Source organism: Ambystoma mexicanum, chromosome 5q (genome assembly GCF_040938575.1).
Source record: "Ambystoma mexicanum isolate Mex_15411 chromosome 5q, UKY_AmexF1_1, whole genome shotgun sequence".
NCBI lineage: Eukaryota > Metazoa > Chordata > Amphibia > Caudata > Ambystomatidae > Ambystoma > Ambystoma mexicanum.
Genome location: NC_090933.1, coordinates 158,932,372 through 158,990,824, shown reverse-complemented (window position 1 = coordinate 158,990,824; position 58,453 = coordinate 158,932,372). Strand labels below are relative to the sequence as shown.

Genomic DNA, 58,453 nt, shown 5'->3' with positions numbered 1-58,453 from the left:
GGCGAGAAAAGATAAGGGAGGAGATTAGGAGTTCGGTAACATGAAAGGTTAGAGAGGGGTGAACTTTGCGAATATTGTAGAGGTGGTAGCGACAAGCACGAGAGGTGCTTGGGAAAAAGTGAGAGAAGAGTCAAAGTGAAAGCCGAGGTTACGAGCGTGGGGGGAGAAAGTGAGATTAGATGGAGGAAAATGAATGAAAGGGGGAGGGGAGGGAGGAGGGAGGGAGTTTGAAGGGAAGAAAACTACTTCGGATTTGTCAGAGTTATGGGAAAGAAAGCGGGAAGACATCCAGTTTTTAATAGCAGTGAGACAGGAAGAAAGTTTAATGTGGAGGTCAGGAGAGAAGAAAGAGAAGGAAAGACAGAGCTGTGTGTCATCAGCATAGAAATGGTGAGAGATGCCAAAAGAGGAGATCACAGGGGCAAGAAGGGAGGTGTAGAGTGAGAATAGGAAGGGACCAAGCACAGAGCCTTGGGGAACTCCGTAATCAAGGGGGTAGGAAGGAGAGGAGCGGCCGCCCCAGGTTGAAATGGTCTAATCTTTTATTATGTTGCGGGTAGAAGGGTTTGTTCTTACTCTTTCAACCGCACCATAATATTGATGATGAATAGTATCTTTTTAGCAAGAGAGCAAAAGTGGAAAGGCTGTCTATTTAGCAGTTCCACTTTACTGCAGGGAACCCACCTTCACTTTGCATGGCAAAAATACAAAAAAGCTCAGGATTGAGCACCCTTGCACTTGGCGTCCTGACAGCTCGCCCATGGTAAAAGATACCATGATCAAAGGGGCCCTGGCAACGCCAGATCGCTCCCAGCGCACGCGCTTCACATCGCCGACCTCATTGTAGCAGAGGATCTCGACATCCTAGCCATCACCGAGACATGGCTACATGCAGCATCTGGACCATCATTGGCTTTAGCAATACCTGATGACTATGCCATCATTAGATGTGACAGGGACACTAACCAGTCAAAAGGCAGGGGCGTCGCCTTCATCTTTAAAAACTCCCTAGAACTTACTTAGACACATCCCCAATGACCAAATTCCTTTTGCTGAAATAGTATTGGTTAAACTACGTCTATCTCCTAATCAAACCACCACAGTGCATCTAATTTATCGCCCACCAGGACCCATCTCCTCCTTTGCGGAAGACTTATCCACCCTCCTTACGGTTAACACCAAACCTAATTCCAAAATTATACTTCTTGGTGACCTCAATCTTGGTTTCCAAGACCCAAATGACCCGAAAGCACTGGACATTGCCAGCTCACTGGGTGATTTAGGATTTAATCACCACATCCATGAGCATACACACATCAAAGGGAGAACCCTTGACTGGATTACTGATCTTAACTGCAGCATAAACCTGACGTCTGGCATCCTTGCATATGGTCAGATCACCATAAAATAACCTTCACAGTCAAAGCGTCACCTCCAAATCCTAAACCGATTGCACCATACATCCAAACCTGCAATAAGAAGGATATTACAAAGGAGAAACTACTACCGCTAATCCTTCCCCTTCTCAACAATGCAACTGCATCCTGTACTGACCCGACAGCAGTAATTGATATCTACAATCAAACGATCCAAAAAACATTAAACTCTAAAACTGCGTAAGTCAAAACCACGTGCCCACCTTATCTCGTGGTTTACACCACAGTTGAGAGATCTACGCATAGAAAAAAGAAATGCAGAATCACACCGGAAAAGTCATCAAACAGACGCCAATAAAAGAACGCTAATTACTGCCTATGCCAACTACAAAGAAGCAATACTCACAGCAAAAAAAGATGTTTACAATAAACGCATCCTGCAGGCAGAATCTAATACTAGAGAGCTCTTCAAGATTCTCAAAGAACTTGAATCTCCAATAACCCCCATTGACAAGTGCACCACAGACACTATATGGTGTACTAATATCCAAAAGGCGCTTCTCGATAAAATAAATACACTGAAGACTAAAATTAATAACAAAAAATATAGCCTACTTGCAGACCCGCCCTCTATCACACCCAAACTTAACCACCCTACACCCATCCATCCTGGCAAACCGTTCTGTTTCTCCCCTTTGTCCATTTGGGAAGTGGAAAACATCATTAAAAAGCTCAAACCTACCAAATGTCAAGGCGATTCTTGCCCTGCGACTGTCATCAAGGAAGCTGCTCATGACCTAGCCCCATTTATTACCACCGTCATTAGTGCTTCATTCAAATCAGGTACTGTCCCAGACAATCTCAAAGATGCATAGGCCATCCCTCTCATCAAAAAACCTACCCTTGATCCAAACAACCCCTCAAACTAAAGGCCCATTACCACAGTGCCTTTTCTCCTGAAAATCCTATACCGAGCAGCTTATTTACAAATCCAGGACTACCTCGAATCTAACAAACTCCTCGGTCTCAGGCAATCAGGCTTCCTGCCCAGACATGGAAGAGAGATTGCCCCCATTGACCTAGAAACACAAATTGAGGACCTTAAAGACAAGGGCAAGCTAGCCTTACTATTCTTACTGAACCTCTCTGCAGCCTTCGACCTGGTTAACCATCAAATTCTCTGCCATCACCTAAAAACTGCTGCCCACTTCTCAGACGAAGCCACCTTGTGGATCAGTTTCTTGACAAACAGAACCATGCAGGTATTGTCCCCTTCTGCATCCACTGATCCGTCACCAGTCACATGTGGGGTCCCGCAAGGATCATGTGTTTCACTGTCAAGACTTGATTGTCGTGAAGATTAGAGAAACCTCCGTCCACAAGTACCACACAGAGAGAATGTAATACCACTCTCTGTGCGATCTTTGAGGCCACAGGTGAGAGATGCTTGAAGACCAGAACCGCGGAACACTGGAACCCCAATGCTGCTGTAAAGCAAAATGCCAATTAGCATCAAACGATCACAGTCAGAAATCAGTGTACTTAAAGGACTATGAGTGGCTTACCTAGCAATGGCAGTGATGTTGTTGCTAACCGCACAGGGCTTAGGGATGGTTCAGTGGAGGGGGCACGTAAGCAGCACCCCAGATGGAAGTAGGGTGAGTTGAAATGACTCACGGCGGTGTGTAATTAACACTGACTGGCCCACCTGTAGCTGGGGCTGGAGAAAACAAGGAGGTCAGTGAATACAATCCTGAAGTTTGCCAGAGGAAAACCAAGCGCGGGTGCAGGATGCCAAGACAAAAGGGTAATCCAAAAGAAGTCCGAATTGCAGTTCTGAGGTCTAGTAGTCCGTGAAATCAAATCAAAGCACAAAGTCACAACAGAAGGGTATATCCAAACGAAGTCTGTGTAAGAGTTCCAAAGTCGTAAGGTTCATGAAGCAAGAACAAACAATGATCGCCGTACAGAGTTCCAAGGAAACAGCTGTGAAGCAAAGAGTAGCAGGCAAATCACTGCTTTAGTACTGATTGCTTCCGCGTCAGGTGACACACAGCGTATCACATGACCGGGAACCAACTGCCACGTGACACGGACGTGATCGTCCATGGATGCCTTCCCCAATGCGCCATGGTAACTGCCATTGAAAGAAGGGGTACCTCGATCGGGGTTGATCACAGCGCCTGCCGCGCCCCGAATCGGTGGCACGGCCCAGAGGGAAATGGGGTATCTGCTGCTCATGTGACCCCAGCCCTATGTGAGTAACAGATGAGGGAGGTGCAGGGTCCGGGAGCGGTACAGGGCACCTAGATATTGTAGGGAAATGTGTGGGAGTGTGGTGTGTGACAGACGGGAGCGTGACATTCACCCACATTGTATAATGTGTTCACAAAACCACTATTTGATATTCACGACTATCTGGGTGTCACCTACACTAACTTCGCGGATGACACCCATATACTCATTATCATCACTGGAGACCACGAAACTGATTCTAAAGCTCTTAATAACGTTTACTCAGTCATTCAGGCCTGGATGGCACATCACGGACTATGCTTAAACGATGACAAGACTGAGCTACTTATCTTAGGTTCCCACCTTAAAGTTAACAAACTGGACCCCGCCTTTAAAGCTTTTAGCATTGACGGCATCCCATTGAGGTTTCTAATGATACCAAAACCCTTGGCTTCTATCTGGACTCGACCCTCTCGCTGACGAGACAAGTCAATGCGGTGGTCTCAGCATCTGCATACACATGCAAATGCCTAACAGCTTGCAGACCATTCCTTACTACCTCGAACTGCATTATCCTTGCAAGAACGCTCATCATGGCTAAAGTTGACTAGTGCAATGCCCTCTACTTGGGGACCAGTCTTAAAAACATCAATAAACTACAAGTAACTCAAAATAATGCTATTAGAGCAGCCCTTAATATTCCTAGAAAATCTCATATCTCTGATACAAGACAGAGTCTTCACTGGCTCCCGGTTGCACACAGAATCACACTCAAAACTCTTGCACTTACTCCTAAGTGTTTATCCAAACAGGCACCTGATTATTTAGCCAACCGCCCCACAGCACACACGTCCACCCGACTACTCAGATCTGCACAAGTCCAATCACTTGCCATACCCAGATTTAAACTACAGAAAGCTGGGGTTTCCTGTTTCCCAGTCTTTGCCTCCAAACTATGGAACACACTTCCTAACACACTCAGAACTGAAATCCCTATCTTGCTTTTAAGAACAAAGCCAAACTATGGCTCACTGAGCAGGACTCAGCCTCCTCCACCGCTTAATGTAAAGATTCCTCAAATCTCTGTAAATACTTCTGCAAAATTAGGACGCAATGTTTACTCTCTGCTCTATTCGGCAACTTATTATCTGTAACTACCGTACATGCTGATATTTTGTTCTTTATACACTACATGCATATGGATCTGTATAATATATGTAATGTGATATATGTACCACTATGTGCTTACAAGACCTGTATTGTTTTGCTACCTGTGATGTTATCTGTAACTCTGTAAGAAATGCACCCAGATGCCCCCGGACCAGGCGCGTAATATAAATAAACTAACTAAATACAAATACAAATGCATGCCGTTTTTTAGTCTGCGTTAAGAAGAGGCGCAGGAGCCACAGGCAAAGTCTTTGCTGCGCGCCCTGTGAACACACTTGAGATTATCGGATCCTAAACTCTTTGGACGCATAGAGCGGAGGAGTGATCCGCAGTCAAGCTCCCATTCAATTGGAACCCTAAACCAGAATCCTCGTCAAGACCTATTCACTGCCTGGAAAAAGGAAAAACATCCCTTGCCAGTTCCGGGATTATTTTTGGCCTGATTCCCCTGTTCAGCGGCAGTCACAGTCCTGCGCTGCCGAGAGAAGAAACTGCAGAGGCAAACTCATTTCAAACAAGTCTTGAGGCCATTCCCCTTGCACCAGGAAGCAGTCTGCCCTGGAAAGCCTTTCTTATATTTAGCCAGCAATCTAATGAGGGTGCTAATTAAGCTTTATAGACCTGGCCTTAGGGGCGCGGCCTTAAGCAAGGTGTATGGCCCCTTAACACCAGGTAGGGACCAGGGGCAAGGTCAATAAAGCTATAAGTCCCCCTTCAGTCTTAAGAAAAACATAGTATAGGAATAATACTTAGTAACATTGTACAAGAATTACAATCCTAGTAAAGGCCTACAGAGGCAAAAAAGCAGAAAAAACATGTTTTTTTTAAGGCCTAAATACATTACAGGGGGTGATGGCAATGGACAGGTATTTACTTGAGTTTGAAATGTACATTGCAGTGAACATTGATGGGACATTTTATGAAATGTGCCCGTGGAATTGATCTGCTGTCGTCAACTTCAGTTTGGGGTTAATGTTGATGGAGGTGGTTGTGGGAGGACCTAATCATTTTCTGGGAGAGTTTTGTTCCTTTTAAGAGTTTTTTGTACAGCAAGGGTAACAGGTATATAATCCCTTTCCTCATCACTGGAATTTTCTATGTTTTGTAATCACTCCTGCACAATGGTATCTCCTAGAAGATCAAAGGAGATCATTGTCAAGGCGTGTGAGGAAGAGGAACACAGCCTAGAAAGGAGTGGCGGAGGTGGTGCTTATACTAAATGGACCAGTTTTACAGGAGCTGTTGTAACACGGATTGGTGAATGGGAGCACTGACCCACTGCTCTGCGCAGTTCTAATTTCGTGGTCTCAGGAGGGGCAGTAAGTATGAGCACTGATATAGTGCTTTGTGCCTGTTTTCTTATGGGCGCTGCTATGTGAGCTGCAGTGGGTTATATTTGTCTGAGGTATAATGAACTTGCACTAGGGGATAGTATACCTCAACTATTACTAAAAGGAAATGTAAACCTTTTGCAATTCCTCCCTTTCTCTATGACCTACTGGTCTCCCCTCCTTCCCACGTGATGCCTCTTCCACCAAAACTTCCTTCAACAGCTTCCAATCACTACTATATGACTAATTCTCCTCTCACTTCTCATGGTTTACTTTCACCCTTTCTGCAAATCTTTCACCTCCCTATGTAAGCCCTCAATTTTCTCAAACTGAAAATGTCCTTTCCAATTGTGTACAATTGCAGGAGCTGGCCTATGGAAAGGTTTGGACAGTCGGACCGTGCACCCTCCTGACATCCCCTATATCAACAGGCCTACCATCGCTAGCTCGTACCATCGTTTCATGATGGACTTATTTCCTTTATCTATAATTAATGCTTTGTGGGCTATAACCCCTAATAACATCACAACTCCATCTTGCTGTGTCATTCCTACTTTCCCATCAACAGTAACGCCTGCATCATTCATGTCCATTACAATCATCAGTGTCTCAAACCGATTAGAGATAGGGATTTTACACAACACAGTGGGGATCATTCCAAGGTTGGAGGTAAGGGAAAAACGATGCCGGTAAAGGATTACTGGCATCGCTTACCGCAACAGGCTATTCTGACCAACCAGACTAATATTTATGGCACCGTAAAGTACGATGCCGTAAATAGCAGTGTAGGGTCGCGCGCGCGACACACCATGCCGATATTAGCGGCATGCCGTAAACCGGGAGATGATCCCAAGTAATGCGGACATGCAAATAACGGCCTCCTGAAGCCCGAAAAGTACCCTACCAGCATGGAGTAAATACCGGCATCTCCGAGAAGGTGTTAAGAACCCTGTGCAGTGTTTCCAAGAGCCACAGGTGCACACAGTCAACACAGGTGGAGGCAATGGAGTCTGGCACAGCACAAAAGGAGCACACCCACACACCACACCCCTCCCACACCAATATGATACCAATAGTAGTAACATTACTGGAACAACAACAACAACCACAGCCCCCACCACCGAGGATACACAGGAGGAGAAGGAGGGTGAGACAGGCCCAGCATGCCCCACCAGTGCAGCCACCGTTACCATGCCGGCAGCCCCCAATCCCGCGCATCAGAGCCACCCCTTTCAACCTAACACCAGAGCAGATCCACACCCTGTACCGGCTTGACCGTGACACTATCACCACGATAGTGGACCTGATACATGACGACATAGTGAGCCTCATAGAAATACGCACCACCATCCCCCCTCTACTGAAGGTAGTGTCTGTGCTCCACTTCCTTGCCACAGGCACCTACCAGCACACAGTGGGGCACATACATGGCATATCACAACCCTTATTTTCACGGATACTGAACCAAGTGCTGGATGGCCTCCTCAAGCACACAAGGCACTACATATCCCTAGCACGGACTCCGCAGGAGATATTTGACACAAAAGTTGCCTTCCATGCACTGGCAGGCATGCCAAATTGTATCGGTGCCCTCAACTGCACCCACGTGGAGTTGGTGTTCCGCCATGCCATGGAGGTGGCATATCGCAACCACAAGCAATACCACTCCATCAACGTGCAGATGGTATGCAACGCCAGCAAGATCTTCACACATTGCTGTGCCCGATATCCAGGATCAACTCATGACTCTTTAGTCATGCGGAACTCCACGCTGCCACACTATATGGAGCGACATGATGGACGACGTGCCTGGCTGCTTGGTGAGTTGCCTGACTGGCCCATGGCAGTGCATCAGGGTTATGAGGTGGGTGCCTGCATACTCCACCTGGGTGGGAATGGGGGGGAGATGCATACTCCACCTGGGTGGAAATGATGACGCCAGTGCACAATGAGCACCTCAACGAACACTGTGCCCCAGAGCCAGTGAAACGGCACATGACTACCAAATCCCACAGTGATGAAGTAAGGCCGACGTCTAACACTACATGACTAACAGGTGACCAGGCCACATCCCACAACACATGCACCACTCATCGGCGGCCCTCACAAACCGTAAGGGCATCTAGCACTATGCACTGCATATGCACTATGTCGCTGCCTCCAGCATATCACCACACCGGAGAGTCATCCCTGGGAGTTCATTGAACTGAGCCCAACAGGGATACCACAGCGTGGTACGAATATGCTACTGACAACAGCCAACACTCCCTACTACCAAATCTCACAGAACACAACACAGCAATGATTTCACTCCAACACTGCTGCATGCATATACGATGCAGGTGCAACAAGATGTGAGTGCACACCATAACCCATCCTGAGGATGCTACCCACTCCATCATCCCATTGCACAGGACACATGGCGGGGTCAGAAATGGGGCCAATGCATCCAGGGACATGTGGGTATGGGCAGAAATTACCTGCTGCCATCTAAGACTAGTACAGTTGTCCGCCATGAATGTACAAACTCTTACCTTCATTTCCCTCTCATGCAGGTGATGATGGCTATCCCTTGAAGCCGTGGCTCATGACCCCTGTCCGGAACCCACAGAACAGGCATGAGGAGGACTACAATCGTTCCCATACCCGTACATGTGTGGAGATTGAGCAGACCTTTGGCCTGTTGAAGGCACGATTTCGTTGCCTCAGCTGGTCGGTTGGGGCACTTATCTACAGCCATGAGAAGGTAGCTAAGATCACCATGGCATGTGTAATGCTGCAAAATATGTGCATCCGTCGAAATGTACCCCTGCCCCCTGACATGGAGCTGCTGCCACCTGATGATGATGAAGGGGAGGAGGAGGAAGAAGTGGCAGGACAGCATCACGGTGCCGATGCACCGGAGGGACGTGCAGTGCGGCAATCATTGATTGTACAATATTTCTGACACACAAGTCAGCAGAGGGTGTGAGGATGTCAGGACATCCGGCACTGGGTGTGGGGATACTATGCACTGTGAAACATTAAATGACACATACGCAATGATGAATGTCCACTCTGTTGTTTTTTTTATGAACAACCGGTGTATTGAATTAGAAGGTTCAAACGTGAAAAACAAACCCTCCACCACCCTCCCCCTCCGCCTCCCCCCCACAACTCCCAAACACACCCTTACCCCCCTCTCCCCACCCCACAACTCCCAAACACACCCTCACCCCCCACCCCCTCCCCACACAACTCCCAAACACACCCTCACCCCCAACCCCTTCCCCCACAACAATCCCACACTAGTCCCATAAGGACAACATAGGCCAAACGTGTATGCCAGCATTGTCAATGTGCACTCCCAGAGCCAGGGGGATCCATGTCATGGCGGCGCAATGTGTGCTGTGAGCGACGGAGCGGGCTGGTCTGGGTGGAGGGGCTTTGAGAATGTGTGCCCTCCTGCTGGGGCTGTCATGCAGGAGGTGCAGCCTCCAGGGCGTCTTCAATCCAGCCAAGGACCTCGCAGAGCCGGTTCATGCTGCTTGTGATGACCTCACCCAGTGCCCTGAGTTCATTACGGCACTCCTCCCTACACTCCCGATTGTCTCGGATGAAGTCATTAATGAGGCCTGTGAGCTGCTCAGAGCGCTCTGCATCCATGGCTAATGTGGCAGATGTGGTTGGCTCGCTGGGAATTGGGCTTGCATGTATTTCCGTTGCTTCAGTGAGGGAAGTGGATACAGGACTGGCATGTTCCAGTGTGGCTGCTTGCTCTGTATGCCCTGGTGTACCACTCCCACCAGAGTCGCTGTATGACACCTGGGGGTTGGTTTGGGCGTCAGGGGTGTGGACAATCACATCAGTGTCCTCCTCAGTTTCTCTGCATACAGATGAGGGGCTGTCAGGAATATCAAGGGGGCCCGTGGCTGCATTCTCCCCAGCCACACTGGTCTCCTCAGAGTGAGGTGTGGGGCATGTGTCCTGCGCCAGTGCACAGTGGAGTAGGGGTGGGGATGGGGGTTGTGCACCCTCCATGGGCCCTGTGGGAGCCGGTGGTGTGGCTTGCGGTGTCTTCCTGCTTGCAGGTAGATGGCGGGCCCTGACTTGGCCCCTGGAGGTACTGGGCTGGTTGCCTGCCTGGTCCTCGCTGTCATGCTCGCTGCCTGTGGGGGTGGAAGAGAGAGACGGCATGAGCGATGAATTTAGATTCAGCATTTGGACATACGTACAATATCACAATGGAATTCTAGTGGGTTGTCGCCATTTGGGTGGTGAGCGGCACATTGATCTATGCTTGGATGGTGAATGCATGCATATGTCTGAGTCACTCATGTTGGCCGGGTACTGTGCTGGCTCACATGCACAATGTTTACACCAACTGCCCTGTGTGCCTCACAGAATAGGCCTCTTCATGTGGTATGTGCCATATGGGTTACAGTCTTGCACCTGGCATTTGCCTAGGTCTCACTTGTTTCGGCATTATTTGAAGGGGGGGTTTGGCCAACCATGATGTGACACCTTGCCCAGCCCTTGGCAGTGACTTTCATTACAAATGCGTTGTCAGTATTGACTTTGGACACTCACCTCCATCGAAGGATGACGTTGCCCTGCACTCCATGTCGCCAACCCCTTCAATGGCTTCTGGGCCTATCATGGCCGCACACGTCTCCTCCCACGGCATCATTTTGATGGGGGAAGCTGGCCCTGCTCCTGTCTCCAGGGCCTGGCTTCTGTTGGCCGAGAGGATGCTCCGCACCCTCAGCTGTAGGTCGTCCCACCATTTTCGGTAGTCCTTGGTGGTGCGGGGAGTGTTGCCCACGGCGCTCACCTTCTGTGCTACCATGGCCCAGATCTCCTTCTTTTTAACAATCGTCACCCTCCGCATGACACCGCTAAAAACGGTGTCTGAATGCTTGTGGCGAGTGTCCACCATCATCTGGAGCTCATCCGGGCTAAAGCGCTCCTTCGTGAGGCGGGCAGCTCCCTTTTATGGTACTTTCGGCATGATGCTGGTATTGATGGTCGATGTCTGTATTCACTGGATGGCTCCGGGTCCTGTGCGGTGAGGGTGGCAATGGATTGTGTTTTTAAAAATGGCCGCCGTGCTCCTTCCAGTTCCTGTGCGATGATGTTGTTTTCCGGTTCCGCTATTTAACGGTGACCGTAAATAGCGGTGACCGCTGATTACGGTCACCGCTACTTACGTTCACCGCTATTGCCGCTTTACTCTATGGCGGTAGTGTTATGTACGGTGCGCTTGATGCCGGTAAGGGCTTTCTGGGGCCCTTTTGTGGCATGGCGCTAGGTATATTACCGGCATGGCGCAAAGCTCATGCCCGCAAAGTCGTAATAGGCCGCTTTTAGCGGTCTACTGCCAGCTCGGACACACTATTTGCACCCTGCTGGTAATAACCGGTACTTACCTCCTAACTCGGAATGAGGGCCAGTTACTTCTTTGGGGAAACATCAGACTCATGTCTCTTTTTGTGATTCACAGTGGCTTTTCCATTTGCTCCCTTGTTATGCCTATGTTTATGTTTAGTGCTTCTAACGCGCCGTAGTCCGCAGGCATCAGGGTGAACATGCAAAAAAAAAGACTGACCACTAGCAACACTAAAAACATATATAGACGAGGGCTGTGGAGAAGTAAGGGAAATAGGCAAAGGTTTGTCATTGTAAATGAAATGGGCTACTATTGAAATAGAAGCGTCTTGAGCCTTTTTCAAAAGATTTGGAGGCTCTTGTCTGAGCGCATTTCCACAGGGAGGTTGTTCCAAGCTAGAGTAGCTAAAACCGGAAAAGAGCAACCTCTGCCCAGGCTTTTTTTGATCCTAGGGCAGATAAGACGATGGGTGTTATTAGATCTGGTTGATCTCCCCTGTGATTGGGGAGTCATGCAATTGTTCAGATTGCTTGGAGCATGTCCATTTAGACATTTATGTGTCAAAGTCAGGATTTTAAAAGTAATCCTGGAAGTAACGTGAAGCCAATGGAGTTCCCTCCTGGCCATGGTTATGATTCGAAATGCATCGTTTTGAAAAGCTTTGAAATTTTATATGCAGGTCTTACTTGGTCCCTCAAGAAGAGCATTACAGAAGTCAATTTGAGGTATTAGTATAGCTCTGACAAGGGTTTCGCAGTTTTTTCTAGAAACATATGACTTGACCAATCTGAGAAGCCTTAGATGATATTGAGATTTTCTTTTGACACTTGCTACATGTGTGTCTGCACTCATTGACTGGTCCATTATTACTCCAAGAGTTTTAACATGGTCTCAGATTTTAATGGGGTGGTCATCAATTTTAAATTCGATGTATACCGACCCCAGTTTTGACCTTGCTTGGGGAGATCCAAAGATCAGTAGCTCAGTCTTTTCGCTGTTAAAGCAGAGCCCATGTTGAGTCATCCAGTCTTTAATTATTAGGTAGATATTCTGAACAGTTTTTACATCCTCAGTGTAGTCTCTACGCAGTTATACCATTAACTGAGTGTCATCGGCAGTGTTCCCTCTAAGCTGTGCGCATGTGCACTTGCCCAGCTTCCCTCTGGGTGCCGCTCAGAAGAGATTAAGCAGCGCACAAAGACAAATCACATCTTCTCAAGAACTAAAAAGGCATGAGAAACAGTGGCTTTATTTTGGCTGTAATATGAATAACGTTCACGCACTAGAATTTCCATAGCCAATGGTGCCTTAAAAAAGAGTCAACCGCACTATGTCACCTAACTTTCAGCTTGGTTACTGATTGTAAGTAAGCAGGCTACTTGGATGTATAACCTCATAATATAATTCCTATTCTTTGTACATATGTCACAAAGGCGCTTTGAAGCGGTGCCTCCAATGTTAATTTGCCCTCTAATGATTTTGAGCAGGCAAATATCATGCTCAGCCTCTTCTTCTTTAACAGTGCTAATCTTACTCTATAATTGGAGAACAACATTGCAATAGAATCTACTTAGTCTACAAGGGATTATGGGTATGGAATATGCCTGGCACTAGTCATACATAGCATTAGGGCAATGAAAACGTAAACAGCAGCATTGCTTTTCAAACAATCTGCATGCTTTCTAGATTTTTGGAGTTCCATTGGGCATAAACTTTAACAAATGCTATGGTCATGCTCTGCTGATTTCACTGAGCACTTGTGCAATCCTACACAAGAATATGAGGGGAGGTTGCAAACCATCTGGTTTACACGGCAAAATAATTGTGTGTATGCATATTCATGACATGTTCTTAAACCAGCCATAATATCACAATGAGGCTTAAAATAGTTTTTGTTTGCAAAGTATTGTGAGTATGCAAATACTTCAGTGTGTGGTTTACTGCTACATTTCCCTTACTTTTTACAGTGCACAGTCAACTATTATTGGAGGCCAGCACAGGATCCTAGAGTGAGGGTGGATTGGGCACAGGCGAACACTCCTGCTGTGGAAAATCAAAGAGAGCAACCAAGACAGATGTTTGGGCAGTACAGTACTGTGAAGGAAATGCATTTTTTTATTTGCATTTAAGGATAGTAAACTGTATTAACAGTGTAGGCAACTGCACCTTCTTTCCATGCCGAGCTGTTGAGGGTTTTCGAAATAATCGTGTTGCGTGTTTAGTGCCTCTAGCCTCCTTATGCACCTTGTTTAACTGATAAGTATATTGCAGAAAAGGGGCCCCTAGTTGCAGGAGGAGGCCCTCCATCTGTTGTACCTCTGAGCATTGCTGCTAACAACTTTAAACGGGCTCTATGAAAACCTCAGTGACGCTCATACTGAATTTCATCAAGGCTGGGGGGAGGAAGGGTGAGAAAAAAGCTATAGGCTGTATTATGTGCCAAGTTATTTCACGTCCTATTTAAGGGTTACAAGCCGGGATCTGATCAGATTTTACCTCCTACCTGGAATCAAATTATCTTTTAGGAAGTGCAACTGGGTTTTTTTGCTGGCCTTATTTACAACCTATTTTTTGTTAGGCAAATTTCCCTGTTTTTAAGGAGTAAAACTGGGTGGTATGTATGACTTATCTGAAGAGCTGGTTTTGAATAAGTGTTGTCACTGCTCTGTTCATAGGACAATATTGGGCCTCATTGCAGGTGTGGCAGTCCGGAAATAAGAGTGCCGGTCGCACTGTAATGGCACCCTTTCCGGACTGCCACACTACAACTCTGGGTCCACCTGCCCACAGAGTTTTCACGGAAGCACCTGCACCATTAACAACAGTGCTGGTGCTTCCATCTCCACTGGACTCCATGGGTATGGGGACAAACATTTTCTGGCGCCTGACCTCCCGATCCACTGGGAATTGTAAGGTCCCGGTGGCAGCGGGATGTCAGGCGCTGGTAAAATGTTGCGAGTCTGGCAGCAACCATGTTACAGCCAGACTCGTAATGAGGCCCAATGCGATGTTGATGGTAACCAGTGGCACAGGCATTCCGATGATCATGATATGTGGTGTAGTTATCCTGCTGCTCTTATCATCCTGACACACATTATGAGAGGAATGTTTTCCTGGACAGTGAATTATGTAATTACATTGAAAATCTTATTGGCATGTTTTTTGGCACACTAGTTTTAGCTATCATTGTTTAATGAGTGGATTTTTTGGCAGCCACATCAGTTGTGATAAGACCTTTTTAAAAAAAATAATACACAAGGGTTTCTTTTCCATGGGCATAAAACACACTCTGCATGGTCTCTGAGCAGTAACAACAAATAGCCTCAACTAAAATGATTGCTTATACTGATCACACAATTCTAGGTGCTGTGGCAGATATTGAAATCGGGGACTTTTAATCACATCTAAAATGTTTTTTTAGCCTATATCTTTGGAAAAAAGGGCAGCAAGATGTACCATTTACACTGATTTGTAAATAATTGCAGAGGATGGGGAGGGGACCATTCCCCTCCAAATGCTCTTCAGAGATGATAACTCACTATTTGTATTTGTATTTTATTTTATTTATACAGCGCTTAACACCTAGTGCCATCTGCTGACGCTCACAAAAAGGCTTACCCTCATTATTCAGTTGCGCACATGGAAAATAATGTGCGCACGAAAGCCAACCACTTCCGCACATAGAGAAAAATAATTAAAGCGAACATTGGTCATTGACATCAACATAGTCTACACATTCTGCCTGACAGAAAGGAGTTGCACCATTTCACGGCAAGAGGGGAGAAGTGGCCTACAGTGGACAATGTAGCTAGAAGTTTGACATGGTGCAGGAGATCAAAGGCCGCCGATAAATTAAGAAGCATCAATAGGCCTGCCTTGCTCCTGTCCATACAATCCATCATCTGGCTTTGAAGATCGAGTAAATCACTCTCTGTGCCATGATGTCCCCTAAAACCAGACTGTCAGAGGTGGAGGATCTTAGTTTCTTCTAAATGTTTTTCACGCTGTATGGCAGCTACTCATTCTACAATTTTCAATAGGAAGGGTACATTGGTAATAGGTCTGTCATCTGCAAAGTTTTTGGGTTTAGACCTACCTTCTTCAACAAGGGTGAAACATCAACCTTCCTGACCTCTTTAGGAGTGGTACCATGACGAAAGGTAGCATTGGTAAAACGAGTCAGAAAAGGCAAAAATATGTTGGTGTTATTGAGAATAATTTTGCTCGCCAGAGTCTCACCAATACAAGAAGTGGGGCGCATCTTATTAAGGCCTTCCTCCATGGTCTGGACCGAAATGGCAGAGAAATTAAGCAGCATGGCATCCTCGCACTTAGGGGTCTCAGGCATATCGGGTTTGAAAGCTGAAACCGAGTCGGACATGATTTTTGCATGAGCTGTCGTAATTTTGTCTAAAAAAGCTTGTTCAACTTTGGAGCAGTCTTCTGGGGTAGGAGAGACCAAATCTGATTTCATATGGGATTTTTCTAGGGTTTTCAGAATTTCAAAGAGTTTCCTCGTGCTAATAGCATCACCATTATATGTTTGTGAAGGGATATTGTGGTCCCCCCTTTTGTGCATGGCTTCGCAGTACCTCACGTATAGCTAAAATATCTTGAGGTAAACCATCACATGAATTATACTAAGGGTTTGTTATGTTGGGTACAACCTAGGCTGGCGTACCTTTCTTCCTATACTTATTGTTGGTGCCAGTGTTCTTTATAATTTTTTTCCCCTCCTTTACAAATCAGTTGTTCATTTTGGCAGCTGATTTGTCTTGAACTTGGTGCAGTTCCTTTTTACCATTATCGTTTAAGGAATATAATAAGATTTTCAATTTACTTGATTAACAGATTGGCATCCTCAATATTTCTTGCTACTATATGAGACTGCTCGGGTGTACTTTGAGGCTAGATACTTGTTGAGACTTTCGTTTTTGCCATAGTTAAAACCGAAAATTGTGCAAAACTCAGCATCACCATAACATAATAAATACACAGGGAATTTAACTAATGCTGAAAAAGTCCATAAACGTTCATAAAAAGCTTAAATTCACAAGAGTTCATAAAAAGTCAAATAATCATATATTTCACAGGTTTATGGGTGATGAATGTGAGGAAGCTTAAGGGTTGCCATAGTCCGTCTCATCCTCACCCAAAATACCTATATGTCTGAATCCAGCCAGATAGGTAAATATAAGGTGGAGGGTAGCAATGAATGGTAGCCTGCTTAAAAAGTGGAGCACTCCTATCTTCTTATACGATTGTGTCCCCGAAGTCACCCCGAACAGCCCCAAATCACAGCGCCCTTAGCTAGCAGCAGGCATAGCCGGCAGCGAGCTTCACCATCAAGGGCTTGGGCAGCTGTTTAAGGTTCTGGCTACGGTGAGGGGGGTGTGGCATCCAGGAAAATGCTCCATTACCAAGCTCAGAGCAGCAGAGTGGCGGCCAAACAGTAACACCCATAGCCAGAAGCTGGCTTTCATTAACTGAAATGTTGTTAACCGTTTCTTGGGAAAACAAACTTTCCAACATGTTTCATGACCCCATAGACACCTTTTGAAGGCCTTCAAATACAACTGAATCAACTAAATCCAGTATCTAGTGTAATAATTCTGAACACCATTTCATATTTTAATCACAACCGGGGAAGGACGCTCAGCCAATCCGGTGGCTGGAACAGCAGCCGAGCGCACACTGTATACCGACTGCTTTTTCCAGCCACTCTGTATACCGACTGCTGTTTCCAGCCACTCAAGGCCCTTTCTGAGTGGCACCATCGGGATCGTGCGGAGGCAACAGGAAGGCCCTCCCTGTTGCCTCCCCACATACCCACCACACCCAAAAACATATTACACCCTTTCCCCACCCTTCAATCCCTCCCCACTTACCGACTGGACTGGAGCTTTGTGCTCCTTCAATCCTGGCACTCCTCCCCACTCCGCAGCCACCAACATGGAAATGGAAAAGGGGCTTGATTTGTATTGTGTTTTAAGGGAGATTGGGCTTGTGCATTATGTGCAGAGCCCATCCCCTGTAAAAAAAAATAACAATTAAACTATTCACACCCTGAATGAGGCCTATGGTGCAAATGCCAATCACCCCCATGTCGGGGGGGGGGCAGACATGGCCAGTAACGGTTCAGAGCCCTCGCTGAGGCCCTTGCTCTGCTCGAGCTTGCCTTGGGCTGGTGGACTACCAGCCATGTCCGTCCCCTGATGCAGGGGTGATTGCCATATTAGGTCTTTAGTACTTGAGGAAGTGATCAGAGCCTGCTGGGTAATGCCAATGCCTGCCTGATAACAGGAAATCGTGTGTGTTCACCTTTCATGTACTTGTAAGTGATTTCAATCAGGCACACACCCAAGTCTCGCCTAGCATGTGGTGCTCAACTGAAACCCTTATTTATTTTTATCTATAAGTTCAATATTCTGAATGATATACCACTCATATCACACCCTTCTCAAGATAACCCCAGGTTACACTGAACCAGGAATCAGGATAGTTTGCAAAGGTAAATATTTATTTATTTAGAATTTAAAATCACAATATATTTTGAATAGGTAACAACATTCTCCAATGGGTGACAAGAACAATTAATGATATCTTTAATGCACTGTGAATCAGGTAAGGAACACAAAAAGAATGCAGCACAGAAAATAATACTTTTGGGTTGGTTTGGAACAGATAGCACTGTGGTTAGAAGTTCCCCCTGCAACACCCCTCAACCCACCAATAGGCAATTTAAATAGATGTGAGGAGAGAGAGCGGGTACTCTGGAATAATATAGAACAAACAGAATATCACTCCATCCTTTCCCCATTAAACACAAGAGAAAAGCGTATTTGACTTTTCAACTGTCAGATGACTTTGAAACTGGCTGAGCAAAAACACTAAATATGTTCCAAAATGCTTCAATTATTATACATTTCTACGGAAGCCGCTTTGAACAGATGCAAGCAAGCAACAGCAATGATTTAATCAAACGAAAACACTTGGACTCTCAAAAGCCAAGTAGGAAATAATTGAAAGGCAATTCATTTTTGATATAACGGGTCAATCGCACTGTTTCGCTCTGCGATTGTGGATGTAGCTAAGGATGTTAGGTATCATTGGAAATTTTCTATCTTTAAAACTGAGGGAGTTATGGAGGTTTTAGTGAGAGCTGTTTTTTCGAAAATAAAGACACGAATTTGGACAAAGACTTCAGTTTAAAATCAGAAAATATGGGTCAATCGCACTGTTTCGCTCTGCGATTGTGGATGTAGCTAAGGATGTTAGGTATCATTGGAAATTTTCTATCTTTAAAACTGAGGGAGTTATGGAGGTTTTAGTGAGAGCTGTTTTTTCGAAAATAAAGACACGAATTTGGACAAAGACTTCAGTTTAAAATCAGAAAATATGCTTTATGCTTTTACTCAAGAGTAGAGCGTTCAGACTAGACAACCAAGTTGGGCCGCAGTAAGCTCTGAGACTGATTCATGACTTCAGTAACAGATCCCCAGCACCTTCCCCGGCGGAACCAGTCCAAACCCTTGAAGTGGGATTTTTGGATCAGAGTTACACAAATAAAAATGACTATGAAAATGACGCTTTAGCAAATAGACAGAATAAGATAGCACCAAGATTTGGACACTGTTACTGGTTATGGAAGTAAGAATAGTTCAGACATTAGAGTGGAACAAGATAATGCAAGGTATACAATAGTTCTCTAGCGTCCTATTAATACTCACTGGGATTTAAGATTTTAGGGCCGTCAAGATTCTGGTCAATGGATCGGGTCTATCAAGGCACATCAGTCTCAGGACAGGATAAGCTAGGCCGGTCACCGGAGCCTCACAGGATCTGCCCTTCTTGTTTGTGGGTATTTCAAATCAACGGGATGGCGAGTTCATCAGGCAAGCATTAGTGATAGCAAGCCAGATAGTTTCAGGATGCTAGTTTCAGGATGCTAGTTTGAGGATGCTTTCCCACACCACTGCGCTACACTGGGTTGTGAGGATAAATTGAGGATTGAGGCCTTGCTAAAAATGGTTCAGCTATTGCTTGGCCTGGTCCTTGGCATCTGGATCTGGAAGGATGCTGAATGCTGGATGATGGATGCAGGATCACAGTGCTTCGCTGGAATCTGAAGAGAGAGTGTGTTCCTGTGTGCTGTCAGCTGTCTCTATTTATCCTTTCAAATGAAATCACAAAAATGGGTGTATGGGCCAGCTTAACTAAGCTTGCCCCTGTGAACTGGGATTCGATCAGAGCCTCATCTCCGCCTTGCATCCGAGTGATTGGCTCAAAGACAGATGATATCAAGTTTTATGGTTTGGTTTTTACAATCCTTAGAAACCTCCCCTAGCCACTAGTATCAAAATTGAATTTTCTCCTGAATACATATTTATACACGTGTAAAATCACATACAAGGATTCCATATTTTATGGAGTATCTGTTCCTCAAAATCCCGCAGCTGCGAGTCCTTGTATTGCCTTTCTGCAACATTTTGTCGATTTCTCCATGAAAACATTTCCATACTTTCTCCAAATGTACACACATATGCGTGTTTACCATCGGAATGTGTGTGCAACGTTTAACAATTCTAGCATAAATACAGTTCCCATAAAACCACATATATTGCCATTGCTGTTCAGAATATGCTACATAGTTCCCCCACGTTTTGAAATGTAGGGCCAAAAATTAGAGCGACAACTTTGCCCTTTTTATATTTTTCACCATTTCTGACAGCGAGTTATGAGTCTTTTAAAATTGTTCATTACATATTCTTAGCAGCAAATGCCTTTTGTCTCTCTCAGGAGCTCAAGGAGTAGCCCCCTCCTTTGGGATTTCCTTCAGCAAGCCAAGTTCACGACCTCTTCACACATCCATTTCCTGGCCTGGAGTATCAGCCATTGTTCACTCTCTGGCTGCAGACAAAAGTCTGTCCTACCCCAAATTATCATATGTCAGTGAGTATCTGTTTAGAGGAACGCCCTCCCCTTGGGTGGAAACCTGTTTTTCAACTTCTGGCAGGCCCAGCCAGGCTAGTTTATTCTTAATTTTTTAAAACTTGAAATCCAACATGAAACAAACATGTTGCATCAACTGACATAGGTAAATTACATTCTGAGATTTTACCTGTGGGATCAAAAACCACTGAAATCTTTGTTCCTTTCAGCAACAGCCCTTTTATATTTTCTAATCCAGCAGCCTTTTAGATTTTGACCACTTTGAAGTTTAATCAGGGGAGCCTAATTGACAGGGGCTGTCATTCACAGGTAGACCAGTGTGGTGGCACACAGATTTTTGACAGGAACTGTCATTCACAGGCAATTCCATTTTGCTGAGAAGGTGTATTGCTCTTAACATTTCAGGACTTTGTACATTCACAGTGCTTCCTTAGGTTAAATGAATTTTAGCACCAAGCAAGATTTTGAGTGTTGGACAGTGTTTTGTACAGGCATTTTGAAGTTTCAGCAGCAAAGTAAATGTCATTTACAGGTGAATTTTGGAGTTTCACTTGCAAAGCGCTGCTTTTCCCTCTGTACTCCATGTATACCTGTCATGGAGCCCACTGGCACTTTTTCTACAGTGTGTGCTCTGTTCCACCACACATGCACCATGGGTGGCAGGTTGTGCAGCCATCTTTTTGTGTGTTGAAAACACGGTTTTGGAGGTTTTGGCACGCACCATATATAGTAGAGTGATGCCGCATAGTATAGCAGAATGGGTCAATACATCCCACAAATCCACCCTCCCAACTTTGTTTTGACCTCTAATCGAGAGGGAGTTGGGCGAGTGGGATTTTCTTTTCTGTCAATGTGAAAAAATTCAGTTGCTTCTCCCGTCAGCGATTTAGGTGACACGCTCTCCTTGCCGGTTCAGGTTGGGATGGGAAAATACTCTGGATTCCTTGGTTTTTTCCTCCCAGTCACTCAGTGGTCCTCCTTGGTGATTCATGGGATTTAGGTGCCAATCCTAGAAAACAGAACATAACATGGCCATGAAATTTTTCCCACTAATGTGCCCACACATTTTTGGGAGATCTCAGCAGTGAGAAAGACACTTGCATTCCCTAACAATTGGCAATATTCCCCATCTATTATTCAGTGATCATTTACTCATTTTCTCAGGTGTAATCAATGAATATTTAATAATTTTTCTAAGTGTCCGGATTTTCCCCCTCTGGGTTTCTGGTACGCTCTTACTTCTGCCGCAAAGTATGCCTGTGGTGGCAACTCTTTAGCTGGTTTATGTGGACCCACTTGTCTTCTCCTTCTGCCAAATTGCCCTTGGGGATGCAGATTCTGTAGGCGACTGGTGAGATTCTGTCCACAATTTCAAAAGGACCCCACCAAGTTGGTAGGAATTTGCACTCTTTGGCTTGGTTCCTTTGGAAATTGTACAAGTCGACCTGGTCTCCCACTTGATATTCCTTTTTAGTTGTCTTAAGGTCATAGTGGGTCTTCATACTGTCTGCAGATCTTTCTAGATTCCGCTGAGAATACGCAAAAGCATGTTGAAGGTGTTTTCTCAGATTCTCAACATACTCATGAGTTGTGGAGGCATTTATCCAGGTCTGCTCTTGGGTTCTGTAGTGCAGATGCTGGAGTAGAACCATCCTTTGTCCAGTCATCAGCTCAAATGGAGACAATTTTGTTGCAGAAGAAGGGGTAGATCTGATGGTCATCAGGACAAGGGGTAATCGAATGTCCCAACTTGGCCCAGAATTTGCCACAAACATTTTTAATATGCTCACAATAGCTTTATTGTACCTCTCAACTCCACCACTAGAGGACACCAGTAGGCAATGTGTAGTTTCCTTTTGACCCCAAGTATCTCCCACATCTTTGTCATCACTTCGCTAGTGAAATGGCTACCTCGGTCTGACTCAATCCTTTGGGGTAGTCCAAAACGCAAGAAGATGTGATTGATCATCAGGGCAGCTGCTGTTTCTGCCTTGCAATTTGGGGCTGGGAGACATTCCACCCATTTAGTAAACAAGTATGTAATGGTCAACATATACTTGTTCCCCCTAGAGGAGCAAATCACAGGCCTGATAAAATCGGCTTGCAAATCTGACCAAGGCAGTGTCATCCCCATCTTTTGGTGGGAAGCACGGTGTGTGAGTGATGTTGGCTGAAATTGTGCACACACAAGACACCCCTTCAAGTATTGGTCGAGGTCCTGCCCCATGTGTGGCCAGTATGCAACCTCTGGCAAGATTTCTAATGATGTATGAAACCCCTGATGACCGGCGGTGGCTGCATCATGGGCATGACTTAGCATCAGGCTCTGGAATGAGGTAGGGACCACCCACTGGTCATGGCCAGATATGGATCTCCTCACCAATAAACCGTCTTGGATTAGGAACATTTTTGGATATTTCATCAACACTCTGAGGTCCTCTTTCCCAATGCAATCGGTCCTGAATGTGTTCATAAAACCTACCAATTATTGGATCCCCTTTTGAGCCATAATCAAATCAACATCTGGGGTCTCCTTACTCCATTGGGCAGTGAGAGTTCACTGTGAGCATTTGTCTGGGACCTAGTGATAGCAGTGACCTGGATTTCCCCCAACAGGGACTCAATCTCAAGTAGATCCCCTTGGATGGCTCTGGTTTTGGCCAGCTGATCAGCTAAGTCATTTCTAGTTTTGGCTGGTCCCTCTAATTTAGAATGACCCTTAATCTTTTTCCAGTAGATGGTCATCCCATTCGAGGTGATCAGATCATCAATATTTTGTATTCGTTTTCCATGTTTTAGTGGTTTGTTGTTAGCACATAGCATGCCTGTGGTTTTCCAGTTAACCAGGTGCTCCACGAACCCGTTCTGTACATAATCTGAATCAGTGATTATGACCAGTTTGTGGAGTTGGTGTTGGACTGCAGTGAGGATGGCTTGATGCACAGCCATCAGCTCTGCCACTTAACTATTACGGGGACCGATTTTGTACCCAGCAGAGGGTTCTGGGGCATCATTAACCCATGCATTCCCCACGCCGGCCACAAGTTCCTTTTCCCCGTTGTTGTCAACATGGTAGGAGCACCCATCCACATAGACAGTGGGCATTCCCTCACACTTGTCTTCTTCATGGACTTTGTGTGGGGAATTAAGGTACACCTCCATGTTGTCCTTGATTTTAAGACTTTCTTCCTCGAGACAGTTTTCTCTGGCACAATCATGCAAGTCAGCCAGACCTTGCGCGAGGGGCCTCTTCTTGTTTTGGCCATAGCTGACCTCCACAGGAAAGCCTTGCATTGACAGAATCCAGGAAGTCATTCGGGAATTACTCAAATTTCCAGCCCGGATTCTGTCACTTTGAAGATATTGCAAAGGCTGGTGTGGAGTCTCCACTATGATGTGTTCCCCCTGAATAAACGGGCGGTAATTTTTCGATGCCCACACCATTGCCACGAGTGCCTTCTCACAGTCGTTGACATTTTCCTCCACAGAGGATAAAGTCTTACTCGCATAGGAGATTACTATAAGCATGTATTTGAGAACCCTGTCTCCAAGAAGAACTCCTTGTTTTTGACAGGGTAAGCTAGGCAAGGCGCCTGTGAAAGGCTTCTTTTGAATTGTCTTACTGCCTCGGCTTGTTCTGGACTCCACTCCCATTTCCACTCCCACTTAACGCCCCCCTTCAACAGATGGATCAGGGGTCTTGTGATCTCTGTGTAATCCTCAATTAACTTTCTGCTCTAATTAGTCAGTTCAAGGAGGCTCCTAAGCTCCCACAGAGTTGTGGGGTCTTTTAATTTCTGAGTGCTTCTACTTTCTTTTCCTGGGGACAGAGACCCTCGGGAGTTATCTCATACCCCAAGAGGTTGACACGGTTCTTGAACCACTGTGCCTTTTGGAAAGAGAGTTTTGCTGCGGCAGCCCTCAACGGTGTCAAAACATAACGGATCTCCGCTATGTGTTCCTCCACAGTTGAGCTTTTGATGAGAACATCATCTACATTGGCCAGGTTACCCCTTTCACCCAAGTCGGGCATGGCCTTATGCAGAAAGATATTAAATTCATTCCCAGAGTTGATGTATCTGAAGGGAGTCTGGGTCCAAGTGTACTGCTGCCCCCCAAAGGTAAAGGCCAGCTTGTATTGGTCCTCCCTACTGTCAGGTACAGTCTAGTACCCATTGGTCAGGTCAATGGCAGTGTATTGACCCATGGATCTGGGCGAGGCCATCAGGAAGTGTGGACCTGTTTGTTTAGCTCCCTTAGGTCAGCACAGAGTCTCCACTGGCCTTTTGATTTCAAAATCCCCAGCACCGGATTATTGAAGGTGCTGTGGACTGGACAAATTATCCCACGGGACTCAAGGTTCTTAATTATTTCTGTAAGGGACTCCATTGATGCGAGAGGCAAGCGATATTGGTTCACAAACACTGGAGTCATGCCAGGGTCCGTGGAAATTGTTGTTGTATGGATTTCGGTGCGACCACAGTCATATGAGTCCACTGCAAAGAGATCTTGAAAATCTAAGAAAACATGTTTCAATTTTTGCTTCTACTCTAGAGTCTCACAGGCATCAGCTAGGTTGACGCTCTCTTAAACCATCTGCCTGAAGCCCGGAAAGACTTCTGGTTTGGCTATCTCAGCGGCCTCCTCCAGCTGGGTGGAGAAGTCCCTGGTTAAAGTACTGACTTGGACTGATGGCTTCAGGTGGGGAAGGCAGTCCTGGTGGACTTGAAAGATCACCTCATCCCGCCTGAAGTCACAGGTCGCATCTTCCTTACCATTAGGGCAGGAAGAGTACACCAGGAAATTCCCCCCATGACAGATAAAGATCCTGTCTGGTGTTGTGTTATTGTTGCTATCACTGTCAAAACAGTCATTGAGGATTGGTCCTACCAGTTCATTACCTAAATCTATCGAAAAATGGCAGTCATCAACTGTCATGATGCCTACCCCCGGGCATCTGGACCAAGCCCATCCGCCCCGGAAGCAGGCATCCAGACATTTAGTAAAACCTCAGAAGCTCCGGCTAGGGGCTATCTGGGTTCAGTCCTGGCGCCTCAGGCACCAGGCTCATAGTAAGAATCAGTCCTGGCGCCTAAGGCGCCAGGCTCATAGTCATCACTTACCTCAGGCAGACCATGCTGCACATGCATCCAGGCCAACGTGAGACCTGGAAGGAACTATTTTTCTGCAAGGACTATTTTTTTACTCAGGCGTGGTTCTAGGGACTTCTTACCTGGGACTACTTTTGAGGCTATTTAAACCACGCCCGATCTACAACACACGCTTCGCGTTATTCTGCATTCTGCAGCGTAACGCTTACCGTGCCTGCGAACCTGCTTCCAGTCTTCTGCCATGCCCGCCTCGCATCCGGCGCTCCTAGAAGAAAGGGGAAAATAGGAGAAGGGGTTAGGTTACAGACATTAATCTGATTCCTTACCTGATTCAGGATCTTGCACTATTCCGAGCCTGAAGGGACATACTTCGACATGCTTCGCTTTGCAGCTGCAGCGCCGCTCCGTTCTCACCAGTCCACAGCATCTTCGACTCCACGCTGCCTCCATCATTTTCTTCGGCGATCCTCCACACCTGGGGGAAAAAGACAAAGGAATAGCGAGGTGAGCCTAGAGAGACTAAAAGACAATAATTTTACCACAAGGCTTACCTGATTTACCACCGGAGGCATTATCCTTCAATACGCCGCACCTTCTTACGCCGCATCTATGAAAGAAGGACAAAACAACAAGTTAAACTCACGCAACTTTACCGGATAGTGTTGGGTAATACAGACTCTTACCTGAACGCCACCAGCAACTTCCAGACAGTATTTGTTGCCGCAAAATCACCAAGGGGTACAAGACTGAGCATTGGACATATTGAACTCTTTAAACTTAGTAAACTCCGGAGTCAATAATCTTCCAGAACTCCAATACCCCAAACCAGTGATTTAACTGGTATCTACGCGCCCCTGCAAGCCACGCAGGATGGAGAGCTCATCCATTAAAAACATAAGGTGAGGACACTAAGTGGGAATATCGGAGGTGACCAGCGGGGACAGCGGGAGCAGTGGGGAGGGATCTGCACTCAAATCCACGGGACTAAATCCCTTTCTCCATCTACAGGAGAATATTTCTACGAGTCAAGCGCACGAGACTAGGCGGGTCCGTCCAGACAGCCATCTTCGCCCTACGCTTCACGTTGGTGGAGGCCGCTGCTGTCCGGGTTCGATCGACGCCCCTGTGGGAACCAGGTGAGCGTAACAGAATGCGAAGCCGACCTACAAATCCCCACCGGGGCGTAATGGAAACCTCTGAAACCGACCAACTAGCCCAATTGTTAGGGGAACTTAGGGCAGAGGTGCACTCCGCACACCAAGAAACGAATGCCCTCAGGAGAGAACTGATTATGTCAAAGGAACGCACTGATGATCTTGCTAGACAACTGCTGCAAAGCCAAGCTGGCCAAACACCACTACCTGGACTCGAGGGGAATCCAACTCCTGTCTCATTGAGCAATCCTGTGCAAGTGGTGCTACCAGGGAGCATTCCTTTAGCTCCACCCAAACGTTTTGCTGGGGACCTGAAAAGGTTTGCAGTGTTCATGAACCAGTGCCGCTTGCACTTTCTATGCAGACCTGGGGCTTTCCCAAATGACCAAGCCAAAGTAGCCTTTGTACTATCATACCTTAGTGGCAGCGCAGCAGATTGGTCCATCCCGCTGGTCAACCAGGATGACCCTCTCCTTCGGGATTTTCAAGGTTTTCAACTGAGCATGGAAAACCTATTCGCCAGACATTCACATGGTCAGGCCCTGGATAATGAACTTTTATCTCTGCGACAAGGCACTCAGGATCTGCTGACCTATATCGCAACCTTCAGTAGGTTAGTGGTGGAAACCGGTTGGCCAGAGGAAGAACGTATTACATTATTTCATCGTGGGCTGCGGGGTGAGCTTAAAGATGTTTTGGCCCAGGTTGTAAACCCACCCCAGGATTGCGCAGAATATATAGGGCCTCATTACAACCCAGGCGTTAAGGGTTTAACAGCGCCGTCGGCGCCGTTAACCCTTAACGCCTGATTACCATTTTAACGCCTGCTTTGAGCAAGCGTTAAAATGCAAGGCGCTAACCCGCCTTGGTGCTAATTACGGCACCGTAATTTACAGTGCCGTAATTAGCGCCTTCCCCACTCCCATTATGCCCTATGGGGCAAAAATTGGAATGGGGAAGGGTAAATGGGGAATGGGGATTTACCGCCCCACTCACCTTGGAATGGGGCGGTAAATCCGCCATCCACCATGGTGTAAACAGAGTATCCACCATGGTGGTAAAGTAGGGAACTTACCGCCTGGGTTGTAATGAGGCCCATAGACTTAGTAGTTCAGTTAGACCACCGACTTCAGAATAGAAAGGTTCGAGAATCGAGTATTGGTTAAACCAAATGTTACCCCCAAAGGAACAGACGCATCAGAACCTATGCAGATCGGGGGGGGGGGGGTTAAGGGACCCTTAACGCAAAAGGAAAGAGAAAGAAGACGACAGATGCAATTGTGTCTTTACTGTGGGGCTTCAGGACATTTTCTATGGGATTGTCCTATAAAACCATCCAAGAAGGTGGCTGGAGTAGCTGTTAAAAATCAAACAGAGCCTGAATCGGGAAACGCTTGCCGAGCTTGAAGAAGGACACTCAGACCTTGCATTTAATCATACCAATGGTCCTTATTGACCCAAGGCTCCCATCACGTATGCACGCAGGAAGGGCATACATCGATAGCGGGGCCGTAGGAAACTATATGGACCATGAATTGGCTTCTAGGATGAATCTACCTCTCTGCAAAATGTCATCACCACTGTCGACGGAACTGAAATTGCCTCTGGGCCTGTAACTCATTCCACTACAGAGATGACACTGCTGGGTCAGGGTGGGCATCGAGAGACTATTGTGTTTGATTTAATCAAAGCCCTGCAGTTTCAAATAATACTGGGGATACCTTGGTTAGAAACACATAATCCTTGTATTGATTGGCGAGAGAAGAGAATAACCTTCCCGGAGTGTGCACACACCTGTTACCCGGAAAAGACCTTGAACAAAGGCCTGGCCAAAGTCACTAATCCCGTCGTGCAGTTACCTCAGGAATACCAAGAATTCCAGGACATTTTCCAAAAAGAACAGGCAAACACCTTACCGCCACACAGATCATACGATTGTCAAATCGACCTCATACCCGGTGCACAACCTCCATGCAGCAGGATCTACGCCCTTACGGAACCCGAAAACCTGCACCTACGACAATGTTACGCTCACCTGGCTCCCACAGGGGCGTCGATCTGAACTGGACAGCTGCGGTCTCCACCAATGTGACGCGTAGTGCCAAGAGGACGGACTGGACTGGCCCACCTAGTTTTGTTTGCTTGCCCCGTAGGAGTATTCTTCTGCAAATGGAGAAAGGGAATTAACCACCCATGGAGTTTAGCGTAAATCCCCCACCCCCGCTGTTCTCCCAACTGATCACCTTTGAGATGTCCCATCTTATAGTCTCACCTGATGGTTTGGAAAGATGAGCTCTCCATCCTGCATTGAGCGCAGGGGCGCGTAGATAACCAGTTGCTTCACTGGTTCGAAGGAATTGGTGAGTTCCAGAACAATATTGACTCTGATATTTCCGGCAAGACGCCGTGAGTATGTAATTCGTAAGAGTTCAAATGTCTGACTTTCACTCTTGTCCGATTCCTTGCAGGTTGCAGCTTGACCCTAGCGTAGAGTTCCTTGTGGCAACCGGTAATATTCAGGTAAGGATTTGTATTATCCAACACAGTTCGATAAAATAATGTCAGTATGTAACCTGTTGCTTTCTCCCTTATTCAGGTGCTGAGAGAAAGTATGAAGTCTCGGGGAATAATGCCACCGACGGTAAAATTAGGTAAGTCTATTGTGGTGAGGAAGTTTCCCCTTGTTTGTCCCTTTGTTTCACCTTGCTGTCCTTTTGTTCCCCCTAGGGGCCGGGGTACGGCGAGGATGCGGTGGAGGCTGCACTGACCCGTGAAGAGGAATAGTACCCCCGGTGGTAAAATCAGGTAAGTCTATGGGGGTTACTAATATTGCCTCTGTTTATTCCCTTGGCTCACCTTGCTGTTCTTGTATGTTCCTTAGGTGCTGGAGTGCGACGGGAATATGCTGAAGGATGCAGTGGATAGTGAAGATGCTGCGAAGGCCGGTGAGTTCAGCACGGCGCTGCAGCAGGTGAGGTGCCGCGCATAAAATAACTTCTTTCTTCCAGCTAGAAGGCACGGTGGATCGGGAATTCAGGTAAGGATCAAAGGTATTGCTCTTGTTCTAACCTTTTCTCCTTCTTTCTCTCTTTTTCTAGGAGCTCCAGACTTGAGGCGGGCGTGGCATAAGACTGGATGCAGACTTGCAGGCACGGTGAGAGTTACGCTGCTGGATGCAGAATAACGCGAAGCGTGTGCTGCTCTTCGGGCGTGGTTTAAATAGCCTCCAAAGTAGTCCTAGGTAAGTATTCCACCCCGACCCCACCCGAGTAAAAAATAGTCCCTAGGTAAAGTAGTCCCTTCCAAGCCTCTTTTGGCTTGGAGCTCTTGCAGCATGGTCTGCATCAGGTAAGTTTGCAGTATGGTCTGCATCAGGTAAGTTTTTCATCCATGAGCCTGGCGCCTGTGGCGCCAGGACTGATTCTCCATATGAGCCTGGCGCCATAGACGCCAGGACTACACCCAAATAGCCCCTAGCAGGGGTTGTTGGGCTTGCTTGGAATAACATGATGCCTGCTTCCGGGGTTGCTGGAATTGATCTGGATCCCCGGGGGTAGGCATCATGACAGACAATACTTAGACCAATACCTTGCTAATGGCTTCATTCGTCCATCCAAGTCCCCTGCTTCCTCAGCTTTGTTCTTCGTACCTAAAAAGGAAGGCGACCTTAGAACATGTATAGACTACCGCGCATTAAATCAGATTACTGTGAAGAACCGATACCCATTGCCTTTGATCCCCGAGTTACTAGACCAAGTAAAGGATGCTTGCATCTACACTAAATTAGATCTCAGAGGGGCGTATCATTTGGTACGTGTAAAGAAAGGCGACAAATGGAAGACTGCCTTTCGTACCAAATACGGATTGTTTGAATATCAGGTGATGCCCTTCGGGTTGTGCAGTGCACCAGCAGCCTTCCAGTATTTTATGAACAATGTCCTTCGTGAACTCATCGACGTCTGTGTCGTCGTATACATCGACGTCTGTGTCGTCGTATACATCGACGATATTCTAGTGTACTCTTCCTCAGAATCAGATCATGTCAAGCACGTTTGTGCAGTCCTTCAGAAACTACGTCAGCACAAGTTATATGCGAAATTGGAAAAATGCGTTTTTCATACTACTGAAGTTGAATTCCTGGGATTTATCCTGACTCCAAAAGGAGTCCGAATGGACTCTCGAAAAGTGGATGCAATTCTCATATGGCCATCACCCAATTCAGTTAAAGGAGTACAAAGCATGCTCGGATTTGCTAATTTCTACCGTACATTTATTCCAGACTTCTCACAGGTCGTACACCCCATCACCGCACTTTTGCGAAAAAACAAACGCTTCTTGTGGACCAAAGAGGCCGAAAAGGCCTTCCAAGAGCTGAAGTTGAAATTCACATCAGCACCTGTCTTGAAGCATCCACGCCCTGAGCTCCCACACATAGTCGAAACCGATGCATCCAGTTTAGCCATGGGAGCTTTCCAGTCCCAGAAGGATCCCGAAACCGGTCAACTTCATCCTGTAGCCTTTTGGTCCAGAAAGTTTTCGGCCCCCGAGTTAAATTATGCAGTTACCGATAAAGAGTTGTCAGCCATCAAATCCGCCTTCAAGGCTTGGCGACATTATCTTCTCGGTGCTAGGCACACCATTACTGTAATCACCGTTCACAGGAACCTGCAGTATTTAAAGACAGCCAAGGCCCAATCATCCCGTCACTTCGATGGGCATTGTTCTTCGCCGAATTCGACTTCGTGATTACTTATCGACCAGGTTGCAAGAATGGTAAGGCAGATGCTTTATCCTGAATAGGGATGGGAGAAGCCTTTTCGAACCCAGAACCAGTGCCTATAATTCCAGGACAAAGAATCCTTGGCATAACTACTCTACAGACTTTGGAAGATATTCATTTAAGGATCCAACAACTTTGCGATCCATCAGCCCTGCATGACTGGGTAAAAAAGGGCCCAGATTATTCAGTCATCAATAAGTTACCCTACTATCAAGGGCATCTATTTCTCCCACACAAAGAACTACAAGAACTAGTAATCTCCAATTACCATGATGCTCTGATGGAAGGACACCCAGGTATTGCCAAGACTGAAGCTAAAGTTAAAAGACAATTCTGGTGGCCCACCTGGCGAAAAGACGTAAAGTCATTTGTGCTGTCTTGTGGTATTTGCGCCCAAAACAAAAGTCAGAAGAAAAAACCAGCTGGCCTTTTACAACCTTTGGATGTTCCACCTGCACCATGGCACACTTTGTCCCTAGACTTTATTACCGATCTACCTCCATGTAATAGGTTTAATACCATTCTAGTTATTGTTGACCTTTTTTCCAAGATGTCTCACTTTATTCCTTTAAAGAGATTACCTTCCGCTTCAATTTTGGCCAAGAATTTCTCGGAAACATTGTTCGAATACATGGATTTACTTCTGTATTGGTTTCTGATCGAGGTAGTCAATTCATTTTGCAATTCTGGAAGAAATGATGTCAACTAGCGCAAATCGACGTAAGGTTATCTACTAGTCACCATCCCCAGACCGATGGTCAGACAGAGAGGACCAACCAGACTCTTGAACAATACCTATGTTGCATGTTACACCAGACCGAAGGCAATTGGAAGGATATATTATGGATTGCTGAATACGCATACAATAACTCAGTACATTCTGGAACTGGACAAAGCCCCTTTTATACCATATATAGTCATCATCCTCGAACCTCAGGACTTGATTCACCTCAGCACTTGGAAATGCCGGCAGTGACCCATTTGCACTCTACTATTACTCAAGCCTTTAAGGAAGCAACTGAACATTTGAAACAAGCAAAAGAGAGATACAAGAAAAATGCAGATCAGCATAGGAGTGACACTCCCCAATACCAGATTGGAGATCAAGTATGGCTGGCTACCAGACACATACCTCTAAAAGGGACTCAAACTTTTAATCCTAGATATTTGGGACCTTATACCATTAAAAACATCATCAACCCGGTAGCAGTTCAATTAGAATTACCCTCTAATATGCAGATCCATCCCGTCTTCCATGTTTCACTTCTAAAACCAGTTCAACCCGGAACAAGATTAACCAAACCACCTGACCCCATCCTAATAGAGGGAGAACCTGAATTCAAGGTAAAAAATATCCTAGACTAGATGGTTAAATCTAAACTTTTTATTTAATCGACTGGAAGGGTTACGGACCGCAGGAAAGGTCATGGGAACCCAGTGACCACGTCCATGCACCCCAGTTAGTGAAGAAATTCCATCGGAACTTCCCCGACAAACCAGGGCCCAGAGGAAGAACAACCCTGGGAGGGGCCTTGGGGGGGAGTGCTGTCATGATGCCTATCCCCGGGCATCTGGATCAAGCCCATTCGCCCCGGAAGCAGGCATCCAGACATTTAGTAAAACCTCAGAAGCCCCGGCTAGGGGCTATCTGGGTTTGGTCCTGGCGCCTTAGGCGCCAGGCTCATAGTAAGAATCAGTCCTGGCGCCAGGCTCATAGTCATCACTTACCTTAGGCAGACCATGCTGCACATGCATCCAGGCCAACGTGAGACCTGGAAGGGACTATTTTTCTGCAAGGACTATTTTTTTACTCGGGCGTGGTTCTAGGGACTTCTTACCTGGGACTACTTTTCAGGCTATTTAAACCACGCCCGATCTACAACACAGGCTTCGCGTTATTCTGCATTCTGCAGCGTAATGCTCACCGTGCCTGAAAACCTGCATCCAGTCTTCTGCCATGCCCGCCTCGCATCCGCTCCTAGAAGAAAGGGGAAAATAGGAGAAGAGGTTAGGTTACGGACATTAATCTGATTCCTTACCTGATTCAGGATCTTGCACCATTCCGAGCCTGAAGGGACATACTTCGACACGCTTCGCTTCGCAGCTGCAGCGCCGCTCCATTCTCACCAGTCCACAGCATCTTCGACTCGGCACTGCCTCAATCATTTTCTTCCGCGATCCTCAACACCTGGGGGAAAAAGACAAAGGAATAGCGAGGTGAGCCTAGAGAGACTACAAAGACAATCATTTTACCACAAGGCTTACCTGATTTACCACCGGAGGCATTATCCTTCAATACACCGCACCTTCTTACACCGCATCTATGAAAGAAGGACAAAACAACAAGTTAAACTCACGCAACTTTACCGGATAATGTTGGGTAATACAGATTCTTACCTGAACGCCACCAGCAACCTCCAGACAGTATTTGTTGCCGCAAAATCACCAAGGGGTACAAGAGTGACCATTGGACATATTGAACTCTTTAAACTTGGTAAACTCCGGAGTCAATAATCTTCCAGAACTCCAATACCCCAAACCAGTGAAGTAACTGGTATCTACGCGCCCCTGCAAGCCACGCAGGATGGAGAGCTCATCCGTTAAAAACATAAGGTGAGGACACTAAGTGGGAATATCGGAGGTGGCCAGCGGGGAGATTGGGAGCAGTTGGGAGGGATCTGCACTCAAATCCATGGGACTAAATCCCTTTCTCCATCTACAGGAGAATATTTCTACGAATGAAGCACACAAGACTAGGCGGTCCGTCCAAACAGCCATCTTTGCCCTACGCTTTATGTTGGTGGAGGCCGCTGCTGTCCGGGTTCGATCGACGTCCCTGTGCGAACCAGGTGAGCGTAACATCAACCTCCATTCCAATAATGGTGCCTGCGCCCAGAGTGATACTCCTAAGGTCACTGTTATCCACCTCTATTGGAATGGTGTTGTGTTCTGTATTGACTAGTGGTGTTGGGTTTAACCCCAACCCTTGCTGTTGGAAATGGGCATTGAGGTGAACATATGCGTCAGGATTTTGCAGTTTCTGTCCTCTTTTAATTTTTACTTTAAGTGTGAATTGTCGGGTCCGTTCTGGGATGGTGAATTCCTCTCCAATCTGCATTTCAACTGCATATGGCAGCAATTGAGCTGACCGAAATGCTTTCTCTGAGTCATAAAAGTACATGAGATTACCCGCTAATCGGGACCTGGCTTTGAAGCTTATTAGGTCCAAACTAATGGCAAAGCGATTGAGAATGTCACTGCCTAAATAAAATGCAGCAGGGAAATCTTGCATGACCCAACAATTATGGACTATGCTCTTCTTGCCTATGGACATTTTTAGCATACACCTGCTAGGCAGGAGATGTTTGGATTTGGGTGTTTCCGGGTCCATTTCCCATTTGTCTATCAATTTAAATGTGGGGATGGCTGGATCTTTTGGTCATTTTCAGAACATGGCCTCACTGATGAAGCTCTTACTGTTGTTCAGGCACACTCTGGTGAGAACAGAATCCTTCCCCCCATTTAACTGGACCGGGATGAACAACTGTTCTCCAATTTTCTGAAGGCCAGCCAAGCTTTGAGCTGGTTTATTATCATTTTGGACAATAGCAGTGAGATTTCCTGATTGTGAATTTGCATAGAATTTCAGAGTATTCCCTTCCAGTGTGGAATGCCACTTGAGCCTGGAAGGAAGGTTGATTTTCAGAAATAGAGAGGACTTCCCATCACCAGTTTGTTGTCCTACTGCAATTACTGTCACATCAGGTATTTGGTGGTTTTGGAAATGGAATTCAATTTGGTCAGGTTTTTGTTCAACCATGTGGCATGTGCCATTTAAACTAACATGGTTGACACTATGTTTTAATTTTATTGGTTGGTTAGTCTGGGTCCAGAGGACCTTGTTTACAAAATCTATGAGGGGAGATAATCTGCGCAGGATGTCATTCCCTAGTAAACATGGTGTGCCCTCTGGAGTCACAACTATGACCGGGTGTTTCACCTTCGGTCGCCCAATTTTAATGTCTAAATCCGCAGTCCCCCTCGACAGGAATTTCATTCCCATCGAAGTTCTGAAGTTGTCCAGGAAGAGGGGTGAGGGGGATTTGGTATCTCTCCCCCCTCCCTTAATTCGGCTGATCAAAGGCCCTTTTTGACAGAAGGGTGGCTTGGGATCCAGTGTCCACCAGTGCCAAAAATGTACATTGCCCCTGTATTTGGACCGTGGCATAAAATATTCCCTCCTTTTCCTCAAGGGGGCAAAGATAATGCACATTTTCGGCCAATTGGTGGGTTAATTTCTTCACTCTTGATTCTGACGGAGGGGTAGTTTGGGCGGGATTCTGTTTGGGCGCTTGGGAACCTGTAAGAAAAATGTGACAGCTGGATATTGGGGGAGTTTTGGACTCCCCTAGTTCTGATTCTGGGCTGACCCCTACCTCCCTCTTTTTGGAGGCAGTCACCAAAATTGGTTTGGGCCAGGTGGTTTTCTGGCCGGTCATTCTGGGGTTCAATGATGGGCGGTTTTAACTCAGACCCCACATCTACCCAGTCTGGATCAGGATCTCTCGGGACCCATTTTTCTTTGGGAGGAGGTCCCCCATCCCTGAAGGAGAAGATCCTTTTCCCAGAATCCTCTGAGGACTCCTCTCCTTCAAATTGGAAGATTCTAACCTCCTCCACAAAATGGGTCTTTTTAGGCTCTTTATTTCTCCTACCCACCCTCTGTTCCTTAGGTTGCAGACTTTCGGAGGAAGGAGATTTTGGTTCTGGTTCCTGGGTTTCCTAGGGCTTTTTACAAGTGTGGAAGGAAGCTTCCTCTAAGGCTTTACACCCCCCTTCCCCCTGTGCCCCCTCCCTGGGAACCGGTGGGGTGTCGGGTTCTCTCCCCGTCATTGCTCTGGAGTACCAAACGCTTGATTTGAGGGGTTCTGAGTCGCCATGTTCATCTGAGGGTTCTGCTGAGCCCTCAACATGCGACCCAGATCCTGAGACAAGTTCTGCACCTGGCGCTCCAGTTGGGACACCCGCTCTGGCTGGTACGTGGTTCTCTGGTCCATCCTAGGTTGATCACGGGAAAAGGAACTGTCCCTTCTCCCATAATACCCTTGGTAGGGATAGTTCTGGTACCCCTCCACCCTTGGCCTCCCCTCTTCCAGATTGGGCTGTCTGGGCTCAGGAAAGTGGGGAAAAATTAAGGGTTGTTTTGGGGGTTGATGTTTGGCAGGTACCGGGGAAAAAAACTCAAACCGGCATTTGGAGGATTACTGCCCTCCTGGGGGAAGTTAGGAGGGAAGATTCCTGGGTTGGCTGCTGCCTGGTTGGATACCCCCCCTTGGGCTTGTGGAGTCCACACATAGCCCAGGATGGGTCTGCTGCCCTTGTAACGGGGGCTGACATAGTCAGGGGAGTTAGGGTCCCATTTGTGGGGTTACCTCCTTGACTACCTGTTTGGGATTGGCCCGAGGGCCTTCTGAGTCTTTGGTTAGGAGGATTTTGCACAGGAATATTTTTAGGCCCCCCCAATCTCCAGATCTAAAACAGGGGCAACCTTCACCTCCGCCACCTTAGCAGCAGCATGGGTGTTGGTTGGTTTGGTACTTTTATTTTCTACCGGTTTCTGCACTTCATAAATGCGAGTTGCCTGTTCAATGACCCAGTCTAGTGATCTCTTCTCATGAAAGTCCCTCACCAGCTGGGTCATGATGTATTTGGGGAGTGCATGAAAGAAGGTATTGATGAACATCCTACTGTCTGTGTGCACCCTCCTGGTGGTCTGCGCAAAGGCACGTTTTAGCTCTTGAGCAAATTCTTGTGGGGCCTGGTCTTCCCCACATTGCAAATTGTAGGCCACCTTGCGGGCCTCTTGAGTGTTTCTATGTATGGAGAAATTCTTTAAGTTGGCTGCCCTATAGGTGCACCATCTTGAGTGGTTCTGATCCTCCAGCCCGCAAAGAAGCTGAAGTATTCAGGGGAAAATGTCCACTTGACATATTGAATGCAACTTTGGCTATCCTTCAGGTGGAAAGTATCCATCATTTGCTCATACAACTCGAGGTGCTCCCAAACTGAATATTTGGCATTTTTATGATAGGGAGTTATGACGCTCCTAATGGCCTTGATTTGTTTCAGGGGATCTTTCAGTAGGGCCCTCTTAATTTTGTTGGCCTTTTTAGTTTTGGTCACCCTTGTCCACTCATCCTCTGACTCAGAGGCACTGCTACAGGAGGTGGCTATCTGATCCTCTAGGCTTTCCCTGATTCTCTGAGCTTGGGAATGGCTTGCAGAATGTGGGGTCCTAGTCTCTTGAGACCTGTGGCGCTCAGAAGAGTCGTCCGACTCTCCTTTGCTGTCAGGATTGGCTGAGTACCCGCCTCCCACCCACTGCCATAACTGGGAAGAGGTTTTTAAGATACTCTTTGTGGGCCTAGTTTCATGGAGTTCCCCACCAAATTTGACCGACTGATCCCTTGGTAGTCAGTATTTTTGAGGAGCCAAATCTCTGATTCTCCCCATCAGAGAGGCTAGCCCTAACATTTGGGGATCTGTACATAGATGCCCGCCCATCCATTTCTGGGAGGCGCTGATCTGTCAGTTCCCCATTTCCCATTGTGCTGAAGTCTACCATCCCCATGGCCCTTGGCTCATATGAGCCAGTGGACATGAGGGTGGCAGAGTTCATGGAACTGAAGGGGTTAACGTACCTGATGACAGGGGTCCTGAGGTTATGCTCAGGGGTTTCTCTGTCCCTTCTTATCTCATCTCTTTCAGCCCCTATTCCCTGATGACATGCCAAAATCTGACCCTTTTGCTCCTGTATTAAGGCCTTACTGGTCTCAATGATTTGCTCTTGTACAGTTATCTGTCTATGGAGCCTGTCGTTCTTTTAACAGAGAGCCTCATGGTCTCTCTATGCTTCCTGACTGGATTGGAAATACTGGGCCAATTTTTGCTGCAGGAGACTCACCTCCTGGTTTTTGGTCATTATTGGCCTGAATATTCTTAGCCAGCGCATCCTCCACCTGCCTGATGTGCTCTAGTAGCTTTTCATTATCAGTTTTAATTTCACTAAACTCCTGAAGGACCAGCGTTCTTTCCTCTAACTTTGTTTTTAATTGGCTGACTTCCTGGCCTAAGGCGCCCCTCTCCTGAGTTACAGTGCCCCTCTGTGCAGCCAGGCCATCCCTCTGTTTTTTAAATGCATCAGATTTCTGGCCTCCTCATCAAATTCCTCTTGAGAGTGGATATCTTTAATAATTAATTTATTATTTTCTTCTTTCAAGGAATCTAGGTGGTACTCTAAAGTGACTATCTGTTCTGTGCATGCTCTGTTAAAAGTAAATTGTTGCACCAGTTTCTGTTGACTGTGTGGTAAAGAGTCAAGCCTTTCCTGACATTCTTTTTGTAGTGTCTGTACCTGGGTATCTTGCTCTGCATTCTTTTGCAGTGAGATAGCCAGATCTTCTTGGAGTTTGGTGATATACTGCCTAGCCTTTGATTCAGATTCTTGGCTATCCTGGAGCCTTTGCTCTGCAGAGTCCAGATTGGTCTGGATTTTCTGCAGTGCTTCCCCTTGTTTCTGTGCCAGAATGATATTGTCTGCATGCTTTTCCTGTATGATTCCTATGTGGAGGAACAGGTAGGACGCTACTTTGGCAATTTTGCACTGTTCCTTTTTTATTTTTGAGGGCATGTACAGCTCGCTAAGCGCTTGATATAATGGACCCTTGTCCTGCCAGATCTCAAGGTCGATTGCAGTGACTTGTTGTTTTATCTCCTGCAGCCATACCTGTTCATCCTGTTATGGCCACTCACCCCTGACAATCAGTTTGTGCAGGAAGTGTTCCCTAGCAAAATTAATTTCCACTGGGGTTGCTATTCCAGAAATATTAATTTCTTTCTGACTTATCTCAGGGTTAATTTACTTTTGCAAACCGGCACAATTCTTTCGAGTATTTCTTTTGAAGGGTGCTTGTTCAGTGTAGCACAGTATGCCAACCGAACAAGGTGTATGTACCCCGCCGGCTAGTATGCTGTGTTAGACTGTCACAAGTGGTATGTCAAATTCAGGATCCCGGTCACGAGCCCCGAAGCTGTAAGTGATTTCAATCAGGCACACACCCAAATCTCGCCTAGCATGTGGTGCGCAACTGAAACCCTTATTTATTTTTATCTATAAGTTCATACATACAGAAAAATTCCCAAGAACGGCAGATGAATTTTCAACGACAAGAATACTAATGGATATATCGGTATACCCGGACTCAGAGCCAGATAAGGAGACTGCGGAAGACAAAGTTATCGAGAACTCGGCACAAGAGGATATCTCAAAGACAGACCAGAAGGAGGCAGAAGATCCCATAGAAAATAAGACATCTAAAAGGGGGCAAAACTTAGGGTGTGAAAAACAAGGAGTCAACCAACAAGACCAGAGCCGTGCTGAACACCATAAAGAAAACCGAGAAACTAATCAAAGAAAACCAAACAGACAGGCACCCACCCCAAAAAGACAAAGAGTACGAAGTAACTCAAAGGAAAGAACAAGAAGAACATCAGGGCGGGAAAGACTCACGCGAAGAGAAGCTAAACCGGAAACAACTAGAGTCTTTAAGTTAGAACAATCATCATGTAAAAGTGAGTATATCATCCTGAACAGGAAAACAGTCCTAAAAGCTTTGAGCAAAATTGTATCGCTGCAACATCTAAAGACAGATGATTTCACCTTAATTGAACCCTACCACCGTGACCAGAAGGCAAAAACATATCTGCATATTAAACGTGGGGCAATTAAGAAACTTACTAATGAGCCATACAAAGATCTAAAAAAAGCAGGTTTTACAATGACAGAAATAACACAAGAAAACAAACAAGACGGAAGGTCAAGGAGAGTCAGTGAGAGTGAGAGTTCAAAACGTCATCAGACATTAAAAATACACGCCCGGGAAAACTGCAAAAGGGCCAACTTAGGAGGAACAAAAGCAGAGGAAAGCAATAGCTACAGGAGGCAGAAATACAGAGAAACCAGTCGAGAGCTGAGTAGACGAAGTGAAAACTACGCTACGTTTGCACAAAAAGATGGGTCACCTAGGAAGAGCGAGCAATACCTTAAACAGAGACTCAGATCAGAACGAGAGGAAGACTATCAGAAATCAGATACACAACGCTCTAAAAAAGATCAAGTAAATAAACATGAAAATGTTAAAAAAAAGAAGTGTTTGACCAAGTCATAGAAGAATCAAGAAAACCAAAAGGCCCATGGAAGTGGCTGAAGTCAGCCCTAAACTCCAACTCTGAGAAATAGCAACCACCAGGAGGAGCGCCGGAAAAAAGACCTCCTCCGACTCATCATGAACAGACCACGACAAAGAACGCTGTGACGATGGCCTCATGGAACACAAGAGGTCACGACCATCTAACTAACCAGACAACCAAGACCTGGGAGCTTTCGATATACTTTGTCTCCAAGAAACATGGTTAATGGTGAAACCTGCATTGGATGGATTTGAGATAGCATTCACCCCGGCAACAAAAGGCATGTTTGGCCGACCATCGGCAGGGCTACTGATAGCCATTCGAATGGGATGCGGAATTGAAATGACCAAAAAAATAGTGGAATCATACGGCATCTTGGTGATCTTAACAACGTGGAATCAAAAACAGTGCAAACAAAGGCAAATGAAATCATCAAAGATCGCAATAATAACTGTATATTGGAATCCACAGAGAACGTCGAGCACGGATTTCTGTAACAAAATAGAAAAGGCGATCAACAACATCTCAGTAGAAGATCCGCAAACTCACATAATTACATGTGGCGATCTCAATTCGAACTGTAACAGCGATATAGACAACACGGGAAAGAAGAAAGCACGCTCACAAGCTGAAGACAGAGGAACAGTATGGATGGTCCTGATGAAATCTAGAAATCTTGCTACAGTGAGATCATGGTCAGGGACGATACCCACATGGGAGAGAGGAACATCGAAAGCTACCCTTGATTACTTTTTTATCTCCGAGAGTATGTTACATTACATAGAAAATTACTCAGTAGTCAAAACAACGGAGAGCGACCATAATCTGGTAACAATTACATGGGCATCAATACCTCCCCTAACCCAAAGCTACAAACACCAGACAGAGCTAAACAACCAACGTACGCGGCTGCGTTTAACTGCAGCTAGCATTGCAAACATCTCAAATGCCTACAAAAGCCAAAATAACGCTTCGGAAACCAAACAGTACATCCAGATTACCTGCCCTTTCTGCTACAGCACAGAAAGAAAATGAAACATGGAACCCACGCCGCAGCTAAAAACATCCATGCGTACGACAAAGAAGTGGTGGAAAGAAGAAGCATTCTAAGAAAAGCGAAGTCAGCAAACACTCTACTGGCGTGGAGAAATCTACAAAGCAAGATAAAGTTATATAAATCCTGGATCCTAGGGCATAGGTTCACTCAGTACCAGAAGGACACGGAGCAAATGCTTAGGGCACTTAGCACTAAGAAAAGCAGTGATTTTTGGGCACTCATCAAAAGGACGAACAAAGAAACAGACACTAAAACAATTATCGCAGTGAGTGAAGAATCATGGGCCTTATTCTTTGAAGATCTCTACAAAGCCCCAACATCTAGTGAGGTGCTTCCGCTAAAAAACACAGGACATCAATAGATTGATCTATCTGACAGGCAAGACATATGAGGAGCAATTACACGATTAAAAAAATCAAGGGCACCAGGTCCGGATGGACTCAGCAATATAGACATCAAACAAAACGCGGAGGAATGGGCAGAGTTCATCAGCACCATCTTTGAAGACTGTAGAGAAACAAAAGCTATTCCCGCATCCTGGACAGAAGCAGTGATCGTGCCGATTTATAAGCAAGGCGACAGAAGAACCGGGCAACTACCTCCCAATTGCACTGTTGGATATAATAGGGAAAATATTTGCAACCTTACTTCTAGCCCATTTTCGTACCTGGGCAAAAATTTCACCTGCAGATGACCCCTTTCAAATGGGCTTCCTCAAAAACGGAAGCACTTCCGTGAACATTTGTTTGCTAAACCTGATAAAAGCGAAGGTAAAACAAGGAACATCGCCAGTGTATATGGCCTTCATAGACCTGTCACAGGCGTTCGGCAGAGTAGACAGGCGAAGATTATGGACCAAACTGGAAAACTGGAAATGTCCAAGAGAGCTACTCGATCCTGTGATGGCCCTACATGAAAACACCAAACTAAGAGTGCGACTTAAAACCCAAGGAACGCTATTGCACGAAATTCCATCCAAACGCAGGGTGAAACAGGGCTGTCCCCTAGCCCCCGCCCTATTTATCGCCTACTTAGGCGATTTTAAGGAAGCCGAACTGTCTGTGAGATCTTTTCCTCCAAAACTGGGGAAGGTGAACATCTCAAGACTATTATACGCAGACAACCTTATTCTGCTAGATCAGACGCAGAAAGGCCTGCAGCGCCAACGCGGCATATATGGACGAAAATAATCTGCAAATAAACAAGAAAAAAACAAAGGTTCTGGTGCTTGGGAAAAGCTCTACGAAAAAGAAGTTGAACAACAGATGGTTCTTGGGAAATGTAAGCATCGAGGTAGTGCCATCCTACAAATATCTTCGAGTTCTCATAGACGCATCTAGCCAGGAAGAGTCAATGCAGGCGACGCTCTGGAAAAAAGCAAAGAACCTAGCAGCTCAAATGAAGACCCTGGATGGAAAATAGGGGAAATTTTCAGTCATCCCAGTAATTCTATTCTATAAAGGGAAGGTAGTTCCGACACTAACCTACGCGATGGGTGCAACCCTAAACATGCCAAACACCATATGGTGGAAACTGGAAGGGTTTCTTTGGAAATCCCTATTAAGTCTACCAAAGTCAGTCTCAGTGGAACTCATCAGGCGTGAATTAGGCCTGCTTTCCCTTGAACAATCGGTAACTCTTGGCGCAATGCAACTCTTGAGAAACACTGCACTACCTGAGGCTCCGCTGACTTACAAGATCATTGGAACTGAAATAACAAACCGCAAGTTGAACATCTTAAACAGATGGGTGGACAAACTAAGGAGGAAACTGGAGGAAGTGGCGTGTACAGAAGAAGACTTGCAAAAGAACCCAACAAGAGTAAAATCCAAATTGGAAGCCCAAGACTGGATCAACACACTAGAAAAGGCACAACTCAACAAACTCACAAAACATCTGCCACCCATCTTTAACAGTCTGAATGGACCTTTGCCGTATTGTATAAAGTTCCCCGACAAACAACTCAGGATCACCTACATGAGAGCACGTTTAAATCTCCTCCCCACTCGCGAAATTCAATCGATCAGACTAAAAACAGCCACTACAGAATGTAGACTATGTGGCGACCCAAACAAACAGGAGACAGTACACCATCTCCTGATGCAGTGTTCGGAGCTAAGAGAAATACGCGCTACATATCTAAACAACCTGTGCACCGACCTTGTGGGACTTCAAGAAGAAGAAGAAACAACATGGTGGAACAGGTTAATGTCAGGGGAAAAAAACGTCCTGGGCACTAGCAACCATAAAAATCTTAGAAGCAGCGTTCTGCAAAATAAACGCACAATCTGGTAGCTAGCGCTACAAAATAAGTGCAACCTAGTTCAGTGCGACTGAACGCGGGATCTGATTACCAACGCATTACAGGAAGGACTGGTAAATCCAATCTGAAGCTAGTGAATTTCCTCTGTTCTGTTTGAACCCCGAACTTTTGAAGGTCGAACCTTGAAAGTCAAGTCTTTGTTGTTGTTTTCCTTCTCCTTCTCCTTCTTTCTCTTCTTCCTCTTCTTCATCTATGTTATGTTCGCCTTTCTACCCTTTCAATGAATCTCTTAGCTCTGAAGGAACAGTAAAAATTCTTGTAAAAATTGCTAACTGTAATTACAAACAAGTAAATTTAAAAAAATAAGTTGAATATTCTGAGTAATATACCACTCATATCACACCCTTCTCAAGATACCCCCAGGTTACACTGAACCAGGAATCAGGGCAGTTTGCAAAGGGAAATATTTATTTATTTAGAATTTAAAAATCACAATGGCCCTCATTACGACCCTGGCGGAAAGTGACTGACCTGACCGCCATAGCATAAATAGCGTTTCCGCCATTGCACGACGGAGCAAAGTGCGGCTAATTCCGACCCATCGGGCACGAGCACTACGCCATGGCGGAAGTGCAAAGTCCGCGATGGCGGAAATGTCCCCAAAACGCCCCTCACCGCCGTCGTACGGCGCCCTAGGTGCAATTCCGCCACCCATCTTAGCGGTCACCGTAATGAGCGGCAATCGGAAAGTACGGTGACCGTAAATATACGGAAACGGAAGTAAAAACATGGTCCCGGAACGGGAAACAGCACGCCGTACACCTATAAAATCTGAATTCCCACACAACCATAAAAAATACTACCCTGAGACACATCCCAACCCGTCATCCACCCTAGTGAAAGCAATAAAAATGGGAAAAGTAGCGAAAAAAGCGTGCGACCGCAAGCGGCAGGTCCACTTCTCCCGTGAGGAACTCACCGTGCTCACAGAGACCCTCCAGGAGAATGCTGCCGTCGTCTTCTCGACGCAAATGACCAGGACGGCACTTGCGAACAAGAAGGCCATATGGGCCCTGGTGGCACAGCGGGTAAGTGCGGTGGGGACCGCACCCCGCAACCCACAGCAATGCAGAAAGCGATGGGACGACCTGCGGATACGCGTACGGAGCATACTATCCGCCAACCGTAACATTGCCACAGCTACCGGGGGAGGATCGGAATCACCCATCAAGTTGACCCCCTGGGAAGAAATCTGTGCCTCCACCATTGGAATGGAGAGTATAGAGGGAGTCGGAGGGATGGAGAAAGGAGTGCAGACATCTGAAGAATCAGGTAGGTGGGCCAAAAAAAACAATGCTAAATCCACAATGTCCAATCATGTGAAGTACCATGTGTCCACATAGTGCAACAGTAACACATGTCCAGGAGAACGTCCACATACATTGGCCTGATAGCGCACTTTAAAACTCACATTAAATACATAAATAATTAAAAATCCTAAAAACACCCTCTACACGTGCAGCAGGCACACCCTAACTGCAGGCTGCAAAACAACTGCATCCTCAATCCACACAAAAATGAAACCACCTCCAAGGCCCCGACCCAAATCACCCTCAGGTACCACCCCAATGCATGTGATACATTGCCATTCCAATTTCAACAGACCCATTAATAACGCTCGCCCTCCTTTACTCCACCACAGGGTCCGATTCAAACGACGAGCTCCAGGACACCCCTACCAGCACACCTGCAAAGAGGGCCAAGACCAACGGCCAAAGACCCTCCACCTCAGCTGCACGCATCAAGACACGGCAGCAGCACAAATCAAGTGGCAGCACACAGGAGGGAACTTCAACAGGCACCCCAGCAGCCAGCATGCCCACAACAGCACCACCACAGGTCCCCCCAATGGATGCCACAGAAGGCACTGCTTCTGGTGGCAGCAGCACCATAGGTGACACTGCATTAATGGCAGCATGCTCCGACACAGAAAACGGGGATGTCGAAGTAAGATCCATCCATGACCTGTCTCAATCCCCCTGTTTGTTTCATCCCGTACACCATGAGGATACCACGCAGGGGCACCCACAAGACGACGACTGGCCATCTCCCACAAGCCCTGTGGCAAGGCAACATGAGGTGACCAGCCCCTCTGTGACACCACCGCAAATGGCCATGGCACAGCAGAGGCAACAGTCCCTCGACCAGGTGATCGTGCAACAGCAGCAACTGGCCACGCTCCTCAAGGACCATGCTGATGAATGTGGGGGTACTAAGGCAGCCATAGAAACATCAACTGAGACACTTAGGGCAGAAATGGAGAGAAGCACCGAGAGCCTGAGAGTACAAATGGAGAGAAGCACCGAGAGCCTGAGAGTACAAATGGAGAGAAGCACCGAGAGCCTGAGGGGGGAACTGCATGCGACGTCCAAAGACGTATGTGCTGAACTTGCCGCTGTGCGCCGTGTGCTCACTGAGCTCTCACAAACCCTTAGGGACATGCATGGACGTGAGCAGGCAGAGACATCATCCGTTGCAAGTTCCGTCCAGGGCAGCCCCCAACGTAGATCTGGGAGGAACCTGCGCTCCACAGGCAGGGGTGCCCCTGATACCCGGAGAGGGGGCTTGCAATAGCGTCTGCCCACTGACAATGAGCATCTTCGGACACTGGTGTTCGGGGGGGAGGTAGGAGGGTGGAGGGGGTGTGTTGGGCTCACTTGGGTGGCGGGTCGATGGGGTGTGTAACATAATTTCACATATGCTATAAACAATGCACGATCATCCAATGAGATGTGTGGACATTGATCTTTGTGTACGAGGCCTTTATAGGCGTACAGTCCATATTGTGCATGTTCCAGACACACACAGTGCCACAAGTCCCGTGTCCATGTATCAGCCACCAGGCGTGAGTGCTAGAAGCATGAATCAATGAGAATCTGCCGAATGTCACGGCCCTCCTGTGCCTCGCAGACTCCTTGAGGTGCTGCCACATCCCCACCCTCATCATGACCATCTTCAGGTGCTTGCAGTTCTGCGTCAGGGGGCATGGGCACATTTCTACGTACGCACATGTTGTGTAGCATGACACATGCCATGACCATCTTTGCAACCTTCTCATGGCGGTACAGGAGTGCCCTGCCAGACCTGCTGAGGCAGCGGAAACGAGTCTTCAGTAGGCCGAATGCCTGTTCTATGACTACACGGGTACGTGAGTGGGCATGGTTGTAGTCCTCCTCATGCTGGTTCTGTGGGTTCCGGAGTGGTGTAAGGAGCCATCTCTTCAGTGGATACCCGGCATCACCTGTATGTGGACAATAAAGGATGTTTGTGGAATGACATTGCTACGTACGCCCCCCCCCCTTCCTGCCAGGTCATTGCCGTATCACATACCCCACATTATCATGCATGAAATGAGACTCACCGAGTAGCCAGGATCTGTTCCCTGCGTGTCGCTCCATGTAGCGTGGTATTGTAGAGTTCCTCAAGACCATAGAATCATGGGTTGATCCAGGAAATCGTGCACAACAATGTGTAATGATCCTGTTGGAGTCAGACACCATTTGTACATTAAGAGAATGAAATTGTTTTCGGTTGCGGTACTGGGCCTCCATGGCATGTGGGACGACCAATTCCACATGGGTGCAGTCGATGGCACCAATGCAACCCGGTATGCCGCCAAGTGCATGGAATCCCACTTTTGTGTTCGTAATTTCCTGCTCCGAGCGTGGTAGAGAGATGTATTCGTCTGCGTGCTTAAGGAGGGCATCGAGCACTTGCAATAGTGTCCGTGAGAACACTGGCTGTGAAATGCCATGCAACTGTCCGACTGTGTGCTGGTAGGTGCCTGTGGCTAGGAAGTGGAGTACAGACACCACCTTCAGTAGGGGTGGGATGGCGGTTGGGCTATCTATCATGCTGACAAGGTCAGCCTGTGTCATGTCCACAATGGCGGTTATGGTGTCCCGGTCCAAACGGTAGAGGGTGTGGATCTGCTCATCCGTGAGGTTGAACGGATGTGCTCGGAGGCGTGGGATTGCGGGCTGCCTGCGTGGTGGTAGTGGCTGTGCTGGCGGGCCTTGCTGGCCCTGCCTTGCCCTCCTCCTGCGTCTCCTCTGTGCGGCCGGTTGTTGTAGTAGTTGGTGTTCGTCTTCTTCTTGAAGTTGGAGTACTTGCAGTGCTATCAGGTCCCCCAGGGCCAACATCGCTAGTCCTGCCGGTAGCATTTTGGAGTGGGTGTGGTTGTGGGAGGGGGTTGGGTGTGCAATTTATGTGTTTTCAAGCTGTATTGCCTCCACCTGTGGTGATTCATTCCACCTGTGCAAGCTGCAATCCCCTTTGGGCGAGCACGTCCCGCACACAACGCTGCAATTCGACGCATGGCATCTTGCTATTACAATCATGTATTTGATCCCGATGGCAGTGAAATATTGGTTCATATGTTCATTCTGCTATGGTCCCATTGTTTCACATACTATCTTTGCAGTCGCGAACAAACTTGTGAAGGGTCAGTGGAATGTAGTACTCGATTAACGGTGGACCCTCATGCAGCACTGTACCGCGGTTCACCGACGGGCGGGGCGTCCCATTTGTGAGTGAAGCCAGTTTGCATTTTCACACATTGCCGCACTACATGGATGGATTTGTGATTTCAAGCGGTCACAGATGCCTTTTCGACGTGATGTTGCAAATGAGGAATTCGAAGGACGGCGCTTTCGGTCTTCAGCTAGCGGCGAGGAGACGCCCACAGGTCTGACTGCAAATATAACGTTCTATTGTTTAATGTCCTTGGGACAGGGGCCATAGCGAGAATGCAATGATTGATATGAATAGTATGGGATGCGCAATAGCGTAGTGGACGATAAGGCAGGACGTTCCCAAATACATGTTACTTCACAACACTGGAATTCCGGCCTGGAGCACAGTGGATTTTGCAGACTGCATTACGCACAGACTCAATGGAAATTTCACATGTTATGTGAGTAAATAATCAGGCGTTTTCATACCGGGATGAGGGAATGATGTATGGATGCATGGACAGATGATTTGATGGAGAGTTTGCCATGTACAGGGCTTTTTGGAATCTATCCACCTCCCCTGCGCTATGTGATGCAGAGCTGCCATAGTGGGACCATCGTCTATCTGCCCTTGTTGAACCCTCCCTGTCTCGACGCGCCTTCAAACACTTGTGTCTATGCACGTTACTAATCCCATCGAATGGATTCTGTTTTGACAGACGCATGCACACAAACACTCGTTTGTAATAGTGTTTTCACCTCGATTTTTATAGTTATGATTCGCAAGTGATTTTTGGGTGGGAATAATCCTTTGGAGTGGGCTAGCATGCATATGGCTGTAGATTTAGTGTGATCATTGAAGTGAGTAATACAAATCAAGTTCTGATGGCCATACTATTCTTTTTCATTTCATTTGGGTGACAGGTATCTCCTCCCCTTTTGCCGCTGCCATCTGTATGCCACTCCTGCAGATGGCTTTTACTCCCGACACCTGCTGCTTCGAGTTAATCAGTGGAGCACCATTACGATCTTATGGGACGATCGCCAATGGGCCACATGCCCTTACGCAGTACTAGTGGCTAGGAGCAACATTTCGACCTTTCAGCTGGACTAGTGCCTACCTAATGGGACGGACCTGCGGTTCTAGGCGCTTCCATGTTGCCTTTTTGAACGTGAATGTAGCCCCTGTGTACCATGAAGGAACAGGGCGTCACACAAGAAGAAGCTGGTCATTTATTGCGGATGCAGCCCACAATAATGAAATATATTTTGGGGTTCATGACCTAATGGCTGTATGGGCTTGGTGATTTTGTGGTGCATTAAATTTCTATTCTGATATTAACCGTGTAGCGTTCTTCTTTGCAAGTAATGTAGCATATTCCTATTTGTGGTGCGATGTATTGTGAGAAGATCTGCATTGGGTTCCGGCTTCTGAGTATAGTTGCGTGGTACTGTACTGGCCGCGTTTGCCTACGAAGCCCAGTGTGGTCAGGGATAGGGGCTACCATTATGACTGTTTTAATGATGTCATGCTCAGGGGCGGGGGATTAGCTTTTGTGTAACAGATGCCGGTCAGCCAGGTGGATTGGTGGAATGATGTGATTATCAGAATATGGCTGGTCACAGGTGCCTGTGTTTGCGTGCGTTTCTTGGAGGGAGACTGAGGTCATGTCCATTGGAATGGCTTCTGTATTCGTGCCATCTGTGCCCTGCAGCTCCCATTGGCCCCTCTTGAGATGAGCCTGGCTGCTCAGTCACTCTGCCAACTTGTGTGGTACATGCTTATGCTGATGGTTGGTTTGTTTACTGGCAGGAGTACAGGGCTGGTGCAGTCTCCCTCAGGATACTGCTTTGAATGTTGCCTTACACTGGTGTCAGTCGATGGGGGGGCCTGTTTTTGTTTGTCTCATTTTTCTGCTCATGTTGCTGTACTTGAACCTTCACATGCCTGTGCTGCATCAGTGCGGCAATGGAGCCATGGCAAATATGGATGGCCACTCACAAGGCACTTGGAGCCCCTAGATTCATTTGTTCGTTGGCATGCATGGGTGACTTGTACATTTCACTGGTTGCATTGTGTGACTTCATTGCACCTACGAGGAGTTGTGCAATGTGGCCAGGGAGTGGTGTACAGGCACTCAGTAGGGCCGTTTACGGTTGATTCGCGATGCCGTACTTCTCACCATGGCGGAATGGTACTTTCCGCCATGCTTGATGGCGTTAGGTACATGTCCGCTAGGGTCAGAATTCACGTACCATTGCGCCATGGTGGTAATTACGGTTTGGCATGGCGCGCGTGCGCGTACTTGGTGCAGTTAGCGTTGGCGTTCACTACGGTTTCGCTAATGGCATCGTACTTTACGGTGACGGGTCATAATCGCACCGAGCGCTATTCGATGGCGGTATTGCATTTCCGCCATCGTTTTTCGATTTCCGCCAGGGTCGTAATGAGGGCCAATGTATTTTTAATAGGTAAAAACAATCACCAACGGGTGACAGAATAATTAATAATATCTTTAATGCACTGGGGATCAGGTAAGGAACACAAAAAGAATGCAGCACAGAAAAGAATACTTTTGGGTTGGTTTGGAACAGATAGCACTGTGGTTAGAAGTTTCCCCTGTAACACCCCTCAACCCACCAATAGGCAATTTAAATAGATGTGAGGAGAGAGCAGGTACTCTGGAATATTACAGAACAAACAGAATATCACTCCCACCTTTTCCTCTTAAAAACAAGAGAAAAATGGATTTGACTTTTCAACTGTCAGCCTGGCTTTGAAACTGGCTGAGCAAAAACACTAACTATGTTCCAAAATGCTTAAATTATTATAACATTATTATTATAATTATTGAACAGATGCAAGCAAGCAAGCAAGCAACAGCAATGATCTAATCAAAAGAAAACAATTGGAATCTCAAAAGCCATGTAGGAAATAATTTAAAGGCAATTCACACATGTAAAACTTTTGCAAAACTTAAATTTGCGGCAAACTTTTACTTATGCGATTTTTTATATATCGGGTCAATCGCACTGTTTCGCACTGCGGTTTTGGGTTGTGGATGTAGCTAAGGATGTTAGGGATCAGCGGGTCCTCCCCCTCTTGTGCATGGCTTCGCAGTACCTCAAATATAGCTAAAATATCTTCTTTATGTAAACCATCACATGAATTATACTGAGGGTTTGTTATGTTGGGTACAACGTAGGCTGGCTTTCCTTTCTTCCCATACTTAGTGTTGGTGCCAGTGTTCTTTATGCTTTTTGCCCTCCTTTACAAATCAGTTGTTCATTTTGGCAGCTGATTTCTCTCGAACTTGGTGCAGTTCCTTTTTACCATTATCGTTTAAGGAATATAATAAAATTTTAATTTACTTGATTAATACATTGGCCTCCTCAATATGTCTTGCTACTATATGAGACCGCTCAGGTGTACTTTGAGGCTAGAGACTAGTTGAGACTTTAAATTTTGCCATAGTTAAAACAGAAACCTGTGCAAACCTCAGCAGCACCATACATAGAGCATTTTATTAATGCTGAAAAAGTCCATAAACGTTCATAAAAGCTTAAATTCACAAGTGTTCATAAAAAGTCAAATAATCATATATTTCACAGGTTTATGGGTGAGGAATGCCCAGACAGCTTAAGGGCTGCCATAGTCAGTCTCATCCTCACCCAAAATACCTGTAGGTCTGAATCCACCCAGATAGGTAAATATAAGGTGGAGGGTAGCAATGAATGGTAGCCTGCTTCAAAAGTGGAGCGGCCCTATCTTCTTCTACGCATGTGTCCCCCGAAGTCACCCCAAACAGCCCCAAATCGCAGCGCCCTTAACCAGCAGCGGGCATAGCCAGCAACGAGCTTCACCAGCAAGGGCTTGGGCAGCTGTTTAAGGATCTGGCTCCAGCGAGGAGGGTGTGGCATCCAGGAAAATGCTCCATTACCGAGTTCAGAGCAGCAGAGTGGCACCCAAACAGTAACACCCTTAGCCAGAAGCTGGCTTTCATTCACTGAAATGTTGTTAACAGTTTCTTAGGAAAAAAACTTTCCAACATGTTTCATGACCTCATAGACACCTTTTGAAGGCCTTCAAATACAACTGAATCAAGTAAATCCAGTATCTAGTGTAATAATTCTGAACACCATTTGATATTTTAATCACAACCGGGGAAGGACGCTCAGCCAATCAGGTGACTGGAACAGCAGCCGAGCGCACACTGTATACTGACTGCTTTTTCCAGCCACCCAAGGCCCTTCCTGAGTGGCACCATCTTGATCGTGGGGAGGCAACAGGAAGGCCATCCATGTTGCCTCCCCACATACCCACCACCCCCAAAAACATATTCACCTTTTCCCCACCCTTCAATCCCTCCCCACTTACTGGCTGGACTGGAGTCTTCTGCTCCTTCAATCCTGGCACTCCTCCCTTCTGCGCAGCCACCACCATGGAAATGGAAAACGGACTTGATTTGTATTGTGTTTTTAAGGGAGATTGGGCTTGTGCAATATGTGCAGAGCCCATCCCCTATAAAAAAAAAATAACAATTAAACTGTTCACACCCTGAATGAGGCCTAGAGTGCAAATGCCAATCACCCCCATGTCGGGGGGGCAGACTTGGCCGGTAACGGCTCAGAGCCCTCGCTGAGGCCTTTGCGTTGCTCAGGTGTGCCTTGGGCTGGTGGACTACAGCCATGTCCGTCCCCTGATGCAGGGATGATTGCCATATTAGGTCTTTAGTAGTTGAGGTAGTGATCAGAGCCTGCTGACTATTGCCACTGTCTGCCTGATAACAGGAAATTGTGTGTGTTCACCTTTCATGTACTTGTAAATGATTTCAATCAGGCACACACCCAAGTCTCGCCTAGCATGTGGTGCGCAACTGAAACCCTTATTTATGTTTATCTATAAATTCAATATTCTGAATGATATACCACTCATATCACACCCTTCTCAAGATACCCCCAGGTTACATTGAACCAGGAATCAGGCTAGTTTGCAAAGGTAGATATTCATTTATTTAGAATTTAAAATCACAATATATTTTTAATAGGTAACAACAACCACCAATGAGTGACAAGAACAATGAATGATATCTTTAATGCACTGGGAATCAGGTAAGGAACACAAAAATAATGCAGCACAGAAAAGAATACCTTTGGGTTGGTTTGGAACAGTTAGCACTGTGATTAGAAGTTCCCCCTGCAACACCCCTCAACACACCAATAGGCAATTTAAATAGATGTGAGGAGAGAGCAGGTCCTCTGGAATAATACAGAACAAACATAATATCACTCCCACCTTTCCCCCTTAAACCCAAGAGAAAAACGGATTTGACTTTTCAACTGTCAGCCTGGCTTTGAAACTGGCTGAGCAAAAATACTAAATATGTTCCAAAATGCTTAAATTATTATAGATTTCTATGGGAGCCGCTTTGAACAGATGCAGGCAAGCAAGAGCAATGATTTAATCAAAAGAAAACAATTGGAATCTCAAAAGCCATATAGTAAATAATTTAAAGGCAATTCACACGTGTAAAACTTTTGCAAAACTGAAATTCGCTGCAAAGTTTTACTTATACGATTTTTGATATAACGGGTCAATCGCACTGTTTCGCACTGAGGTTTTGGCTTGTGGATGTAGCTAAGGATGTTAGGGATCAGCGGGTCCTCCCCCTTTTGTGCATGGCTTCGCAGTACCTCAAATATAGCTAAAATATCTTCTTTATGTAAACCATCACATGAATTATACTGAGGGTTTGTTTTGTTGGGTACAACCTAGGCTGGCTTACCTTTCTTCCCATACTTAGTGTTGGTGCCAGTGCTCTTTATGCTTTTTTCCCCTCCTTTACAAATCAGTTGTTCATTTTGGCAGCTGATTTCTCTTGAACTTGGTGCAGTTTCTTTTTACCATTATCGTTTAAGGAATATAATAAGATTTAAATTGACTTGATTAATACATTGGCCTCCTAAATATGTCTTGCTACTATATGAGACCGCTCAGGTGTACTTTGAGGCTAGAGACTAGTTGAGACTTTAATTTTTGCCATAGTTAAAACAGAAACTTGTGCAAACCTCAGCAGCACCATAACATAATAAATACATAGAGAATTTAACTAATGCTGAAAAAGTCCATAAACGTTCATAAAAGCTTAAATTCACAAGAGTTCATAAAAAGTCAAATAATCATATATTTCACAGGTTTATGGGTGAGGAATGCCCAGACAGTTTAAGGCTGCCATAGTCAGTCTCATCCTCACCCAAAATACCTGTAGGTCTGAATCCAGCCAGATAGGTAAATATAAGGTGGAGGGTAGCAATGAATGGTAGCCTGCTCAAAAAGTGGAGCAGCCCTATCTTCTTGTGTGCATGTGTCCCGAAGTCACCCCCAAACAGCCCCAAATCGCAGCGCCCTTAGCCAGGAGCGGGCATAGCCAGCAACGAGCTTCACCAGCAAGGGCTTGGGCAGCTGTTTAAGGTTCTGGATCCAGTGAGGGGGGTGTGGCATCCAGGAAAATGCTCCATTACTGAGGTCCGAGCAGCAGAGTGGCACCCAAACAGTAACACCCTTAGCCAGAAGCTGGCTTTCATTAACTGAAATGTTGTTGACCGTTTCTTCGGAAAAAAACTTTCCAACATGTTTCATGACCCCATAGACACCTTTTGAAGGCTTTCAAATACAACTGAATCAAGTAAATGCAGTATCTAGTGTAATAATTCTGAACATCAATTGATATTTTCATCACAACTGGGGAAGAACGCCCAGCCAATCAGGTAACTGGAACAGCAGCCGAGCGCACACTGTATACCGACTGCTGTTTCCAGCCACCCAAGGCCCTTCCTGAGTGGCACCATCTTGAACGTGGGGAGGCAACAGGAAGGCCCTCCCTGTTGCCTCCCCACATACCCACCACCCCTAAAAACATATTACACCCTTTCCCCACCCTTCAATCCCTCCCCACTTACCGGCTGGACTGGAGCTTCGTGCTCCTTCAATCCTGGCACTCCTCCCTTCTGCACAGCCACCACCATGGAAATGGAAAAGGGACTTGATTTGTATTGTGTTTTTAAGGGAGATTGGGCTTGTGCAATATGTGCAGAGCCCATCCCCTGTAAAAAAAATAAAGAATAATAATTAAACTATTCACACCCTGAATGAGGCCTATGGTGCAAATGCCAATCATCCCCATGTCGGGGGTGGGGGGGGCAGACATGGCCGGTAACGGCTCAGAGCCCTCGCTGAGGCCCTTGCTTTGCTCGGGCCTGCCTTGGGCTGGTGGACTAAGGCCATGTCCGTCCCCTGATGCATGGGTGATTGCCATATTAGGTCTTTAGTACTTGAGGAAGTGATCAGAGCCTGCTGAGCATTGCCACTGCCTGCCTGATAATAGGAAATTGTGTGTGTTCACCTTTCATGTATTTGTAAATGATTTCAATCAGGCACACACCCAAGTCTCACCTAGCATGTGGTGCGCAACTGAAACCCTTATTTATTTTTATCTATAAGTTCAATATTCTGAATGACATACCACTCATATCACACCCTTCTCAAGATACCCCCAGGTTACACTGAACCAGGAATCAGGCTAGTTTGCAAAGGTAAATATTTATGTATTTAGAATTTAAAATCACAATATATTTTTAATAGGTAACAACAATCACCAATGGGTGACAAGAGCAATTAATGATATCTTTAATGCACTGGGAATCAGGTAAGGAACACAAAAAGATTGCAGCACAGAAAAGAATACTTTTGGGTTGGTTTGGAACAGTTAGCACTGTGGTTAAAAGTTCCCCCTGCAACACCCCTCAACCCACCAATAGGCAATTTAAATAGATGATGAGAGAGCAGTCCTCTGGAATAATACAGAACACAAGAAAAAAACGGATTTGGCTTTTCAACTGTCAGACTGGCTTTGAAACTGGATGAGCAAAAACACTAAATATGTTCCAAAATGCTTAAATTATTATACATTTCTACGGGAGCCACTTTGAACAGATGCAAGCAAGCAACAGCAATGATTTAATCAAAAGAAAACAATTGGAATGTCAAAGGCCAAGTAGGAAATAATTTAAAGGCAATTCACGCGTGTAAAACTTTTGCAAAACTTAAATTTGCGGCAAACTTTTACTTACGCAATTTTTTATATAACGGGTCAATCGCACTGTTTCGCACTGCGGTTTTGGGTTGTGGATGTAGCTAAGGATGTTAGGTATCAGTGGGAATAGAAAGCTTCTATCTTTAAAACTGAGGGAGTTATGGAGGTTTTAGTAAGAGGTGTTTTTCGAAAATAAAGACACAGATTTGGACAAGGACTTCAAATTAAAATCAGAAAGGTGGCCAACAGCGCGATGAGGAGGACGTAGGTCTTCCTCGCTCCCGCGACCGCCGCAGTAATACTGATAAAACCGCCTGTCGCCATCAAATGCACGGTGTAAAAGTAACCCCTACACATAGCAGACATCATTGTGCCCATCTGGACCGCGGGACGGAAGTAATCGGCCGCTGGGAACGGAGCAGTGCCGAGGCGAAATTGGGTGCGGGACTGACTAGCGTACTTCCAAAATGGCTGCCTAGGCGAAGCGGTCCTACGCTTGGCGCTTACTGTGTGGAGCAGCGCCGTCTCGGCCTTAATTGAGCTCCCTCTGAGATCTGCAGGGAGAAAAGTTTCTTCTGCCCGAGGGCTGCTCCCGCTGGCCGCTGGCCAGTGACCCCGGGTGGGGGGGTGAGCGGGAGGAGTTGTGTGCCCTCCTACGGTCCCGGAGAGGCTGTCGCCTTGCGGCCGGGACCCCGACCGAAGCGGACCGGCAGAGGCTGGGGGTTGACACGCCCCGGCCCTGTGGAGCCATGTGCTGGTCTCGCTCTACACAGGAGCGGCCGAGGTGCGACTCCGCGGGTGAGTGCCCTTGACTGCCCGTGTGCCAGAGTACCAGCAAGCCCCCCTAAGACACGAACTGCCTCAAGCGCGTGGCCTTACCACCTTATACACCGCCCTGTGGGGGCCCCCGAGGGGGGAAGTACTGGGGGCGGGTGATGAGCAGCGGAGCCCGGCCATAATACGGGCGGCTCCCCGGTCCTCCCCTTCGGCCTATACCGACCCCGGCTTGGAGCGACACCCAGCGAAGGGGCCCTTCAAGGGACCAGAGTGCCATCACTGCGCAGAGGAATTCGGAGACCAGCAGTGCCTCGCACTATGCAAAACAATAGCAGAGACTCACCTAGGGGATCCTGCATGGCCCCACTCTTGAGAGGGACAGTAACCTGCTTTTTGTCCTGTGAACTGCCTTGCCTGGGACACCCTGCACGCCGTGCTTTGTGCCACTAACTACCGTCTACAGTAATAGTCCCCCTCCGAGGAGGGTGAGGGGGCTGCAACACCCTCACCACTGGCTTGACTACCGACGCCTCCCACGCAGGGACGACTGCAAACACAGAAGGAACCCAAAGGAGGAGGTCAGCATAGCACACAGACTGCAGGGTGGTGAATCGCCGTGTGGGCCCCGCAGGTGCTGAGGGGAGGATAGCAAGGAAAGTCCAGACACCAGCAGGAACACAGCTTGTTGTGCACGACACAGCACACATTCCAATGCTCCAGAACACCAAGACGCCTCTACAGATCACCAAGGCCTGAACTGGCGGTAGTGTGAATTGCCACTTATATAATCAACAGGCTTTGCCCCTGATCACGCCACTCCTCTTCCTGATGTGGCACACGTACGCGCTGGAGCCATAACCATACGCAAAAGGCCGTGCAGCCAACCACGATTCAGGCCAAGCAATGCCTGAGTGCCCAGAGACAGTGGGCACAATCCATGGACAGCGCACTGATCTTCTGAGACAACGTCTAGTGCCTCTAAGATCGAAGGAGGCAGGAAGCAGGCCCGGCACTGCAGCTTTA

At 46.6% G+C, this 58,453-nt stretch overlaps 1 protein-coding gene across 1 annotated transcript; it reads left to right on the top strand.

The window, feature by feature from the left end:
• The first annotated feature begins 10,980 nt into the window (after nucleotides 1-10,980).
• LOC138498233 (uncharacterized) lies at nucleotides 10,981-40,704 on the top strand. Its single transcript, XM_069622094.1, has 3 exons — nucleotides 10,981-11,109; nucleotides 29,579-29,668; nucleotides 39,655-40,704. The coding sequence occupies exons 1-3, from the start codon at nucleotides 10,981-10,983 to the stop codon at nucleotides 40,702-40,704; spliced, it is 1,269 nt and encodes a 422-aa protein (XP_069478195.1).
• Nucleotides 40,705-58,453: the final 17,749 nt, after the last annotated feature.

What these genes read in the sequence shown, in the direction of transcription:
- LOC138498233 (XM_069622094.1), top strand. Translation starts at nt 10,981, where the DNA reads ATGACACCGCTAAAAACGGTGTCTGAATGCTTGTGGCGAGTGTCCACC. An exon ending in GTACTTTCGGCATGATGCTG is followed by an intron (nt 11,110 to 29,578) that starts GTATTGATGGTC and finishes TATGTTCCTTAG; the next exon opens with GTGCTGGAGTGCGACGGGAA. An exon ending in TCAGCACGGCGCTGCAGCAG is followed by an intron (nt 29,669 to 39,654) that starts GTGAGGTGCCGC and finishes TTTATCTATAAG; the next exon opens with TTCATACATACAGAAAAATT.